General features: G+C 38.0%; 3 protein-coding genes across 8 annotated transcripts in view; 2 read left to right on the plus strand and 1 right to left on the minus strand.

The window, feature by feature from the left end:
- Positions 1 to 732: 732 nt before the first annotated feature.
- Positions 733 to 48,584, plus strand: LOC139120402 (exocyst complex component 6B-like). Of its 6 annotated transcripts, none has more exons than XM_070684792.1 (19): positions 733 to 892; positions 12,242 to 12,407; positions 26,509 to 26,647; positions 27,418 to 27,463; positions 28,642 to 28,846; positions 29,794 to 29,964; positions 30,397 to 30,549; positions 31,475 to 31,521; positions 31,718 to 31,838; positions 32,256 to 32,327; positions 32,892 to 33,095; positions 33,528 to 33,637; positions 34,102 to 34,213; positions 34,823 to 34,902; positions 35,768 to 36,002; positions 38,965 to 38,988; positions 43,966 to 44,107; positions 44,632 to 44,818; positions 45,404 to 48,584. In XM_070684792.1, exons 1-19 carry the CDS (start codon positions 735 to 737, stop codon positions 45,525 to 45,527), a joined length of 2,496 nt encoding a protein of 831 aa, XP_070540893.1. In that variant the 5' UTR covers positions 733 to 734; the 3' UTR covers positions 45,528 to 48,584. The 6 variants fall into 6 exon arrangements, with proteins under 6 accessions (XP_070540893.1, XP_070540894.1, XP_070540895.1 ...); XM_070684793.1 differs by having other exon boundaries at positions 29,794 to 29,959; positions 30,395 to 30,549; XM_070684795.1 differs by lacking the exon at positions 733 to 892 and adding an exon at positions 1,065 to 1,310.
- A 5,796-nt stretch (positions 48,585 to 54,380) lies between these two features.
- LOC139120403 (uncharacterized) lies at positions 54,381 to 60,329 on the plus strand. Its single transcript, XM_070684799.1, has 2 exons — positions 54,381 to 55,744; positions 58,026 to 60,329. Exons 1-2 carry the CDS (start codon positions 55,132 to 55,134, stop codon positions 58,226 to 58,228), a joined length of 816 nt encoding a protein of 271 aa, XP_070540900.1. The 5' UTR covers positions 54,381 to 55,131; the 3' UTR covers positions 58,229 to 60,329.
- Positions 60,330 to 67,929: 7,600 nt separating this feature from the next.
- The window catches only part of LOC139120404 (uncharacterized), a 14,512-nt gene continuing 10,352 nt past the window's right edge, over positions 67,930 to 72,089 (minus strand). The window contains exons 6-12 of the mRNA XM_070684800.1: positions 72,043 to 72,089; positions 71,427 to 71,579; positions 70,936 to 71,099; positions 70,339 to 70,538; positions 69,542 to 69,708; positions 68,921 to 69,026; positions 67,930 to 68,753 (exon numbers count right to left, since the gene is read on the minus strand). The exon at positions 72,043 to 72,089 is cut by the window's right edge and continues 21 nt beyond it. Coding sequence (XP_070540901.1) covers positions 67,999 to 68,753; positions 68,921 to 69,026; positions 69,542 to 69,708; positions 70,339 to 70,538; positions 70,936 to 71,099; positions 71,427 to 71,579; positions 72,043 to 72,089 — 1,592 coding nt within the window. The 3' untranslated portion in view covers positions 67,930 to 67,998. The remainder of the gene's footprint in view (positions 68,754 to 68,920; positions 69,027 to 69,541; positions 69,709 to 70,338; positions 70,539 to 70,935; positions 71,100 to 71,426; positions 71,580 to 72,042) is intronic.

Here is a 72,089-nt window from a genome sequence, read left to right on the forward strand (position 1 = left end):
GTGACGTCGCACAGGCGCAGTTCAGGCGACCTCTCACTTTTAAACTTCCTGTGTATATACGCGTACCTACCTGAAGATAATAGGGACTAGCAAAAAGTAGGCCTAAATCAGAGTGATATGATAATTTTGGGATTCACCTACTTTCAAATTCATCTACTATTACTAAACTACAAAAATGTGTGTCGAGTTAATACGTGTACGTTTATTTTAATCTAAAATTAAATGATAGAAAAGAAGAACTGTGTTCATGATAGTCTGCTAAAACACTTTAAACAATAGGCCTAAGCTTAATCAGCATGTGATTGCAACAATGGGGATGAGAGTGGCGGTTAGAGTTAAAATGATAACAGCGATGAAAGTTAAAGAGTTGAATCGTTAGCTAACAGTAAATTGATGACGATGATGACGATGATGATGATGACGATGATGATGATGACGATGATGGTGATGACGATGATAATGATGATGATGATGATGATGATGATGATGATGGTGATGATTAAGCTGCCCTTGTGGCGATGATGGCGATGATTGCAATGATGATAATGACGGCGGTTGTGATTGTGGTTTTGACAGTATTTTAGGATGATGGTAGTACTCAATGAACCGTCCCTAAAATTCCCAATCCTTACTTAGCTCCCCCGTACCTCGCATACATATTCTGAACGCATCCCAACTTTGCGTAGAGACGTCCGGACGGGACATGGGGGTCGCAAGCAGACGCCCCCATGCGCATGCCCATTCCATTTATCAAAATGGCGGACAGCTGGAAGAAATTGTCGAATGTTGTCTCTTTCACAGCGATTGTGAGTGAGGAGACTTTAAAAAGTCAACATGAGAACATTCTTGGCGAAATAGAATCCTCAAGCGATCCACTGGGACCCACAGTCAGGTAATACTGCCCTCAAACTTTCACCTGTTGAGATGGGACGATTCTTGACAATAGATTTAATTTCGTTTGCCCATCACTCCGCCTTCGGGGTTCAGCACTTCCTGATCGGTTGAGTGCTCGTAAACAAATGCAGATAAATCATTTTACTCGAGTTTAGAACGATGTTTCGGTATCAGCGCCGGTTTATTTCCGCGGCCAATCAAACGAAGCCGAGAAAGTTACACACAATATAGACAAAGCATTGTAATATTATAAATAGCATAGGTGTATGCGCGACGGATCTGACGTCGTCGATCGACTGAATGAAGGCAGTTTTCAAGATGGCGGACACTGTGGATGTCATCGGTGTACGTGACCACGAAAGGCTGGTATTAGAGATCGAAGAGTCAGATCCAGCGTGTATCGGTCTGACTTTCAGGTACATAACAGCTATCATGTGATATTTGTCCATATATTTTCATGCGGCGCTTTTCTGTTGCAACAGAATGAACGGCTTTCAGCGTTGAGCGCCGTGATTGTGATTGATATACCAAGGTACACAGCCATCGATCAAAATCGTACTCGAGACACATTTGTGACCAGCCCTGGAAAAGTCTGTATATTTCACCGATCTTTGGTGTTGGTGTTGTCTGTTGATGTTCCGAGATCACAGTCTATAACTTTTCTTGGTAGTTTCATGTAAAGAGCGATGTAATGCCATTGCTAACGTGAACAACAGTATTTTGCGTAGGAGTCTGCGGCAAGCCCCTTCAGAGTTCCTTTGCTGTACGTAGCGTCAACGCACTGTCCACAGTCCACACCTTAGTCCATTACAAAATTCAGGCTCACAAGGGCAGTGCAGCCAGCATCGAAGACTTTGATGCGGTCACGAAAGTCTCTTTAACCGACTATGTCTGTCAATATCGCATAATTGTACAAGTTCGCCGGGGATGACATTGGCATTGTATGAGTGTGTTGATGGGTGCAAATTAACTTTCACCCATGTCGCCTGTACACAGCTGGCCTCACAGGTTCATCCTCACCTCTGAGAGAAGTAGTCCCTCCAGCATGTAGCTCAGCTGTAAATGGGTTAAATGGCCAGTAGCTGCAACTATTGAGGGTTTTACAACTTTTGTGTTTTATATGCCAATTGCATTGCACTTTCTTATTCTACTCCAAAATATATGTTGAAACACATACTGTCTATCTTGTCTACAGTATCCTAGAACTAAAATGCACTTTAGTCAGCTCACATTTGAATTCTAGTTAGAATTTGAGACCGGACTAGCATTCCCTTGTCAACAACAATTCTTGACCGCGGAGTGACTTCAGTAGGTGAAACGCATACGAGCGAGGTGAATGAGAGATCAGACGATACAGAAGAGCAAATGATACAATAATTTTGTGGAAAAAAGCAGAACTTAAAATTATGTCATTTACGTATATTGAAACTTTGAATATTGTTTTGGTTGTTGAAAAATCCGAACCCCTTCACGGCGCTGTGATGCAAAAATGACGTAAAAAACCGCAAGTACCCGGATGACCCGCGGTCGAGAATAAGGCAATCTGCACATATACAGGCTGAGTTGACAAGCTGAATACTGTGTATCTCAACATGCCTTTAGTGTAGGACAAGAAACTGTAGTTGACACTAAAAAATAAAAGCAATGAAATATCATCAAAAGTGACAGTTGCTGGCCCTTTAGAGTTATTTGTGACTTGTATAATTCATTATATCAGGAGAAGTGTTCTGAAGTAGAGTTTAAGGAACAAACTCAAACAGCTGCCAATGCTCACTTGTGGATATATCAAAATGTGTGTTGTTGTTGTTGTTGCTTCACAAAGTAGGAATTTTAATCATGATCTTGTGTAAAATTTAGCGCATGTAGTGTCACAGCCTGTTAGTTAAATTTTTTGTCGATTATAATGAGTATTTCTTTTAATCCAGTTGTCAATATTTAACCTTTCAAATTGTAGATGAATTGGGCAAAATTTAGAAAGAAAAAGGATGTTTTCAGGTCATCACTCACAGAACAGTTTCTGATTTTGATGGATCGATGTGTTGAAATGTGTGTCACCATGTTGCTCGATACTGTTCTACTGGATGCAAGAAGCAAGATGGATGTCGCTTCACTGTGCCATGATAATTGGACACTGGGTTCGGAATCGTCTGTACTCCCTAGCTAAGATTACAAGAGTGTGTCTGTACCACTTAGCAAAGATTACAAGAGTGCATCTGTACTCTATAGCTAAGATTACAAGAGTGCAAGTGACAAACATTCAATTTTCTGAACTGAGAGTATAGGCTGCCATAGGAATGCAGACTTCTCCAAAAAGTGATAATTTTTTTGTCAATTCTGTAAGATCTAGACACAATTTCAAGATTGAATATTGACTGCTGATATTAAAATATTATATTTTACAGTTGCTAATGAAAGAGAGTATCACTTTAGGGATTGAATTCATTTTGCTTTGATTCTTCATCTAATGCATTTCTTTTTTCCCCTGAAGCAAAAATATTTCCCAAACAAAGACTGCTTCATAATCAGGGCCTATTGAATTGAGCAAGATGATTGGCAACATTTAGTTCCTCGTAAAACATGTAGTTATTTATGTGATATTGCTGGACACAAAGACACACTTGTATGTTCTTAGTTTCTGTGTGTGCTAAATTTAGGCAACTGACCACAAAAAAAAATGATAATACAGAAAATCATCAAGAGATGTGCAAGATGTTTCAATCAGGGAAAATGTGAAGTAAATATCATTAGACTGTCACTAGGGTAACAGAATTCTAAAGTAAAATGCATTGTCTGCGCTATGTATGAGCTCGAAAGTTGTATGTAGAAATGCAAGACAATATAGGGATTGTCTTGACTCTTAAATTTAATTATTACTTTAGATAAGTGATTTTGATAAGTATAAAGTGTAGCTTAGAAAAGGTGTACAGTTACCTTCTGAAAATGAAATCTTGTATTTGTTTTCTGAACAAATAAATACTGATACAGCAGGTTGTTCAATTTTTGATATTAAGGTAGTACACTGAAATATTTAAACCTTTGCTCAAACTTCCCGGAAGGAAACTTTCAATAATTGCCTTTCAAAATCAAGAACAAAAATGAAGGTATACCATGCAAAATTCACTTCCAGAGAAACAAATTACCCAATATTCATCAATTCTCAAAGTTTAAAATGGCCACCATCCCTGTGTTAACTCTTCAGAAATTTTTTTAATTTCCACAAAAATAAGTGTGAAAACTCATATTACACCATTAGCTTCAAAATGAGCCCCAAAAAGTGGTAGATCAAAACAGTAGTGTAAAAGTTAAACAAATCTGATTTGAAATATTTGTATGTATGATCAGTAGACCCCGTGGAGTCAAATTTGTCAAAGGTTAATGAACTGCATAAAATCGTTGCCTCTGACATTACAAGTCGGGATTATCTCATGCACAAGCTAAGTTTGTCTTTTTTGAACAAAAGTATTGGATTTATTTTCTGGTCGTTTTACGTCACAACAACCTGCATCTATGTCATCAATTTTGGTGTGTCAGACCTTTTTTTAGCTACTATAGACTATAGTCTATAGAAGCTATTGGGTGGGTATCCGTCCGGCGTCCATCGTCAGTCTGTATGTATGTATGTATGTATGTCCGTTTGTGAGGCGTCCGTCCACTCAAATATCTTGAGAACCGCAGTACTTACTGATTTGATATTTTTGTGTAGATGAAAAATATGATTTTGAGAAACCATTTTTTTTAATTTTTTGATAATTTTGAAAATAGGCAAATTAATGCCAAAAAAGGCGTTTTTGGTAAAAAATCTTCTTCATAACCGCTGGTCAGACAGCTTTGTTATTTGGTATACAGGTCCCTAGGGACAACCCAACTTAGATTTGTTCAAATTGTGATGAAATATGCAAATGTGTATTTTTAAGGAATTTTTTTGTCATTTTTGGTCAAAATTTGACTTACATTGTATGTAATTCTTGTACTGTATAAATCCTATCAATTCACCCAGAAAAAATAATTAATATGATTTTAAATAATTGAATAATCATCAAAGCCAAAATAATTTTAGTGTAGAATTATCAGAAAGTTCAATTTTTTTGACAGTACATAGTGAAATGCTTACCATCTTAGAGGATTAAAACATGTAAAGGTAACTTTCCTGAATCCCAACTTTGACATATCTGAACCGTCATTTATTGTGCCCTGTATGTTATCTCAAAGAAATTGCTCGCAATAGTTTGTCATGATAGGGTGGTCAAATAAATAGAGATAGAGAAAGTTCAAATTTTCATGTATGGTTGACTCGCTGAGGATAAAATAAAATTACTTTTTGAGGAAAAAAATAGAGTGGTCAAAGTGATAGGGTTTTTATGGTAAAGCTGGGCTGTAAGATTCCTCATGTGCTACATTGTATTTATAGCAATTATGCAATCTGTGTAAACAGTGCAATGAAAGTGTTACATGACTCCATACAATGCTTTTGATGACCTTGAACTTCTTAAGTTTCAAACATTTGTCTCTTCAGTGTGCTTTCTCTGAGTAGGTACAGTCTCAACTTATTCAACAGAACTTACTTACAATGTTAATTTGAAAGTTAAAATGTGGTTGGTTAGGATGAAAATAACCAGCTTAAGATTATTTATAACCTGACAGATATGCTGTATTTTTATGACGTAAAGCTTGACCTTAGTGAGATAATTTCATACAGTTAGGGAATACTTAATTTTGTATCCATGTCTATAGTAGCTTCAGGGACTTTGGCCCTATGTTATTGTAGATCTTTGATGTGCTCGTCAGTGTAAACAAACAACATGGCGGCGGTATTTCTCCCACAATCAAAATGTGTCTTACATGAAAATATCGTAAAAATCAGTCATGATTATTATAGGCTGACAAAATACATCCATTTGACAAATTTTGAGTCCTCGTTAACTCATGTTTGGTTTGTATATAAATACCAAAAAGAGCTTATATGATGAGTTGGTGGCGTCTGTATGTCTGTATGTTTGTGGGTATGTATATGCGGATGTATGTCTGTCACAAAGGCTCCCATACTGCCAAAGCTACCATCTCAGTATTTGGTGTACAGGTAGATGCAGGGGCTGAGATGTGAATTTGTTCAAATGAGCATGTCAGTGTCAAAAATGTGCAAATAAGGTAAGAAAAAGGGAAATCCTGCAAATGAGCAGAAGTGATGGCATGCCAGTGACTGAAACAGGCTTGAGTCATTTCCTGTCATTGTTTATGAACTGTTACATATTAACAGACCTGCTCAAACCATAGACAGTAGAGGGGGGAAGACTGTCTATGCTGAAAGCTAAGAGGGGCTAGCTGTAGTGCTGTACATGTTGCTAAAGTTGACGTCCAGTACCTAAAGTTTCAGACCTTATTTACTTTTGTCATTCTTTTTTTCTAGTTAAAATATTTTTTTTTTTTTTTCTGGTTGTACTGTGCAGAAATCATTGTCATAACATTAACATAGAATTTTCCTGCACTGAACAGATAGAAATAATATTTATTGTTGATCTTTGGTAACCATACTGGTATATACCAATTCTGATCAAATTTGAGCGACGCCGTATAATTGCGGTATTTTGTTTTAGTTTTGTCGCCAATATGGGGATTGGTTTCATATAAACCCCACCGACGCCTGAACTTTCGACACACTTTGTGTACTTTCATGTGGTAGACATAAGCTTATGGTTTCCACTGCAGCAAAGGGGTCAAGTGCAGCTGTGTCCAGGCCTCCGAAAGTCATGTAATGAAATCGATATTTTCATAGACAATGACAATAATAATTAAAACAATGAAAACACAAGAGTGTACCTCCTGTATATTCCTGAGGAATTACGTGAATAATTTAGGGAAACAACGAGCTTGAAACTGGTCGCGTTACCTTGTGCTCTGTAAGCATTGTAACCAGGGTCAGGCGCGATGTTACACAGTGTTCTTGCTGTTGAGATTCAGTCCATTTTTGTTCCCGAAAAATAGCGTAACTTTGTCTGAGGTCAATTTCTAGGCCTATGCTATCTTTGAAATAGTGAATAACTTTGCAGAAGGTACGTGTAGACCAAGAGGTCGTCTAGCATTTGCTAAAGACATGAGTGTGAATGCTGTTGATCCTCGCTCACTTGATGGATGACTAGAAACGATTGACAACTTGCCCACGGTGTATTGATATCGATCCTAAAGTAGTTCAAAAGTTTAAACACGGAATTGTTATAGAAAACTTCTTGTACTCTGCAAAAAAAGAATTCTTGACTTGTATGTGATAAGTATAAAATACTCGTGACATAATGACCTTGTCACCACTCATCTTCAACTCGTGGTGACACGGTCATTACGTCACTCATATTTTCCTTTGCTGAACGAAGAAAAATATTAGGGAACAATATCTAAATATTGAATTTGCTTACTGTTTGCTACTGACTCCTAGTCTTACATGTATCTAAAATATAGGCAACCAAAAGGAAGTGGCCCAAGCTTTGATGTGGGAAAGTTCTCCACGGTCAGACGGAAATAACATAATGGGTCATCAGTCGTAAAACATAGTGAAACTGTTTTGATGAAGTTAGAAAATTTTCAGTTCCTGTTTTTATCGTGTACATAACCAGGTGCAAGATGTAAAGAATAGGGGGAAATTGTAACAAGTATGAGACAGCTTGAAAACTGTGTTTGATGCATGATCTGTAGAAAATGGGTACCCTATATTCTACTCTATGCTTTACATATACAAACTTGTGATATTGACATTGGCTGTTTTCCTTGGCATCATCAATGTGCTGTTTCTTCTGAGACTGGCGTCATGAGAGGTGTCTCCAAGTGTAGAAAGTTCATGTGTTAAAATATTTAAGTTTCTTGCATGGACCTCAAAGGCTTATTCATGGGTTTTTTTGGATCTTTTATGGTGATATGTCCAAACTTTAAGGGAATTTTAGGATATTTTGCAAAATTTTATGGTTTGCCATAACCGAAATCATAACATATACATATCAAAATCCAATTTATTGTTTTACCATATCAGTGTTTACGCAGACCATGCTTGAATATGTATCCTGAGACATAAATACAGGAAATGTTTGTCAGAGCTTTCATACCAAGTGTCAATATTTAAACGAGTCAAAATTGTAAATTGCCATATATCATTTTACTTCTGCAAATTGAAATGAGTAACAACTGTGGTATGTAATAACTTGTACAGAGTTGGCATACAGCAGAAAAGTTGCATTCAGAGAACTAAAAAAAAATAAATAATGCAATAAGTAAACCGAATATAGCAATAAATAAATGAAAGGAATTATTTATTTAAATTGATGAAAAAAATGATAATGACTATTTAGCCTGTATGAGTTGAAGGATGTTCCAAGTTAATGATTTGTAATTAATATTATTATTAGTTCATACCTGTTAGAGATCCCAACCACCTTAATTTTTGTTTCTTTCACTACTGACTGTTTATCACGATGGTTCAGCTGGGTGCGTTTGCTATTAACCCTTTAAGCGCCAAAGTCAATTTCTGTTGCCCTGATAAAATATAACTAATGAATTTTTGTTAAGATTTTACAAAATTTTGATCACAAACTGTATCCAATGAAAAGTGAGGTCCATTTGGTCCAAAAGTAGCAAAAAATTACAGAAAAAAATCACAAAAAGTGGTAAAAAGTTGCACTAAAATTTTGGAGGGAAAATTACATAAATTACTTTCTTTATGTCTTCAGCATTTTAGTCTTTTGTTATTCTGCAAGTTAATGGGTTGAAATTGTGTCAGTGTACATTTATCATTATGTATGGCAGTAACTGATTGCTTTGTGCACTGTGTATTAGAAATATTATGAAATATGTTATTAGAAATACAACTTAAACTATGCAAACCCAACATTTCTGTATATGCAGCTTTCAAGTTGGATTTAGGATACTGAGATACATCACACTTCCTATTTCTTCTAGATATTGTGTGCAAATTGCAATTGATCAAGTCAAACTTTACCTATATGCAATGTGTTTATGCTCTGAACTTTCACAGAGAAGTGAAAGTTTGCCTGTACCAAGAAACTTTTAATCTTTTTATGCTGCTTTGGATACAACTGATGCTCAAATGTTGGCATATTGTAGTGACTGGAGTAATATGGTTTCATAATTGTTAAAATAAACATGCCATATTTGTTGGGATCATCATACACTTTATATATGAAGCATTTCAAGTACCAGTGAGTTGAAGATTAAAAATGACTTCATCAGAGAAAAACTTTGTTATGAAATACATTTCAAGATGTATGTAGATTTAATTTTAAGATGGTGGCTGGGCACCTGGCACACATGTACCATCAATTGCATTGCATTGATCAAGCGTGGTAGTTGATCAATGCACCTTGCATTAGAGGGGTAGTGGCATGAAACCATGGCAAAAATGAATTAATGGTCATGACCATTAATTCATTTTCGCCATGGTTTCATGTATCGTGTCTAAAACCGGGGTTGAATATATGCATGGTCACCCATTCACTCGGTATCTTTCATCATGTCAAACAATGTAAACAGTATCTCGTATCAAACAAAATTCATGAAAAATGGCCGACTTTGTCCCTTTAATGAATGAACGTCACAGTCTACTGATTACCAGGGCACACATCTATGGCCTATGTCATGTAAGATGTTGAAGTAGCTGATTGTCGTTGAACACTTAATTTGTTTTCAGACTTATGTCTCCCTTTCTACTGATTTTATATTGAAAACAAAGTTATTTAAATGATATTTGATGATGTGTGTCAAAGCTTCAAGGAAAGATGTAGACAGACACATTCAGATATATGGATGGACAGATACATAGAAGATAGATAAATAGACAGATTGATAAATGTTAATTTTTTTTTTTTTTACATGAAAATTTTGATTATGGTTTGGCCACATGACACATATTAAGTAATCAGAGACGAAGATTAATACAATTCTTAAATTTTCAAAATATGAGATTCCATGAAGAATGCTCTGCCAACATGTCGTGATGTATTCAGCTATCATTTAATCAGAATTTAGTGTCAAATGACATGCCATTGTGCTCTTCCTTAGTCATTTGTATGAACACAATAGCTATCATGTACTCTTTTGTGCCTGTACCTGGCATTAGAGACCAGACCTCATTCACTGGTTCTGTATGTCTCTGTGTTCAGACAAATCCCAAGGGCAAACACAGTCATCTCTATTTATATTTCCTCAGTATCAAATTTCAAGCATACAAAGAGACGTGAACAGTGCAGATACCTATGGGGTAAATGTGAAGTACACACACTGTGATATCGGCAACTCTCATACCTTGACTTGTGGTAAAATGTACATACCACCTCTCCTACCTGACAGTGTTGCAACTGTAGCATTAGTGGGTAGTTGCTGCTATCACTACAGCATAGGAATGGGTTTTGTATTTTTCAGTGTATCACAATAATATCTGGTACTGTGGCAACATCCACAAACCAGTATGTGGAAATTCTGTCAAATATTTTAGCTGCCCCGTCGTAATTGCGTGAAATCACCAATACTCTCTTCCGTAACATCAAGGTTTACAGCAGATTGCTAAAATGTATATTCAGATTGTAGCAAGAGACATATCCATAGTGTGTCATCACCTGTCACCAACAGTATCGACAGGAATTTTTCATCAACAGATATTGTCAGCATGTAAATAAACTGAAACGTGGTTAAAGGACCCACTGCCATGTGTTTATAGGTGCCATTGTGACCAAATGGTCACTGTGGCTAATGCAATACTTATCATTTGAATTTTAAACTTTGTTTAATATGAATACATGTGCAACTGCAAGTTTACTAGCCATCATAGTCTTAGTCTCTGATAAAGTCAAGGTTCTTCTGTTTCGATGTTTTTTGCATTTTCTGATATTTTGATTCTGCTGTAATACAATACTTTCAATATAACTTCAATTCAAAATTCTATGTACAGTATATTGCGTATTCAGAGCAATTGCTATACTTGATGACCTTTTGAAAGTTAATAAACTGTCCAGATTTTGAAGTACCAATACTACAGATATGATTTTGCCATAATGCACATTATGTCAATCGTTCTGTCTTGTCTATACAAAGCTAGGCTATGGTTCACCCTTTTCTGGGCCACATGAATTTACAAGTAACATAAGATGATAAACATGTTTGATAGGCTTCAGTTTTAATATTAAGTATGCACAAGTATCACATTTCCTGTGTAGTTAACATATTTCTGTTTCCCAAGTCAAAGGGGCATTTTGTTTTTTCAATCACTGTTTATACTGTGAGTGTAAGAGCTTTTCATCAGTGCGCTACTGTGCCTGTGTATGGTACATCATGCAGTCATGGCTTTGGTCTGTAGTTGTGACTTTTGTGACTTATAGAAATATGAATTATAAAAAATTGATGACATAAGCTTCAAGCTCATTTCATCAACATGATTAGTCCTATTCTATTGTTAAGGTGGACCTTTACAAAGGGGAATAGGTGTACATGGGTGAAATTAAGTATGGTCTGAACTTAAGAAATTGAACCATTTCATCTATTCAATCAACCCCTCACATAAGAAAATCAAAACGTTTTGTAGTTTTGCCCGTTTTGGTGAGGACGTTACCCATAGAGCAATTGTCATTTTGATTCAGACAACACCTGAGACAGACTTCTTTGCCCAAAATACCGATGTAGCCACTGTGTCAGGTGCCTTGGAGGGTGCTTGTTCCCACAACAGTGAGCTTAACGCCTGAGGGCAAGTGCCACTTGTGTGCAGCAAAACGTTTGAACTTCTAGTCACAATAGCATAAGCTGATGTCTACAGTCTACACCTGAGACTGGTGGTCTATTATTGGCATATCATAAAACAGTATTAACAGAGCTGTTTGTAAAGTTTATCATGTCATAAATAAAAGAATTAGCATAATTTATGGTAATTTTTAATTTCTGTGTAATCTGTTATCATTATTTGCTTTAAGGTTCTTAATGTTAGTTCCATACTAACCCAGTGGCCGTCTCCTTCCAAATTAAATATTTAGAACCGTGTCATATACAGAGATAATACTAGAGTTTAATTCGAGATTACACTCACTTATTAAATTATTGTGACCCTTTTGCACAATTTTATTGAACAGGCTTGTTGGATCAGGCCAGACTATTGAAGAGAATAGGGTTGTTCTAGACCTTGCCAGGAATGAATGTTATAAAAATTACCCAGAACTCAAGGAAGATAAAGAAAGATGAAACTTTTCAACTAGAATAGTAGAAGTGAATTCCCGTTATGAGCAATTGCAAGGGGGCACTGAGCGGTGATTTCAAGGCAACATATTTGACTAAATAATAACGATTGTTGCTTTCCTTTGTGACATTTCAGAGCCATCTATGACGGAAATGAACATGAGAAGTTCCTGGACCAACTTGACGCCAGGATACGCAGCCATGACAAGGATATTGAGAGAATGTGTAACTTTCACTATCATGGCTTCACAGACAGTATTGCTGAGTTGCTCAAAGTCAGGGGAGAATGTGAAAAACTCAAGGTATGTACACCAACAACAGAATGCAATTGTGGTATTTTCAATTTAAAATATAATCAGTCTACTTTCTTGTATTTATTGCTGTCAATAATTTATTGAAAATCCTTCCATCAAAAGGTGTGTGCTTGAAAATTAAAGGGAAACCTAAGTCCAGCGACATTGACCGATTTATCCTTCCAAAATCACCCTTGATTAAAATGCAGCTCAAATTTGCAACATAATTGCACGCGCTGACGACTACGGCGCGACGAAAAGAGAAGTTGAAGTAGACGACATTTATGGAAATGAGCTCGGAATCCCATGGGCGCGAAAGGGCTCATGGGAGAAGCGTGCGTGACGTCATCGGCGATACAGACGATTGTAGCTTGCAGCTGGAGGAGTACCGTGAACAGTTTAGCGCGTTCGTAAGACGACTCTGGAGAGTTCGGACAGCGATATTTCTGACATCGAGTATTACTTTTCCCACACTGAAATCAAACCATACTAATTTGAACCAAGATATGTAATAATGGGAAAGTACATTGTATCTCCACACATCGTTCGTAATTCCGCGGAGGGAGTCACTGTGCTTGTACAGACCCCGAACTGGATTGGAGACCTGACACTGAGTGACTCTGCGATCCTTCAGCGTTACGTTTCTAAAACAGAGTTTTCTTAATCAGTCGCTTAAAATTAATTTTTGATTCGTGAATGATACGTAAGTCGAGCTTAGCCAGATCTTTAAGGTTGTGAAATCTTCAATATACGGTACATCGGAAAATATTTATTCGCAATTTGACAAATGTATAGCGTCGTCTTTTTTTCGAAGTTGGTGTCGAACTTAGGAAGTCGGGCTTACTCAGATCTACAAAGTGATGAAATCTCCGATATAATGGATATTTGCCCGCTATTTAAAACAATAGTATCGTCTATATTGTTGTAAAGAATGCATTTCATACAAGACCAGCCAAAACTCTCGACGATGTCCGATATGTCCTCTGTTCAGGTCTCGATCGCCAAGTAAAAATGTATTACATGTAAAGAATGTTATTCCTGCAAGGCAATCCCCAACTCACGGTGATATCTGATCGGCCCTCTCGACGAAGTTCCGATTGTAGTGTATGAAAGTTCGTGTGGAAATTTAATGAAAAAAATCCTTTACATGTAAAAAATGTATTTCGTGCATGAATAATTCTAATAATGTAAAACATACATTATTCTTGACTATCGGCCACGGATGCTATGAACTAAGAGTCGGACAGAGGTGGTCGGTGGTCAGACCTGTTAGGCACGTGGTGAAATCTCCGATATACATCGGATATTTACCCACATTTTGACAAAGTAGCGTCTAGTGTCAGAGTTAATGTCCAAAGTCCCCGATATTTATCGGATAAATATCCGTGATTTCGCAGACCCGGCGTGCCGACACCACACAGTGCACGTAAATCTAGTATCGTCTGGTATCGATATCGATATTAGCCTAGGAGTCCCGGTGCAATTGATATTTATTGGGTAAATATAATATCGGCGATTTCTCAGACCCGGCGTGCCGATCGAGACACATCATTCTCGACCGCGGGCCATCCGGGTACTTGCGGATTCTTAAGTCATTTTTGCGTCAGCGCCGTTGGAAGTTTGAATTTTTCAACCACCAAAGAAATATTCAAAGTTTCAATATACATAATTTCCACACAATTTCTGTATCATTCTCTCTTCTGTATCGTCTGATCTCTCATTCACCTCGCTCGTATGCGTTTCACCTACTGACGTCACTCCGCGGTCGAGAATAGGCAAGAAGTCATTCCAGTATCTTGTAATATCAATATTACCAGATATAGTCACGAAATTGCCTATATTTATCGAGTATATAAGAGCGATTTCGCAGATCCGGGCTGTCGAGATGAGAGACCTTGCTTTGTGTAGTTTCGTCTTCGGATTTTAGAGTCCCGAAATCGCCAATATTAACATTTATCTGGTTAAAACCGGCGATAGTAGGCTGACTCAGCATGTCAAGATACGAACCGCATTGTGTAGTACCGTCTTGTATCAGTATCAGAGTCCCGAAATCCCTTATAAAATCATCCTGAAAGAAGTAGAACATAACTTTGTATCTTTTGAGATTTAAAAACTCGCCCGACTTTCTTTAGCCACTGTCTTCGAAAAAGCTGTTCTGTGGGACGACGATAAAAGCTGACTCGGTTTGTTCTTCCTTGAGTGATTTTTGCACTCAACTGAAAACAGTTAATAATTTTTTATGCTACTGATGAGAATTAAAGAGTCGTAACGTGCAGAACTGCACTCCTGCAGTCATAGACTCCAATGCTTTGGTAAGCGGTCACACACGTTCGTGTATCACCGATGACGTCACGCACGCTTCTCCCATGAGCCTTTCGCGTCCATGGGATTCCGAGCTCATTTCCATAAATGTCGTCTACTTCAACTTCTCTTTCGTCGCTCCGTAGTCGTCGGCGCGTGCAATTATGTTGCAAATTTGAGCTGCATTTTATTCAAGGGTGATTTTGGAAGGGATAAACGGTCAATGTCGCTGGACTTAGGTTTCCCTTTAATGGTTAAATTATGTTTCTATTTAATTTTAGTTTATCTGTTTTGATTTAATTTTTAGATGTTTATTGACACAAAAATGCATAAAACAGAAGAGAAAACAAAGGTGTTTCAAAATGCTAACATATGAATTCATTGAGCACCGCAATGCATTACTGACCTAATCAAATTTTATGGCTTGTTTTCGCAATACTGATACAATTAGACTGTTGTTTGATTTCCTATGTACCCAGTACAAGCCTAAAGTGCGATGTATGATTTTCTCTCAGGATATGCAACCCCTTACCATCTGTCTATGAGGTTTTCTTGGTGACATAGTTTGTGACAAGAGCAATTTGTGTGATATTTTTAGGCTCACAGAATCGACTGCAGCTGTTATCTTTAGTTTTGAAAAAGCATTGACAGTGTACATCGGATGCTGATAGAAACACTTCTCTCAGCTGATTAAGATCTTCAACTTGTCTAGCGGTATTAGAATGATTGAAGGGACATGTAGCATGTCAAGTATTTGCCCTTTCTGAGAGCCTTTGGATAATGTACAGTAACAGCAGTCTGGCTAGCTGGGCTGTTACCAGCACTTTGTGTTTAATTGTAAAAATACTAAACCATTCGTGAATGAGGGTCACAGATACAAATAATTAACAAGACACATAATTGCTGTGTTTCGGCAATATTTTGAATGCATTATTATTTAGCTAGTTGCTTCGCATCTTTAAACATGTCACAAGAGATGATATCTGCACACACCTTGGTGTGTCCCAGACAGAACAGATTAAGAAGATAATGACGTCATTTCTTGTATGCAAATGAGCCATCGGTGGCTCTAACTGCACTCCCACCTCCTGCTGAAGGGACTGTGCTCTGAAAAACTGTGACAGTAGCACTCACGACATGCAGGTTGTAATGGCACTTTTTATATTGCCAATATTTTAGTTCATGATTGATTTGAAAAAATTATTTTTCTGGATTGTAAAAACTGCCAGAAAAACTTGCCCTTTCTTTTAAACTGTATGTCAACTAGTCGTTGTAGTTAGAGATCGCTGTGATCATGTACATGTGTCTTTCATTGAACTATTAGAAAGGGAAGAAATGTCATATATTAGGGAGATGTTGTCCATTTGGAAAACCATTTTGTGAGTTTACACTAAACTGACGGTATGATTAATACAAGGCTGTATTACCCAAGGGGATGGGTTTGTCTTGTGTCAAGAAGGGTCTGAGCTTACCATGATAGCTTGTCATTTAGGTCATGCATGTACATGCATTTAGTTTTAATATGTCTTATAAAAAATTGACGAAGTCGGTTTATTGGTTCATTTGACAACACAGGACGTACATCAAATTCGTACGCCAGACTACTAACATAAAAGGAATATAAAATAATGTTGAAGAGAATGAATAAAAGGATTTCATTCCTTGCAAATTTTTGTAGCATTTCACTACCCATGAAGACTACTTGTAGGAATGTGGAACAGTGAATTTCAATGGAGGACAATAATTTCTAAGTCAGCATTTTTGTCAATCATTTATGAAAGAAACATTGTGTGAAGTTTATGTTAAAATTGAACAGTGACAACATATTTCTTTTCTACTCCATCAACCATAAGTAGTATAAGCCAAGTGTATGTACAAAGCTTCCAAGATATTGAAATTATTGACTACAAGAGAAAGGTCTTTGTGATGTACAGTACGCTATCACATGTAGAATTCTGACCCTAATGCACCTACAATGTTCATCTTTGATAGTGATTTCATGTCAAATAGGATCAGTAAGGCTACACCACAGTCCCTTCAAGAAGGAACTGTTGCTATAATGGCTCTGCTAGTTTACCACTATCTCTACCACTACTCAGAGAATTATAATACAGGACAGGGTCATGTACCGGTATTCATCAGAGAATCATAGCATACACTGTAGGGTCAGATGCTGTTTGTTATCGATCCAATCCTTTATCCTTGCTAATCAAATACTACCTGTATAGATGCTTTTATTATACTTGACAGTCAGTGTGATAATTACAAGATGGATTGCAGCCACAGCTTTATTGCTATCCACTCACACCATAAAAGGTATTGATTTTTAACTGTACCGTCACCTTGTACCGTACCTTGTGTTTATATCTGGAGGCAAAAACCTGTCCTCCAGAAAGTGGATCTGTTATTGTTCTCATTTGAGTGTTTCAGAACTGTCCTGGACGTACTAAGTATTTGTACATGTTGCACTCCATATGGACAGTCTGACCTGAGATTAGTTCATTTTTGGTTGTTGGCTTTATTGAATGTCCCTGTTGTACTGAACTAGTTGTTGATTTCTGTATGACTGGGTTAGATATAAGATAAATTGCCATAACTACTAGATACAGCATGACTTTTCCATGGTGTTGTATCCGGCAAAGTGGCAGATATCAATCCTAGCCAGAAAACTATCCTTGTCTTTCTCTGTTGACCGTCGGAGTCTGGCTGGGCAAACTCTGGCAACAACAATCACATCAAATTATCATCCTTTTCAAAACTTTTCAGTGGAACAAGACAGATTTATCATAGAGCTCAGTCTGATCTTCTAGCCTTCAACTTAACCCTTTGAGCGCCAAAGTCTATTTTCGTTTCCTTATAAAATATATCCAAGTCAATTTTTTTTAGATTTTTGCCAAAATTTTTATAATAACTGTATCAGATGAGATGTGATGTCCATTTGGTGCAAAATTATCCAAGTAATTACAGAAAATCAATAAAAATTAGTAAAATGTTGCACTAAAATTTGCCAATTTTGGTGGGAAAAATTACAGCTCTCAAAGGGTTAATATTTGTTTCAATCACATATATGTATGTTCATCAACAGAATTTGTCATACCCATTCTTAATGTTGTCTACACAGCATGACTTTACCAACTGACACACTGACTTAGCTGGCTGTTGGCAGTTTACAATGGCAACAGGGGTGTAGTTCATGTCAGTGGCAACAGAAAAACAGCCAGTGTGCATGTGGCTGTGAATTCTTGGGTCACCTGCAGTTCAGGATACATATGTGTTTCTTGATATATAGAACACATATTTTATAAAATAGAATACATATTTCTGTCACACTTTTATGAGCAATATGGTGTCTTTCAAATCAACAACTATGGATACGATACTTTTTACTTCAATGTAAATGTATGATGGGCTGGCACTGATACTGGAATGATGTAATGTCTCTATAAATTTCAGAAAGTTATTGTGGCAACATATAAGGTTGTAAAAAAATAGCAGAGTGTATTTGTGATTGACAAAAAAGATGTGACATGTAAGTAGCAGACACTACATGTACTGGTACAGTGTTAAAATTTACCTGTATGGATGGAGTACTGTATGAATGCTAATGATCATCTACACTCTGTATGTGTGTCTGCAGTGTGTTTTCCTCCCAGAATCTACATGCATTGCCCGTTTTCAAAATTTGCAAAAATGGACATTTTGTCATGTGTTACTGTGTAAATGGACATTTTTTATGATTTCAACATTTGAATAAGATGTCCATATCTCTTAACATGATAGAGACATCATGCATCAAATAACATGTAGAAGTGATCATTACATTCTATCAGTGTCATAGTACTTATGCATGCAAGCATACATGTTGAGTGTGTGTTTTGACATAGATACGGTGTAATGGATATAATTTGTATGAGTTACAGACAATTGTAAATCAACATGCATACAGGAAATGTAGTTGCATTGAAATAGGCCTTAATGAGTCCCAACCTATTTTGAGATGACCTCGCTAGGGATAGCAGGAGCAATTGAAAGATAATAGTCTTACAATGGTCACATACCGAATTAGCCAAAGCAACAATAGCAGACCTGTCTCTGCAATATTAACTGCCAGTTATCTATCATGTCCTAGTGTCACAGAATATTCCCTATTCAACCATCATTGTGTTTTTCTGAACATTTTTTCTACATTTCGTTTTGATGCCAACAGCCCAATTTCACTTTAAAACTGCGGGCAGATTGTGTAAAAATTATGTAAAACAATGATGGTGTCAGGGTTGGATTCTCAGAATCTGACGTATCACTATCATAAGTGTTTTTGAGTGTACTCGTTCTGAAGGTGTGTCTGATTGATACTATTGTATGTAGTCCTCAGGAATCAAGACATGCGCCACTATACTGTGCCACACCTACTCTCAGTGGATCTGGAATGCATTTTACTCCCGAGCTCAGAGTGCCAGGGATGAACATCCAAATTCAGCTTCAGTGGACCTTAGAAATGCAAAATTCTCCAAAAGATTCATAATTACTTTCTATATATTTCATGAGATCTGCTCATAATTCTGATGTCAAACATTAACTGTTTATATAAAATATGGCATTTGGCAGATGTTGGAAATAAAATGTAATGCACAGTTCTGACCATGAATTTTCATGTTTCAAAATAATATTATTGAGGTTGTGCTGGTATAGAAACATGTAGCATAATTTTCAGGATGAATGTGTGTACAGAATGGTTAGCTTTGTATATCTCAACCTGTTTAATAATGACTGAATATCGGCAAATGATTCTTCTATTTGAGAAACCAAACATTCAGTATCGTGTGTTTCTGTCATGTTGGTATATAAATACATGATGTGTTCATTGTGAGTTGAAGTAATATTGCTTTGATATTCATTGATGACATACATGTAGCATGCTTTTCAATGGCTTACGTGCATGTATTGTTTAATCTGTGTAGTTCAATCTTGTAGAAATAGAATGATGCTGTCATTTCGAATTGTGGCTTTGAGTACATCGTATGGATCAAGTGTGAAATGAAAAATCTTCATCATTCACGAGTTTACCCTGAATTCTCATGGCTTGTATTGTTCCCTAAATGATTCATTCCTTATAAAAGAAATACATAGTGATGCCTATGATTGCTTACTCACAGTTGACACAAGTTGTTTTGTTACCTCCCATTTGCCATACATATATGGCAATTGGGAGGTTATATGGTTGGAAAAAGTCTGTATGTGAGATGTCTGTCTGTATGTATGTATGTATGGATGTCTGTCCGTCCAACGCAAAAATCCGAAACTGCTGCACGTATTAAGCTGATTTTTGGTGTAGTGATGCCATATATGGTGTAGATGTGCCGTTGTTAAAATGAACTTTTTAGTCTCATAGATATGCAAATGAGGTAGAAAAAAATAGCGAAAATGGTCAAAAATCAATAACTCAGGAACTACTCATCTGATCATTGTCATATTTGGGTTTTAGGTACCTTAGGCCCAACTCATTTAAACATATAGATTTGATGTCAATATTTGATGCTTTCTATTTTTAATGAATTTTTTTCTTTCTTTTTTTGCCATTTTAGTAAAAAATGTTTTTCTCTTAAACCAATGGTTGGATCGTTTTAAAATATTGGCGTGCAGGTGATTTGTGATAACTCAAAATAGAATGCATCAAAATAATGACAAAATTTGCATATTTGTATTTTTGGCAATTTTTGCCATTAAAATCTTCTTTGAAACTGTGTATGCCATTACTTTCTAATTTGGTGTGCAGGTTCCTAGGAGTGACCTGAAGATGACTCTGTGAACTCAATCTGAAATTTGCAAATTTTGTGGTACTTTTTGTCATGCTTTCAAATTTGGTACACAGGTGAAATGTAGTAGGTCATTCATTCAAAGTCAAGTACTGCCTGCGTAAATGAGCAGATTATGATTGTGCTGTTCCAGGCTGAGGTGCTATTTATATGAATGATGCAATGTTAGATGGTAATTGATGTTTTAACTGAATTTGACTAATACATTGTCTGTAACTCTTGTACTGTATATACCCTATCAATTCACCCAGAAAAAATAATTAATATGATTTTAAATAATTAAATTAATCAGGAAATCAACAAAGCCAAAACAATTTTAGTGTAGAATTATTAGAAAGTTCAACTATTTTGACAGTTCATAGTGAAATGCTTACCATCTTGGAGGATTAAAACATGTAAAGGCAACTTTCCTGAATCCCAACTTTGACATATTCTGAACCTCATATATTGTGCTCTGTATGTTATCTAAAAGAAATTGCTCATAATAGTTTGTCATGACAGGTTGGTCAAATAAATAGAGATAGAGAAAGTTCCAATTTCCATTTATGGTTGACTTGGTAAGGATAAAATAAAATTACTTTTTGAGGAAGAAAATAGAGTGGTCAATTAAAAGAGTGGTAAAGTGATAGGGTTTTTATGGTAAAGCTGGGCTGTAAGATTCCTCATGTGCTATTTATAGCAGTTATGCAATCTGTGTAAACAATGCAATGAAAGTGTTACATGATTCCTTATAATGCTTTTGATGACCTTGAACTTTTTAAGTTGCAAACATTTGTCTCTTCTGTGTGCTTTCTCTGAGTACCTACAGGCTCAACTTATTCAACAGAACTTACTTGCAATGTTAATTTGAAAGTTAAAATGTGCTTGGTTAATAGGATGAAAATACTGATAAAGATAACCAGCTGAAGATTCTTTATAACCTGACAGATATGCTGTTTTTATGACATAAATCTTGATAAGCAAGTCTTGTTTTAGAATGTAATTAATCTTGTTATATTGTTATAAGCAGCAGTATCAAGTTGAACAAGCTGATATTGACAAGTTAGTCGGCTGTTGGAGGTTGAAAGCTGTAAAAATAAATGTATGCATGTCTGTCTGTATGTCTGTCTGTATGTATGTATGTATGTATGTATGTATGTATGTATGTATGTTAGTTAGCATGTGCGGATGTATGTCCATCCACATTAAAAACTCCTAAATCGCAGCAGCTACCATCTTAGTATTTTGTGGACAGGTTCACCCAGGGGTGGAAATGTGAATTTGTTGAAATAAACATGTCAAAGTCCAAAATATACAAATGAAGGGAAAAAAGGAAAAATCCTGCAAATTGCTAAAACCCTGTAACCACTGGTCAGATTTGGTTGGAACTTGGTATGCAGTCTTTATAGTGACTTAAGTTACATTTCTTCAAATTGTGGTGAAATTTTCGAAAGTTGTATTTTTCGGGCGATTTTCCTGTTTTTTGTCAAAAAATCTGAAAGCGCTAATCCATTGCCTCGAAAACTTGTATGTATGATCCTAGGGTTGGCCTTTGTCAGATTTGTTCAAATTGTGGTGAAATTTTCATATTTGTATTTTATGGCAATTTTTCCCATTTTTGGTCAAAAATCATTTTCTCCCAAAGTATTTGTTGGATTGCTGTAAAAACATGATAGTCTTGATCCTAGGGTTGTTTTCTGTCAGACGTGTAAAAGTCATTATGAGATAGAGCATTTCATATTACTGGGGTATAAGATTAATGTGGACTTGCAATGGAGTTTTCTTACTAATCAACCTGTAAAAATGCAATGTCATGTGTGTACTAGTACTTAGTATCTCTGTAAAATGGGAGGACAGTGTCATTGACACTATTTTTTTTAGATCACTTAGGTGGATTTACATCCAGTAGCATTCTCTATTCTGCAAATTTTTGCATTTGAAGAAACAAGTATTTGAAGAATGTCATGCAAATACCGGGTATACTGTATGTGGAGGTGTAAATCTGTGAAATGAGACACTACAAAAAGGAAATAATGCAATTTCAAAACAAGAAGATTGCTTGTTGACTGCTATTCAGGGACTGGCAACCCATCACAATACAAGCATTACTAGGTTTTGACACAAATAGCTCAAAAAACTTGATACAAATATCATGAAAATGATGTTTGAAAATAGTATTGAAAACACATTGCAAAATAGAAATTATTTGCATATAGCAAGAACTAAACACATCATGAAATCCAACTGATATATATACTTGGGAATGATAACATTTTCTTTCTGAATTGAGAAGAAACGTTTGAGGTAACACGAAAGTTGGCTCAAAACTAGTCAAAATTAGCTTAATCCTGTCAGAAAATAAACCAATATACATGTACCAGTACATTATTTGGCCTCAAAGAACAAAAACAAACTGTCTACCGTATATCATTTGAGGGTTGCCTTAACAGCTTATTTATCACTTTGCCTTGGACACATTCTTTAGAAAGAAGGTTGGGGGAAAATGCAAACAATTGATCAGGAGAAAATAATGCCAAAATTTTAAAGTGTGATGGTAATATCAATCCTAACCTTGCCAGACAGTATCACTACTCCATGTGTTGAGATAGTAATAAGTGGTATAATATGGTAATATCAATCCTAACCTTGCCAGACAGTATCACTACCCCATGTGTTGAGATAGTAATAAGTGGTATAATATGGTAATATCAATCCTAACCTTGCCAGACAGTATCACTACTCCATGTGTTGAGATAGTAATAAGTGGTATAATATGGTAATATCAATCCTAACCTTGCCAGACAGTATCACTACCCCATGTGTTGAGATAGTAATAAGTGGTATAATATGGTAATATCAATCCTAACCTTACCAGACAGTATCACTACCCCATGTGTTGAGATAGTAATAAGTGGTATAATATGGTAATATCAATCCTAACCTTGCCAGACAGTATCACTACCCCCATGTGTTGAGATAGTAATAAGTAGTATAATATGGTAATATCAATCCTAACCTTGCCAGACAGTATCACTACCCCATGTGTTGCGATAGTAATAAGTGGTATAATATGGTATTAAATATCAATCCTAACCTTGCCAGACATTATCACTACCCCATGTGTTGAGATAGTAATAAGTGGTATAATATGGTAATATCAATCCTAACCTTACCAGACAGTATCACTACCCATGTGTTGAGATAGTAATAAGTGGTATGATATGGTAATATCAATCCTAACCTTGCCAGACAGTATCACTACCCCATGTGTTGAGATAGTAATAAGTGGTATAATATGGTAATATCAATCCTAACCTTGCCAGACAGTATCACTACCCCATGTGTTGAGATAGTAATAAGTGGTATAATATGGTAATATCAATCCTAACCTTGCCAGACAGTTTCACTACCCCATGTGTTGAGATAATAATAAGTGGTATAATATCAGTCCGGTTATGTCCATATAGAGGATAGTAGGGAAGAGCCAATGGCGTACCGTATATGTAATGAAATTAAGGCAAGAACCAATCACGTACTGTATATGTACAAGGGTCAAAGGTTACGATGTTTCACTTCGTTCAGATCGCGATATGACCTGACAGATCCACTGATCGAGTGAGACTGTTGGCTACCTGGAAGTATCTTAGCTCCAGTCGATTGGCGACGTTCTACCGTGTTAAAAATTGTAAGATTTCTTCAGGAATAGTTTTCTGAGTTTCTTAACCCTTGACCATATTCGACAAAGAGTTATTGGACGTTTTTCGTTCTCTTTTCCAGCTTTTGGTTAACTTCTCGGCGATTGATCCGGCGTGCGTTTTTCTGAGCGAAGGGTCAATCGTACCGGGCAACGCATGGTGATCGAAAAAATCGTGCTCCATCGTGCTCCGATGACCGACTAAAACAGTTGACCTATCTTTGCAAAGCTTGAAAAATTCTCCATACTGCAGATGGCAAGGTTAAATTGAAATTTGACCAAAAATAGGCGATATTTGGCGACAAATAACTTACTGTAGATTTACAAGGGTCAAATGCCTATTTCTAGGAGCCGTACCCGGCCAGGAAATCCATCCAAATAAGTAATTTTCAATGTACTAACCACTTGTGTCGGTCACCATCTCGGCCGCACTGAACATTGTGCGTAACGTCTACATCTAAAAACTACCCAGTGCTAAAATAAAGGGCGAAATCAAGACGAAAAGTTCCAAACTCGTTGCATTGTACGAGCCAAGGTTTGCAAGGTAATTATTCATGACGTTGGCGGCGACAGGTTCGCTGATTGTTCAATCGTAATATCCTCTCTATGGACATAACCCGGACTGAATATGGTAATATCAATCCTAACCTTACCAGACAGTATCACTACCCCATGTGTTGAGATAGTAATAAGTGGTATAATATGGTAATATCAATCCTAACCTTGCCAGACAGTATCACTACCCCATGTGTTGAGATAGTAATAAGTGGTATAATATGGTAATATCAATCCTAACCTTGCCAGACAATATCACTACCCCATGTGTTGAGATAGTAATAAGTGGTATAATATGGTAATATCAATCCTAACCTTACCAGACAGTATCACTACCCCATGTGTTGAGATAGTAATAAGTGGTATGATATGGTAATATCAATCCTAACCTTGCCAGACAGTATCACTACCCCATGTGTTTAGATAGTAATGAGTGGTTTTGAACCAAATCTATTCTTATTTTCACCAATTTTTCTTGGTATGTCATCGCAGGTTTGATCAGTGAAAATCATATTTACAGTAATGAGTATGTAAGTTATGATGGGCCTTGAGATATTCATGTTTTTGTTAAAATGCAACATATGTAACAAACTTCACACTATGGTGACATATGATCTTGGTAGCTTGAGGGTTAATATCACAACCATGTTGATGTAATAATATCAATGGTAGGTGTATGGCTGGTCATTGACATTACATGCATTGCACTGTAAGAATGTTTCAACTTTCAACAACATGTGTTGATAAAGAGCCTTTCAGGGGCCAGTATTATTAAAGCTGAAATGGATGTGACTTCAAAAGTTTTATTCTACCGTATGTCTATTGGGATCGCTCAAAGTATTCTACCGTATGTCTATCGGGATGGCTCAAAGATTTCATGCATTTCAAAATATTTTCAAACTGACCCAAAAATAGTACAGAAATGTTTTCAAGAGTGAGAGGGCAGGCAAGCATGGACTACTGTACTGTGTGCGATTACATGTCATAAAACAGAATTGTGATAAGTTTGATCAACATAAATTTACATGAGTGCCAGTAACACACAGAGTTTCATTTGTACAACTTCATGAATAGCATTAGCAGTGGTAGAGGTACACTTTGTATAGTAAGGTTGACTTCCATTAACCCTTTTCCTGCCAGACAGTATCACTTTCCCATCAGCCAAGTCAGTAAAAAGCAGTATTGAGTCAAAACATGACATATTTTCACCCACTTGGCTTGGTCTGTTGTAGTATCTTTAGTCCAAAAAAATCAAGTTTACAGTATTGATGTTTTCAACAGCTTTCAAATATACAGTATTATTTTAAAATACATCATATGGAATACGTTGTGTTTCATTAATTTTAACCATCTTGACCTGGTGGTGAAATATGGACTTGGCAGGAAAAGGGTTAAAGCCAAGCATCACATTCAATTATTGTGGTTGTCTATACTCTGTCATTCCAAAGCACAAGCAAGCTGTGTTCAAATTGTAAACATTCAAAATAATCAAAATAATCATAAGAAAGTGAAGAAGTGGACAGTTTAATCAGTGTCTTTCTACAATTAGGGATGCTTGCTTGCTCAGATTGTTCAAGGGACCTTCAGTCGTAGTTAGTTTTTCAGCCATTGACTCACACCAACTTCCTTGTTATACTGGTATTTCATATGAGTGACATGTAGAAATTACATCTATACATACACACACTTTGGATATATTACTGCTGATAATTTTTTCAAAAGACATCTCTCCAAGCTCATTTGTGGCTGTCACTTTATTTATTGACAGAAACACGTGCTAACCGCAAATAGAGAACTCCAAGACTCAGGAAGAGATCTGGTCGTCAAGGCAACAGAGCTGGAGCAACACAGAATAATACAGAGAAATATTGTAGCGGCAGTAGAACATTTACAGTTATGTTTACCAGGTATGGCATCAGTTTGTAATAGCTTTGTTACTTTCCTACAAAAATTTATCGTTACTTAAGATCTTATCTCATACCCTAATTATTTTCAATAAATTATCAGCTTCTGGAATAAATCTTGCAAGGTTTTAGCTCATTATGTGTGATGCTTTGCTCTATCGTCCTATTAAATAAATAAATAAATAAATAGGTAGGTAAATAAATAATTGAGTTGTTGGAAGTGCAAAGTCTCTGGTTGTCGTAGATGTGTAAGTTTCTGTACCCAGATATCTGGTACACAAAAGTAATACACATGACAAATGTTGCAGATACCATCATTTTCTTTGTCAGTTGCATAGCAACTGAAGCACATACCAATCTGTAGGATACACCGTTGTTCTGCCAGCCCATCTATGTATACATAATATACATCTTTGCTAGCATGTCAGACAAAAGTACATGTATATTATATCCCTGCATGACAGCATGCATACAATTGTACCAACATATTCATTATTGTAGGCTTGGAAATAGTGTATTGCTGATTACTCTATGGTTGTGTTGATGATCTTAGATGGCTAGACAGATCTGTGTGTTGATCTTAGATGGCTAGACAGAAAATAATTTTTGTTCTCTGTGAAAAAAGTACAGCAGGGAGTGTTGCATGTCAACATTTTTGTACAAATTTCTCATATAATAAAGTTCAAAAATGAAGATCACTTGCGGTTGTATTATTACTGTACTTCTACCATATTCAGATGTATATTGTATACTTTTATACTTTCTTCTTCCAGTTTTAGAGATGTACACAAAGTTGAATGAGCAGATGAAAAATGAAAGGTAAGAAATTCTTAAAATGTCGTAAGACACTAAAGAATGACATAAGACTAATTTTTCATGAAATGATTTTGGCTTTGAGTACTCTTTTGACATACAAGCAACATGACAGCTGCTGATTTGATGGAAGGAATAGTACAATCCATCTAAATTTACTCTATGATGAGTTATGTTCATGTTTTATGAAATCTTATGGGCAGGAAATCTGAAAAGGGAAATCTATTGAGGCTTGATTTCCTTATTGCAGTGTCACTGGCAACGTAGTAGCAGGTGTGTACAACCACTTAGAACCAGTGTTGTCGTTCTCCATTAACCATCATATTGAGTTAAAAAGAAAAATAGATTAGAAAAACTTCAGTTGGACAGTATTGATAAAGCCATTTTGATGTTGCTCATTCTTTCAAAGTAGAAGCACAGAAGTCATGGCTTTTGATGCACTTCAATTATAACTCCAATGTTTTTTTAAGGTTTTAGAACAATGGTACAGTATGTACTAGTTTTAGTACAGCCCAGTACCATTTCTGTTGTTCTCTTGATTTTTGGATTGGATAACCTTGATGTGTCATGGAAACCCTCAGCAGTATGACTTTGACACCCCAGTAATTGCCTATGTTCTGCTCTTAAATACAGAAGCAGTGTTTCCTTTAAGGTTTTGAGTGGGTGAGCAACTTATGCTTTGGTGCCTGAAAGGCATGACGGCCACAGGGGTATCCATGTTGCATCTTCTGTATGTATGCTAATTTATAGGGTGATATAAATCCGGTCATGTAGTCACAAGGTACCCTGAATGCTCAGGCGTACCATGTTTTGGTAGCAACTGTGCCGCCAACGAGCGCTAAAACTCAAAAAGCAGAAGTAAAATTGGCACTGAGATTGCACCTTTCCCTCTGAGTTTTGATGTTTATCATTACCAAAACTAATACCAATCGAAATGACTGAAACTAAAGTTGATGACATGATATTAAACTGGGAGAACATTCAGAGGCACTGTGTAACTAGCGCACAAATAAACCTTAGCGGAAATACTGTACAGAAGTACTATTAGCACTGAATTTCCCCGATAAGTGATGCTTTAAGTTTAACTCACAATATTGCCATATATGAATGCTTTGCAGTATACATATGTAAACTAGTGTCCAATAATTTGCTATGTATGTTGATTTGCCTTTCTTTGACATCAGGTACTACCCAGCTCTCAAGACTTTGGAGCAGCTAGAACACACATACCTACCAAGGGTCAAGGAATACAGGTTTTCCCAGATAATGAGGGAGAACATTCCAAAACTTAGAGAAAACATAAAAGAAGCTTCCAAGTCAGAGTTTGTTGATTTCCTGGAAAACATCCGGAAACATTCAGACAGAATTGGGCAAGTGGCAATGCAGCAGGTATGCTGATTTCCTGTTTATGTGATACTTCCTGCTGTAACGATGAGCTCAAATATATTCCGGTATGGCTGCACTGTTCATATATTCAAATATTCTTTATAATTCACCAGCAGTCTTATAAAAAATTTCATCATCTTCATTAAATCAATTGTATTTAGTATCTCCAATTTTTATCTCATCAATGTAATATGATAATAAATGGTTAGATTGTATTGGTATCACACAAAAACCTCTCCAATTATGTCAAGACTGTTAATGTATCATCATATCGTTTGATTGTTGACTTTATTGAATGTCCCTGTTGTACTGAACAAGTTGTCGATTTCTGTATGACTGGATAAGATGCAAGAGAAATCGCCATAACTACTAGATACAGCATGACTTTTCCATGGTGTTGTATCCGGCAAAGTGGCAGATATCAATCCTAGCCAGAAAACTATCCTTGTCTTTCTCTGTCGCCCATCGGAGTCTGGCTGGGCAAACTCTGGCAACAACAATCACATCAAATTATCATCCTTTCAAAACTTGTCAGTGGAACAAGACTGATTTATCAGAGAGCCCAGTCTTCCAACCTTCATCTTAATATTGATTCATTTGAGTGTGTACGTTCATTAACAGGTGTATTTTCTCATACATGTAGCTGGTCATTAATGTTGTGGTCTACACAATGTGGCCCCTGTTTTTCTGCCCGTCAACAGTTTAAGGCCCAGCTCAGTTGGCCTAGCTAGACCCACTTTTGCTTTGCAGTACTTATGGGCCTCATTGGGCTTGGCTATTGGCCTAGTTTGGCTGAGCCTTACATGTACATGTACCTTGCAAGGGTATCGAGGGCAGGCTAGTGTGAGGCAAAGATTAGAAGTCATATGGCAAACAAGGGACTGCGACACTCTTTGATAAATTGCATTGCGTAATGAGGTAATACTGAAAGGTTCTATTTGTGTGGACAGGCACAGAAACAGAGGAATGTGGAGGAGAATTTACTGAAGGAGGGTGTCAGAGCAAGTACAGGCACAGACAGGGGAAGTCCCATCAGTCCACCTGAATCGGAGAGTCATGACTCTACTAACCCATTTGATGAGGATGCAGATGAACTCTTAGACGAAGATGATGATGAGGAGGTAAGAGTCAGCTGATATTAGTGTTTACCTGATCTTATCCATGTGGTTAAAATGATGTAGTTAAAGCATTTCCCAAATCGATATGGTCAAATAGTGCTAATGAAAGCAATTGCTTCATACCATTTTGTGATGAAGCTTTCAAGAACATAGCAATCTTTGCAGTTAATCTATACACTGGAAACAGTACTGTATGTTCATTTCCAAAGGGGGAATACAAAGAAAGTCAGTTTAAAACCTGCTTCTGTGAATTTCTGTGGTGTACACATGAATTCATCATTCTTCCTGGTCAACACTTCAAAGGTGTCTTTCAGATGGCATGACATTAAAACAGCATGCCAGATTATTATTTGTTGTTTACATGTACAAGTAATAAAAATTCACTTCTACCCCGCTGTAACTAAACAAAAAGCTGATGTTTTTTGAACCCCACAGGAAATCAGTGCCCAGGACATGGTAGACTTTGCACCAGTTTACAGGTGTTTACACATCTACTCAGTGTTGGGATCAAGGGAGCAGTTTGAAACATATTACAGATCACAGAGAAAGAAACAGGCCAGACTTGCCTCACAGCCTCCAAATAACATGGTAAATCATCTCTTTCTTGTATAACTATTGTCTGTATGTATGTTTGCCTCTATATTAACTCCTTGCCTACTGTGAATGCTGGAAATTTCTGGTGCTATCATAAATTCCTACATGCCTCAAGCGCCTGAAAATACAGGCAAGATCCTGTACACGTTCACAGTATGTTTGGTACAGCAATTTTACTATACTGTAGTACCGTAGTCATGGTGTTTACAAATGTGTGTACTTTCTCAGCGTACACGTTCACAGTATGTTTTACTATACTGTAGTACCGTAGTCATGGTGTTTACAAATGTGTGTACTTTCTCAGCACATTAAAGTATTGTCCAGTCTTGCAATCCTATGTTACCATGGTCAACTTCAAGATCAAATAATGTCAACACAAATAAGTTTCTAGTCATACAGTACATGTAGTATTCTGTTGAAGTGTAATTGAAGTGTAATTGCCTCATGTATTAACAGAAGTATTTGTCAGCCTTGTGTTTACCGTATGTAGACTACCTGCCCATTGATAAGGGTTTAAATTAAAGCCATATTTGGTAGCCATCAAAATTGCTGTTGTGTAATTGTTTATAGAAGTTGCTGAGAAATTCATTAGATGAGGCACATGCCTAAAGTCATGGATGACACGTGCAGCTGCTTGAAAGGAATGTCTTATTAGTGCGCCCTCTAACCATTGATATTCTATAACTCACTGAGTCAAATTTCTCATCCCTATTTGCAATATGTACAATTCTTGGGAGTCAAAAGAGAACTTTTTTGAGTTAGTGATGTGCTTCACCTTAAGGGGCTTGGTGGCCCGTATTTCTGAAAAACTCAAAGTGCAGAGTCATATGATTAAGATAGGATGCATTTCCTAGGTGCTATTTTCCACCATTTCTCATTCATACCTTTTATTGAATGTTTCTCAATGCTTTCTTTACAGTATGAATCATTAAATGGCTATGTCAAGTATTTCCACCAAATTTTAGGGTAAGTATCTTTTTAATCAAAACTCATTGATTGTACATTCTTTGTGTTCATTTTGAACAAGACAGCTGTCATATTCATCTTCATTCCTTCACCAAGTCTTTCCAGAGCTCATAAGTTAAGCAACTTTCAACATCACGTTTATAGAATTTACATCATTAGAAAACCTTTTGCAACTGCTTCTTACTGTTTGTTGTAGGTTTTTTGTGGTTGAAGACCATATTCTAAGCACAACGCAGGGTTTGGTAACAAGGGAATACTTGAATGAACTCTGGGAAATGGCACTGCATAAGATAGTTGCCATACTCCGTACTCACTCGGTAAGTTCACATGACACAGTCACTACCTATTTGCTACACCCATGTCACTACAAGACCTTATTTTGAGTTGTATGGTCTTGTGAATTTAGAATATTACAAAATATGTAGTTTACAATTTCCTTGTAAACAGTGATGCTTTCTATGTATTATAACCCTGCATATCAATACCTTATGAAACAGTTTAACATAGATACAATATCTCTACCCAGAATAGCTCAATACCTGAAAAGCTTGAATTCAGATTATTGTAATTTCTACTAACATTTTCCTGTGATGATGTTACTTCTGCATATTGGTCATATGGAAAATAAAAGAGTCTAGTTTTCAGGAAGACCTCTGTACTTCTGTTGGTTAATAGTGAGAACACTTTTAGAAATTCTTCTGTTTACAAATGGTTTGTTGTCTTTTTTTCTACAGGCCTATTGTACTGATGCAACTCTTCTCCTTCAAATCAAAAATCAAATTGTGCTGTTTAGTCACACCATTACGGTAAGTAGAGTATAGCAGTTCTCTGTCTGTTTTGTTAACTGGTATTGATTCAGCTTATCAAAAGACCTGCTAGGCAGAGGGAAATGTGACCAGTTACTTTACTGTTTGTATTCAGATCTTAAGTTTGTCTAGACATTGTCCATTAAACACTCCAACCCCATTAGACATGTGCAACGTGTAGTACTCCACTTAAAACACCTGGTTCTATCAAAGTCTTCACAGTGGATTTGCAAGGCTTTGCCTTTGCTGCTTCTACCAGGCCTGTATAGACAGGGCAAATCCTAGCAGCATTGAAAGAGATTTGGTCATATGAATGCATTGTGGTGTAGGAGTGAACGATAGAATTGGTGGTAATGTTCGTGTTTTGAACACATTTTGACAAAGTCAACCAAACAAAAATCTCTTTATGGCACTTTATCATTTGGATATATTAGTCTTGTCATTTGCATATGACAACTATTGCCACGCTAACTGCTAGTATGTCATACCTATAAGTAGACTTGAACTTTTGTTTCAATTGTGGATAACCGTGCTTCATAATTCTGACATTATATTCATCATCAGACCTATGGTTTCCATGCATCCAAGCTGTTAGAGCTTCTTGTGGAACTCAAGGACCAGTACAATGAAATACTGATGAAACAGTGGGTGCAGGTATTCCGGGATATCTTTGACGAGGATAACTACACATCCATGTACGTTGAGACGGATGAGGAGTACTGCAGAGTGACTGACCAGTTTCCATATCATGATGGAGAACTTGAAAAGGTTAGAATTGCAGTGGACATTTTAGCCTTGTGTATTGCAGTAGATACTTTTGACATGTATGTCAATTCATATTCATCCCCTCTGTATTGTATAGGACCCAACGGTGTAGTTCAGGTAGTTTGCGCTTTGAAAATGAAAGACTTACACTTTTGTGTAAACTTTCCTCAAGCAAACTTTCAACCATTCTCTTCAAATATAAAGAATGAAAATTGGGAACACTAGGCAAATTTTGGTACCAGAGGCACAAATTACCCAATATTTACAGATATTTGAAATTCAAAGTGGCCGCCATTCCTGCGTTATCTGTATTGGGTTAAAAGTTGTGTAAGAGTTATCATTATCAATGATATTGCTAGCATGTATGTTAGGTGTGTGTTTGCTGAGTAGGAATATGGTGGTCTAACTCTCAACGTTTGTGTTTTTTGTGCACAGCAATCATATCCCAAAAGGCTGCCATTTTCAGAGTTTGTCCCAAGGACCTACCATCAAATCAAGGAGTTCATCTATGCATGCTTGAAATTTTCAGAAGATCTCAATCTAAGGTGAGAATTACATCATGTGCAAATAAATCAAATATTAAGTGATGCAGGCCTGTCATAAAAATATTCCAATTAGTATTGGTGTCTCTGACAAGACCGACATTATTATAGAGTTAGCATTGTCTTTTTATGTGACATTTTTAAAACACTTTGATTGTGTACTAGTAATACTGGATGCTTTCAGTATGCCCTTAAAGGTATACAGTCACCTGTAATCTAAATATGCCCATATATGGTCAAAGGGACGTTCCTTGGTATTCAAAATGCCCATGTGAAGGCGCCGTTTTTAAAAAAGCGGCCACCCGCTTAAAATCTGTGATTGGTTAGACTTTCTCTTTCTGTGGTAACTGTGGCAAAATTGGAACAGGTGACAGTATACCTTTAAATCCAACATGTCATGACTCACTCTGATTGTGCAACATTGAGACCAGAGCTGTTCTAACTAGGTGTTGATTCTGAATTTACAGTCATACAGAAGTGGACGATATGGTCAGAAAGTCGGCTAATCTTCTCTTGTCACGGACTCTGAGTGGCTGCCTTTCAGCTCTCATCAAGAAAGCACACCTAGGACTAGCTGAGGCGAGTTCTATTTCTATCCTTTTGTGACCAATTTACACTTTCCAAACCTTCTAACCATCAAAACAAGCCCACCTCTTAAAGGGAGGGTGTCATCGGAACTGTGCCTGTACGACTTTGTTGTTTACAAACAATGTATTTTGTACACCACTATAGTGTATCTACATGCATCAAGTCAACATAGCTGCAACATTTAAATTTTATGATATATATGTTTGAACTTTCATCCAACATACCTTGGATACAGTGTTCACATTAGTCATATGGGTTCCCTACGACCTTTGATCATAGTTCTAATGACCCCTTCATGTAACCTATTGACCCAAGTGTCCTGTAAACAAATCCAACATCACTATTGGTAGAACTGGATTTGGGCCAAACCATGGTGGTGAAAGTGTAAGGTCAGACCGTCAGTCCTGATAGTGTTCAGCATCATGTAATATTTTCACCAATATAGATATGTTTGATGTAGATATCAATAGTGAATGAAAATATTGTTGTATTGAAAATAGTATTATAAAAAAGAGCACTTCTTGCAGACATGACAGTAGAGGGCAAAGCATCATCAAAAATTAGACCAAGGGAATGAACAGTAATCTTTTTCATTTACAGCTCATTCAAATCACGATAAACACCACCCATCTAGAGAAATCTTGTGTCTTTCTAGAAGAATTCATATCCAACATAACTGGGTAAGTGTAGTTACGTTTAAAGTTGTATGTGACTGACAGTAAATCAAAGGGAGAATTTAAGCTTCCTTGTGTCAGTTTTTTGAAGTTTTGGTGAAAACTCCTACTCTGGAATAAAAAGACCACATGGTGTTCTATAGACTCAGTACCTCCTGAGAGATCACATGATGGCGGTATAAACAAACCCACTTGTACAAACGTGTATGGAATTGTACACATTTTTATGTGTGTTTGTACCCATGGTCCATTTGAATTCAAGGTTTAACCCACTGAAGCAAATGTTTCTACATGTCTTTAACACTTGTTTCTTTCAGGAGTTCCAAATATGTTTTCAGTTGTTTGTTACGGTCTCGTTACAATGTTATGCGTGAAAATTGTTTTCTAGTAGTCTACCGGTAGTCTACATTGTCAGGACCGGTCATGAGCCTGTATTGTACCGCATGCACACTTTTGAATGTCATCATTGGCGTAGATTTCTCTTGCATTATCATAAAATTTTACTCTGAGTGTTGCAGAAATTGTTAAACGATGCCAATCTTGTCTTTGGGATGTGAATACAACAAAGTGATACATGGCAGACGCCATTTAAAGCTTGCAGTGATAAAACTTTCAAAAATACCTGATATTACCATATAAATGTATGTACGTACAACACCTTCTATTCTACAGTAGACACCTTGTGCCTCACACTCAGTATGTGTGCCTTTTTCTTACCTGTCTGTTATCCAAGATTTTCAACTAAACAATTATAAATGACTTTGCAGGGTTATTACAGGTGATTTCTCTGGACTTCGCTGACACAGTGTCTTGTGTCAGTGAAATCATCTGTATCTGCCTTTACTGACAATGTGCTGCTTCATTCTTTCAGTGCTCCAGCAGACAGCAAACACGCCACCAGTCTCCAAGGTGTGACCATTTTCAAGGATGCACGGAACGAAGCAGAGCAGCAGATTTACAGGTCACTGAACGCCAAGATGGACGACTTCCTTGATCTTGCGTCATACAACTGGAAGCTGGAAGAGTCTAAGGGCCATTCTAGTGGCTATCTCATGGACCTCATTGCTTTCCTAGAAAGTAATTTTATCGCCTTCAATCATCTTCCTGTAAGTTGAATTTTTTTTAGAAACATGGTAATGATTCACTACTTAATTAGAGTCACAGCAGATGATGTAAAGAAATTTTGTGTAACTACCTGATTTTTGTTTTGGCAAAGGTGTGTTTAAAACCACTTTAATTTCTGGTTTGTAAGTCATTGAGACTGCTTAGCAGATATGCAGATTTGTATCTGTATGTTTGTCAACCCACCAATGTGACTTAATTTATTCATATATAATGGTCTTATACATTTGACTGCATACCCTAGGGGGGTGGGGTAGTCAATTTAAGATTTTTGGTTTGCCTCAAAAGTTCAAATTGAACATCTTACTTTCATGCTGTTAGAAAGTTTGTAGAAATTACTTTACAGAAAATTGTTTATCAGTGCAAGATTGTTTAAATCTGGTGAAGCATAAAATCTTGAAAAGTATGAAATGTAAAAAAATTAAATTTAGTACTAATTCTTTTCATCCATGTGGTGCTACATATTTGGATGGAAATGTTTCAATGTAAATATTACTGATATATATGCACAATGAGTTGCTTGCACTGTTCCTCTAAGGATTGTCAGGGAAATCCAAATTAGGTATACAAACTGGCCAAGTCGCACCAAAAGCGGTCTTCTTTATTTTGTGTTTGTATGCGAATATGCACAGTTTGACAGTAATTTTGTGACATTGGACAGACATACACATAGTTTTCAACACGTAACATGTCATTTGAAGGACAGTAGCCATAACTTTTGATAATTTTTTTGGTGATTTACAGCAACCTGATATCACTGTTCTTTTCATTGCTGCAATATAATTTGCACATGTACTCAAGGATTGTATGCAATCAGCAAGTTTGACATATTTTCAATGATATGTTGAAGTGAATTATAGGCACTTCATTCCACAACTCAATAGGAAAATCAAGTGATGTTTGTACTATTTTAGGAGTTGAAGACTGAATATTTCCACATTGATCATGATGTAGGGAGTTGCATTGGAAATTAGACTTCATTTACTGAATGTGTAAAGAAATAATTATCAAAACTTATCGCCTTTGTCCTTGAAATGTTAGTGCACTTACAATGCTGACTTATTCTACACTGATTGGCTGTAGTATTGTTTTAAGTCAAAAACTCATACTTTGTTTTGGTTTATTAGATTGAAAATCCACACACATGTAGGTGCAAGATCCTTCACATTGATTAAGGTAGAATGCGCCTTGGGGACAGATATTGAGACTCTCAAATTTTTATAATACGCTGTTGGGCCACTTTTTTGACTCATTTTGAATCTCATGGAGTAACTAACATCAAAAATGTAATTTTTCTCCATAGAGTTAACAGACAAATGGGGTCTCTTTGCCTGTCAAATTTTGGTAAATTTAACCTAATTTGTTTCTCTGGTACCAAAATTTGCAAGGTGACTGCTGATATTTCTTCTTGATTTTGAAAGATGATGGTTTAAAGTTTTCTGAGGAAAGTCTCATTTCAAGGCGCATATTACCTTTACATGTATAAGTAGAGATATACATATAGATCTTGTGGCATACATGCTCCCTGCAAGCTGACTAAAGGCCCACATGCTAAATCACATACATGCAATTTTCCATATTTTGTCGATGATGATTTGATGTCATCTCAATGAACAAAAACTAAAGAAAGAAAGAAAGAAGATGAAATATTCCCTGTAGGCTGCAGAAGTGTCTTGCTGTTGCATGATTAGGCCCACCCATTAGGATCACTTTGTTCAAACTTTAGAGTATGCCAAATGTGTTTTCTGGAGTCTGGACTTTGTGTCAAGCCTGTGATATTTAGAAGTTCAAAATTTCCATCTGTAGTATATTAATTTCAATCTGCTAACCTAATCTAGTACATGGATCATGTGTGATCAGCCATGACTGCACACAAGTTCTTAATGAAAGCTCAAAAGTTTTGTCTGTTGTGAGATAAGCATTTCTCAGGCTGTGAGAATCTTGGACGGGATGACGTCTTCAAATGATTTTCCTTTACATTTGCAGTTTATGCATGCATATGCTTCACTACCTTGTCAGTCTGTCTGTGTTTTGTGTGTGCCTTCTGCAATTTAAAGAGACGTAATTCTCAAATCAAACATGTTGGTTTTGAATGATGCATGAGGTTTTGGCAACTGTATGTGCATGGAGATAGCCGATGAATGGTGCTGCCAAAACTATATAAATGTCTATTGTCGATGCATGGGACATGTACGTATATTGGCAACAAACAGTGCATTTCACAGTATACATTCATGCCATATGGGTGTGAGATCACATCTTTCTTTCAAATCCTCACAAACATCCACACACTGTACATGTGTTCACACATACCCCCCCACACCACACATATATATACACTTAGATATACACAAATATGTACATACACCTGATCTTGCATTTATTTTCACCTTTAGCTGCCCCAGGTTTCCTTAGGATACAGTACATATAATCATAAGTGAAACATAAGTTCAACTGCTAGGCCTATGAATTTGGCAGTAATGCCAGAAATGGAATGGTAATTCATTTGCCTTCATCTGTCAAGTGCAATGTCACTGGACGAATATGACCTATGCCTCGCAAGTATTACTCTGAGTTTCAACAGACACCAAGATTTTTTTAATGGCAATCACCTGGTCAGACTATGTGTTTCTTATATGGTTATTCGATTTACATCATTTCAACCATTCATGTCTTGCAAGCTAGGCATTGCAATGACGTCACACATAGTGACTGTGTTTTCTTGACTGTTTATACATAAAAAGTATAGAGCAGAACAGCATCTTGAAACAAAACTGTCTAGTTTCATACCTAAAAGTAAAGACAGACATTGATAGGACAAGCTTATACAGCTGTCAGTATCAGTATTCACACGTGTACAACAGGGTTCTATTTTTATGTTTAAGTTATTTTGTATTTTATTTTTGTTTTTTGAAGTCCTGTTTATTTTTCACCTAATTTTTTCAGGGTTTCACAGAGCTTGATTTCAGCGTAAGTAAACACTAAAAAGAAGAAGCCAGTTCTTGTAGCTTTGCCATTACATGCATACGTGAGGTCCCTGTTTTACAAAAACACAGTAACTTTCGTTATCTTATCTTCTTTCATTGTCGTCATCATCATTTCATCATAGTGCATGTGTATTAAAGCACCTTCCCTTTGAGCAAAGCTTAACATATTAGCGGGGTATTTATCTCCATGTGCTCAGAAATTTTATTCAAAGATACATATTATGGTTGCTAGAAAGAGCACACACTATTGTTTGGCCATTATGGCATACGGGGAAATAGGTTCTGGTTTACAGTGCTGCAGTTAGATCATAGACCTCAAGAAAAACATTTTTCTCAAGGGTCTGTGATTAAAGGTGTGACTGATTTCCAGTATATTGGTGTTAGAAAAATTAATTATCTGTATTTATGTACAATTCATTACAAAACTTTTGAGCACATGGTGAAATCTGCCCTCTGATCTGTTGATGTTTTTAAAGCTATAATGTCTCCATTTGTGTGAATGTTCCTCTAGGACACTAAGATCAATGTGCAGGGCCTAGGACTACATTCATAATCCGTAGGAACTATTGTCAAGCTTGTGACCTAATTTATTGGCAGTTGCATGCCATTAAGCTCACAATTGTTAAAGTAGTATGTGCCTCAAAATTGAAAGACTTAACTTTGGTTTAACTTTTCTCAATGAAACTTTCAACCACTCCCTTGACAAATCAAGAACAGAAATCAGAGGGTTATTATGCAAATGTTGATACTCAATATTTACCAATATTTGAAATTCAAAATGGCTGCCACACCTGTGTTAACTCTGTGGGGAATTTTTTTGTTTTCACAAAACTAGGACGATGAAAACTTGGCTTGCTCCAAGAGCTTAAAATTAGCCCCCAGAAGTGGTAGACTAGAAAAGACGTGTAAAAATTTGAGTCCGAATATCTGTCCTTGAGGTGCATTCTACCTTAACCGTGAGACTTTATTCCCAAATGAATGTAAATATCAAGACATTCTATGAATTACAAATGGAGTTGTTTTCCATACTCTTTGCACTTAGATTCCACAATGTTCATCCCCGCACTTTGGGACATTATAGCTTTAAGGTTCAAAGAACAGCACTGATCTGCATGTATTAGCAATACTCTGTGACATGTCTTTTTAACCAAGGGTATACTGGTTGTAAAACCAAATCATAGGTTCTCACACCCCTCCATTCTGAGAGAAAGTGGAATAATCCAGCTGCAGCTACATTTGCAGAACAGGGAAGTGAGATCATTCCAACTTTCCTCTGACGATGAGGGGCTTGTTCATAATTTGTGTTTTTCCCCGTCTAATGTGATATTTGTGTAGGGACTCTCACAGCATGCTATTGGCAAACTACATACTAACAAATCAGAGTTTACTCAAATGTCGATCAAATTAACTCATTTAATCTCAGGGGAATTTTTTTGTCTGTTTAAAATAATCTGTGTCGTCATATCAAAATTTTAACAAGCTATCCAATGAAGTCTTTTCTGTCTTGTTGACACCGTGCAGATTATGAAAGAGTGTCTCTCACAAGTCACCATGAATAAGCTTATCAGGAGAGCATATTGAACAAGAGGCATGAATTTGCAATTGTATGCTTAACAGATACCTCAGGGTTCATATTTTACTATGCTTATGCAATCTGTGGTCACAGAAAGTTGCAGGTTTTTAAGCCACTTAGATGACTTGTTTGTCAGCAGGCTGGTTTTGTTTTGTTGCAAGTTTGACACAAATAACTGCTATGCAGTTTGATATGAAAGATTGACAGAATGAAGCAAGCCTTGCAGTTGGATGCACATGTACAGTACAACTCCATCCATGCATGCTGGAAAACTGTCAAGTGTCATGTATCACATGCACAATAAATTTGTAGATTTGGCACCAGGGAACAGATTTGTACCAGTAGGGCTGTACAGTAGGCCTCTAACTAGATGTCATTTCCACATCCCATCCCTGCAGACTACAACTTTACTCAGTGAAAAATACTATCATCCATAGGAAGAGCTAACTTTACCAGTATTTGTTGCGCAAAATTAGGAATAATCAACACAACAATGGAATAGAAATTTTAAAGACAGCCTGTCACTACTTTTGTAGTAACATGTTCAGCATCTTCAGTGTTTCCGTTAGTTTTTTTCTACTTGCGTACGATGTACGCATAGGCTCTGGAAAATTGCGTACAAAGTAAAAAAAGTCGCGTACGGTGACCACTGACCTCAAGAAGTACCGCTAATACACAAAGGCTGCCGCTTGTATCAGTGGTGACGTCATCGTTCCCTAAATAGACGTCAAACAAATCTATTTTCTCCGCTGTTTCTGCCGTCTAAACTCTTGCATCGCACTTTGGAAGTCAAACTCTCCGATCTCTGGCCCTTGCAGTGTTATCATCATGATGTCATCGATGACGTTCTCATTTAGTCGACTTCGTTTTGATGTTTTTATCCGTCAGTTTTTGGCGTGTCCAAATCGGTAACTGTTGTGCTGGAAACCGAGGCATGCGGTGTTGAAATTCCAACGTCTTCGGTAGCGTTATTAGGTTCATTATTATCACCCGGCTCCGTGTCACGAACATCGTCGTTAACGCGTGGTTCTGTGGTCTTTGTTGTCTTCCACAGAGAATCGAGTGTCTTTTGACGTTTCGACATATTTATTTACGTCTAGCCCGGTCCGTGGATAGAGGATCAACAGTCAAATAGCAAATAACACGTGCGTGGAGAAGCGACTCGAAATGATTGTGCAAGCCCGTGGGAAAGAAAAAAACATCGTGTGATGATAAAAGTTTATTTGTATCTAAGTTAATTAGGCACGTCTTGTCATTGGTCGAAAGTCAATGTGCGTGGAAATGATTGACAGCTACAGTATTGATTTGTAGATAGGAGAAACGTTGTTTAGTCTTTAACGCTGGTATGTGAACATCAACGAACGTCACGGTGACCTGAAACTCGCTAGGGACGTCTTTGGTACGCGTTCACTCCGTGCTATTTATAGTTTTCAACAGGTCGATGCCATTGTCGATGCCCCACTTACTTGCGTGTGCTGAGAACCTTCGAACACATACGCGAACAATTTGATTTTCAGTCGAGAGCCAGAAATTTGCGTACATCCGTACGCAAGCGATTTTTATTTTGCGTACAGAGCCATAAATATGCGTACAGTACGCAAGTTTGTACGCTAACGGAAACACTGTCAGCATCTTCACTTTGTCTACAAACCAAAGTTGTGTTTATAATGCACAGTTGCCCTATGTGTTCAGACTCCCAGATGCTTTCAAATAACATGTCAGATATGTGAAATATTTAAATGAGTTATGACAGTTGTACCTCTCATCAGTTGAGCCTCCATTGCCTCTCGGTCAGTTTACCCTCGTATTGCAGTGTTGTAAATCGACGTTGTTAGTTTCAATAGTTGTCCAAGCCATACTTTATAGAAAGCTAATGTATTAGTATATGGATGATACACCAAAGCACACTGAAGTTTCCAAATTATTTATCTATGTGTCTTGTCATTTCTGGCTGTATTAGCAATAGGCAAAGGAAAAAATTCATCAAATTTAAAGTCTGTCATTCATTGTTCATAGACATTGTAATCCGAACCAAGCAATGGTGGCAAATACAGTTTATTCCTGTTGTCACAGAGTTAGTTTAATTCGTAAGACATCAGTGTTAAATTATAGAGAGTTAGGAACTGCTTTTTTCCTCCCTACTTGCCGACAAGAGACGCAAGGAATGAAAATATTTTTAAAAAGTTTGATGGCTTGAGACTTTTTTATTCCAAAAAGGATGTATTCCGCAGTGAACTTCTTCATGTATTTTACCCGTAAATTTGTCATCATAAAGTAACTTGCACATACCGTAAATAACTGGGGTGGCAAAGTGTCATGTATAGAATACGTTTTGCTAAAAATCTCAATTGTAATAACAAATAATCTGTTAGACGATGCTGTAAACACATATTACCATGGTCAGTAAATGTAATTGGTGAATCACACCTTTTTGAATTAATATCACTTATCTGTAACACAAACTGAGAAATCTACCCCAAATAATTTTTCAAATTATTGAAAACATCGTCATTTCATTTGGAGTGTTTATCCCCCAAAATAGATAGTGTGACATCTTAAATATTGCAAATGGACACCATCTGTTACGTGCATGTAGAATGTTACCGGTACAAAAGCAGAAGGTAAACTTTGAGAAATTCATCCTCAGAATCGACATTTATAATAGAGGAAACGGTTGTGAATATAAGTGATTACAGAGTTGTTTCAGATGAAATTTGGTGCACCTTTGATTGTCTGACCCTGAATTATAGTTCTAGTCACACACTGGCACAGTGTTTAACAAAAGCAAATTTGTAGATATTTTGAATGAAGGACAGTATTGATCATAATTTTTAAATGCTGAATATGCCAGTAAATCTGGATGTATTACAGGTTAGTATTTGTGATTTGTTTCCGATTTCATATCAGTTACAAGGATAATATGTGATATTCCTGTGTTAGAGCCTTCTTTAAACCAGGATGGATCAGCACACACGTATACACTGAGATGTTACAGCAGGCATTTGCCCTGAAATGCCAATGTGTCAATTGCTAATACACATTCATTTCCTAAGAATAGCATTTACAGCGTTTTGAGTGAGCAAAGATTTCAACGTTTTGGCTTGCAAATGTGACATTGCAGCTGTTTTGAAGGACTGCAGCGTACCCTCCCCCTTTATTTTTGCATCAGTTGATCCAAATGGCCATAACCCTGCCATCCCCAAACAAGCAACCAGTAAAATTCTAGTATAACAGTTCCCTCATAACAGATCAGAACCTTGTTTTACCCCTATATCAACTAACCCATTCATAGGTTAATAAAGGACTTTTTTGTTAGCCGGGAGTGAAAAAGTGATGACTTTCTTTCTTGGAAAGATAATTTTTGTTTTTCTGTCTTGTGTCTCCTAGGGTAAAGTTGCACAGACTGCATGTATGGCTGCCTGTAAGCACTTGGCTCATTCACTTATGCAGTTTCTTATGGATCCAGAGGTGAAGTTTGTCTCCATGGGTGCCCTACAGCAGTTTAATTTGGATGTCATACAGTGTGAACGTAAGTCAGCAACACAGATCTGTGTAATACATGTGATATGATATGCCCATGTGTTTATCCTCTTTCTACCAGCCTCCATAGACAAACCATAGAAATAAATACAACTTGGGAGAAAGAGGATTACTTTGCAAAAGTTTCCCATCACCAGTGTACCTGCTGTGTTTTTGAAGCAAGCAATTCTTGCCTGGTCTGTAATAATGTCACGTTTGCATATGCCATTAGGCATATTACCCATACATGTAGTGTATATAAGTTTTTGACTGATCATCTTCGGGTTGTCCATATGACAGTCTTCTCATAAAGGGTGCAGACACAGCTTCAACTAGGGTGTCATAATTCCCCTTCTTCTGTTTGTCTACAGAGAAACTCCATTCAAATTTTCATCTGAAACCATGTTATTTTACCCAATAGCACCTCAGTATTTTGCTGTATCCTTAAAGTGAAAAGTCAGTAAATACCTGATTTGTAGGATTATATGGTGAAGTAAGTATTTTCATTGCAGTTTTTCTTTCCCTTCGATGTAGAATTTGCAAACTCAGACCCGGTGCCAGGGTTCCGCGATGGTGCATTACAGATGACTTTTCTTGAACTTAGGCAGCTCCTTGACCTCTTCATGACCTGGGATTGGTCGTCTTACTTCGCTGATCATGGACAGCCAAACAGCAAATACCTTCGTGTTAGTCCTCAGAGGGCTCTAACCCTCCTTGAGAAGTGAGTACAAAGAGCAGATACTTTTGAGGAGGGGAGAGATGTGGGGGGTGATGACAAATCAATCTGGATGGATGAAAAGATCATTTCTAGGTATCTGTACACCATTGAAACACCGTGTGATCAGATGAACCTTGTATCATGTGCACTGTATTTTATGTGTACATTTTCAACCTTTTTCAACTCTTCTATTAAAGGCCCATGAGCTGCAACTCTGTGAAATTTGTCCAACTGCAAGATACCCTCCAATTTTCTCAGATATTATTATAGTCTAGAAATTGAACAATATAGTCGTTAACTGTGCCTCAACAACATTTGCTTGTAGCAGAATAGGCAAGAAATGGAACAGATTCTTGTTCATTTCAAATTTCTGGCTATTTTCTAAATCTTGCCATATTGCGTGAAAAAACACACTCACTAATTAAAACAATGAGGGTTGGCTAAACCTTGATGGTGAAATGGTGAAATGAAAATGGTATACCCTTCTACATTATGGTTTGGACCAATCCTCTTGTTTCCTGTAGTGCATCGTGACCTCCACATAGGGAAATTGAGACAATTAATCCTGTAAACTTTCCCGTCTTCCAGAATGAAAGATGCCGACAAGAAGAAGAATTTACTGTCTACCTTTAAGAAGAATGAGAGAGACAAGAAGAAACTGATGGACACTGTCCACAAGCAGCTGCGAGCACTGGCCTACGGTACAAGTTAGGATCACTCTTAAAACGCGGTTTCCCCCATGATGAGAAAAAAAAAACTTACCAAGAAGGCAGAGGGAAAGAAATCACTTCTTGAAATTGCTTTGAGCCAAGACTATTGCAGCAGCATCTGTCGCATTGAGATGTGGAGTTGCAGAGACTGCCTGGCTGAATAACACAAATAGCGTGAGACCACTTGCAACGGTGCAAACAAACTGCTCGCGCTGCCCTCTAGTGGCCATCCCACACTTGGTGGCACAGAACAAAGTCAACACGAATCATGTGCCATTATCTGTTTTGTTCAGAATCTTTTGCTCAAGTACCCACTATTGAAGTGTGGGTTATCAAGCAGACGTGCTGTGAGGGGGGATGGACCATGCCAAAAAAAAGAAAATGACACGCTGTCCTTTTGGCAGTCATATTTTATTATGTATTGGCAGAGTGGTGTATGTTGAATTTTGTCTTTTTGCCTGCTTGTGTGTGTGTGTGTGTGTTTGTGTGTGTGTGTGTGTGTGTGTGTGTGAGAGAGAGAGAGAGAGAGAGAGACAGAGAGAGAGAGAGAGAGAGAGAGAGAGGAGGAATGTTTGCATATTTGACTGTATTAGCATGAAATACACGTATACAACAAGAAATCATGAATCTAACATTGCTTGCTTGTAAAAAGATAAATTTTCTTCATCTGAGAAGCCGTACACATCACTTCATCATATATGACATAGACAAATTTAACTTGAAAATGTAAATGAGAAGAATTGTGCAAGTGAATGAGAGACAGGGACAGGACCAGGTTTGCTCGACTGGTCTGTTTCAAAGCACTCAGAGAGATACTTGGTACGAGAAGTCCTTACATAAAATACTGCTTCAACAAAATGCCAATCGTGTGTCATGAAGAAGAGTATATATGCAGTGCTATCCGCAGCAGACAATAGAACCAGCCTGTCCACTTGACTGAAAAAGCTGATTTTGAAACTGGATCACACACAGTTGCAGTACATTGTGATCTCTTAGGTTCTTTCTTTGCCATTTTCTATAGCAAGCATAACTGTGTGTATTTGAATCTACTGAGAAAGTATACTTCAAATAGACTTTTGTCAACTTACTACTCATCAGTGAATAGATTTAAAAAAATGAGGCAAGCACATATTTTTTGGAAGAGACATATGAGAGTTAGAAATCATGTTTTTTTTCTGGAAATGCAAAAAGTAGATGGCCTATGACGGATGTCAAATGCTATGTTTTTAAAGAAAAACGGAGTTTATCGATGACAGAGGAAGCCTGATCTTGCAATAGCTTTCCTCAACTGCTCAACACTAATTTATGTATGTTTATGTAAATACTTATAGAAATTTACATTGCACTTTTTAAGATAATCCTCAAAGTCAGCGCATTTGAAAACATAATCAGTAAGCAAATGTCTATCAAAAAAAGCAATTGTTTTCACTTTTTATGATAACTTTTATGTGCAGTCGCATATTTTGTATTGGGCTCGCAATATTTTGGAATATGCTTGCGCAAATGTTAATGCGCAATCAGCAAACATTTGCACAGAGGAGATTTGACTTTTGTATATTTTTTGTGTGTGTGCTTTGAGCTCACTGCATCCATGGAGAGGATTTTTTGACTCTCCAGCAATGAACCTGTCATGTCTCCAGAACAGATCTGTATTGAAGTGATTTATATGTCTGGCTAATATGCTGTTGTTAACCGCCCCTATCTACTTTTCTCCCACAGACTTTGAGTAAGAGTGTCTTTTAAATGTGTTGGCATAAAGAAAAATTGACCCAAATGGTGCTGTAGCGATATAAATGTAAATGTGAACTACCACAATATATTTGTGCAATATTGCTAGTCCTTAGGAAAGCAAGACAGGCATGAATATAGCATGCTTGGAGGTCCACACTTTTTCCTTTATTCTGTGGAAAGTTGTAGATTTATTCAAGAATGTTGTTAACCACAACCCTACCAATCCCAATTCTGAAATCATTGTTTATAAATTGTGTATTTACATACATGTGAAATTCAGGAAGCACCATCACATTTAATTAAGGAGGGATCAATTTTAATTGAAAGCGGTATCTGTCTTGTGTTTGACACTTTCTTAATTTGCATCTTGTTGTTTTTCAATGCATGAGCTGAGTAAAACATCACTCTGAAGTGAGTCTGCTGGATACAAGATTGCAGCTCGTTTCAAAACCTATACAGACCAATTTTACTTGAATGCAGGAAAAGTTCTTTTGAAATACACGTGTACATGTTCAGACAGTGGTTTTGTGGACTGCCTCCTCAGTAGTTTGAAAGAATTAGCATTAAAGTGAGCTTTAATATTGCTTTCAGTCAATTACCCTTTTAAAGAGACAGAAATTCCGTGGATCTGTCATTTTTAAGGGTTACGGATATTCACAAATGGGGTAAAGAATTACCTAATTATTTGCAGTGCGCCCTCTTATGACCACTTTGATATTTGTAAGTTTGTGGACTGACCAGGAATATAGAAGGGTGCAGACCACTTTTTATGTTAGGACAACCCAGATTGGTGGGGCTTCGTAAAAGTTACTAACATTCATTCACCAATCACACTTAAAAAACGTTTTTGAATGTTTTGAAAACTCAGAAAGAACTACCAGCCTCTGTTTAGGAAATTCAATGCATGTTCAGCTCTTGTTGATATGAAAACCATGTTTGATTCAAACATCCCTCCCCTTCTTTTTGGTCTCCAAATTGAAACATGCACATCTGCATTAGACTAAAAGATTGTCGCTATAGGATGATCCCTACGGCGCCCCCCCCCCCCTTTCTGGGTAGGGGGTGTTAGAGAGCGCCCTCAAGCGACGGATCTTCCAGTCTAAATCTGCATGATATTTCCGCAGAGCATATCTTGTAAATCTGTCATATGAAGTAAGAAGACAATACTGCTGTTCAAGTCTTCCAGTGTAAGTTATGTGGACGTACAACTGTACATGTTCAGCCTGTCTTGCGGTAGTCATATAATCTCTGTAGTGTAAATAGTTCCTTTTTTGTATTCCAGCATTTGTCTCCTGCCATAATAAATAAAAACTGCATTCAAAATGAAAGTCGTAGTGTGTTTTGTGTCATAGTTCATGGTCTTAGATGTTAAAGCACAGTGCCTCCCATGTACTGTCTCAAAAAATCAAGCAGAGAGGCTCATCTTCATACTTACGGTTCTAAAAGACACATTTAGAAAAGTTAAATACTTCGTGTGTGTGTTGAGTGATTGTGTGTACAGCAAACATAGTAACCCTAGAAGGGGAAGGTTCAAATTTGGTGTATTGGGTGCAAAACATCTGAAAATGTTTAACTTGGAGGTCATGATTAAGTTAAATTAATCCATAATTGAGGTGAATGAGAATAAACAGACTTCAAATTCTTAAACTTGATTGCAGATGTTTCACAAGTCAAAAACTGTTGTGTCTACGTGATTTGATCTTGCCCTAATAGCTTGGGCGTAAGTAAGGGAGCCTTCATTAGTTATAGGGGAGGGGGTGGAATTTAAGAAATGTAAGAAATGTGAAAGGTTACCTTCTCAAAGTAATTATTCTAAATTATATTATATCATGCTACCATGCTGCTTAATTATATCATACCAGTATATTGATGGCGCAATTACAGCGATCTGATTGGTCGAAACACGAAAAGAACCGTGGTATTTTGGCGATATACCACGGCTGGCATACGTGCGAGCTCAGCTTGAGCAAAAATCCGTTTTGGACGTTCCACACCAAAATTTCAATATACTGTTATGATATAACTGGGTGTTCTTTATTGCTTAAATGTAACACCCATGAGTCATAAATTATAAAATGTGATCCCTGGTCAAAATCATAAAACATTTAATCAAACATTTCATCCCTTTTATGCTACAAGTCAGCATTTGTGAAGATTGTTTATTTACCAGCTGCTTTGATATAAGTTGTTAACCGTTAAATCATGAAGAGATGGTAAACCATCCTTCTCATCATCATGATGTCAGACTTACTTGATTTATGGCCAAGACGGAGTCAGCGTGGACTCTCTCTCGTGCCGCGCAACAAAATAAACGTAGCCACTGACGTTTATAAGACAAAACATACAGACAATGTAGCAAATATCATGAAATCTTTTTTGTTGAAAAGGCGTGCTGGCGTTACCAGGACTGTTTTGAACGTGTTGATTTCATCATGGATGTTAGATAAACATATCCATGTCTAGAACAAAAACTAATGAAAAAAGTTGAATTTCAATATTTCAACGATTTTTATCCAACTCAAACGAAATTAACAGAAACAGAAACGAAATTAAGGCTTTCCGTTTTTGGGGAAAAATTGACCCTAAGCATGGATAGGGTCTATGGAAACACTAAAATTTTAAAACAAGAACATGCAAGAAAATGTCAACAAGTTCGTAAGCCTGGCAATACCAGTCGTGTTCCTTGCAATTCAAGGTGTTTGTGGATACGATGGTGGAGGTTTCTTTGGGAATGGGTGGGAACCATTCATCGGTACGGATACTAGTCGCTGATGTGTTTAGCGGGAGAGGGGTGGAGGAGTCGGTCACAGTCACAGTCGCTGACGGTGTGCTCGCTGTTGTCGGAATTTCACCTGGACATTGATAATAGACGTACGGTGATGAAGGTGGCATCGCATAATACGGATAAGGTGTGTAGTACTGGCAATACGAAGGCAGCAATCTAAATTGAGCTGCGTGCTGCGGAGATTGCTCGGTTGACGCTATCCCACTTTCGCTGAAGCTAACACCACCTCCTCGATCGGGCGTTTATGTAGATTCGGGCGCAGGAAACGTGATACAGCGCCGTTCAAGCTCTTTCTGTACAGGATTCACCGTATTTTTCATTTTATTCTCAAACCCATCGTATTTTTTCACCATCGACTCAATAATTGAACGCCATCTATTACTCTCTCTATTTTGACGAATCAGGATTTAGTTATCCGGGAGTTTGTAATAGCCTGTACGGACATGCAGCTATCGGCATTCGCTGTGTTGAAATACAGCGGTACGCTAAACAACCAAATGTAACGCTGAATCTACTTGTCAGCGCCTATGCGGGCATTTGTCATGCAAACGTAGTGGATGGGGCATCTGACACTGATTCATTTCTAGGCAGCAAATTCGGTAACGGATGATGGTACTCCTTCGCTCATGGTTGGCGACGTCGTCATTGTTGACAATTGCCCAACTCATCACAATCGTGGAGGTGAACTTTTGGCACAATTCTTAGATCACATGGGAATACAGTACATTTTGACGCCAACCACGGTCCCACGGTGATAGAGGGACCGTGCGCCAACTTACTCGCCTGACTTCAACGCTGCAGCTGAGTATGTTTTCGGACACTTAAAGACACTATGTAAAAGACCTATATTCAGGCATTTGTTTGAGGACAATAAACAATATGCTGTCCTTCGCGCAGTAATGGAAATTACGCCTGGTGATTTCCTCGGCTTTTATCGCAAAGTTGGCTATTTGAAATTGTAGTTTTTCCTGGGAAATAGGTCCTTTTCCTGAGTAACCCTAGAAAGACGATTGCGGTTTTTCTGTCATTTCATTTTACAGTCTGCGGTATACATGTATATCTCGCTGGAATGATGAATGTTTTCAGTGTGTTTCCAAGTAATTATTTGTTACAAAAAGGATACAAATTGAATCTTTTGTTTGATTTGTGCGATTGTTTGATGGCGTTTGATGGGTGTCCTGTCTGAAAAAACGTCAGTGAATGCGTTAACTTTGTTGCGCGGCACAACAGAGAGTCCAAGCTGACTCCGTCTTGGCTATAGTAGATTGTGCGCCACAGATACCTTTTTTCAGGCCTGGAGTTTCATAGTGATACAGGAAGCCAGTATTTACTATTCCTATTTCGTTTCAAGCCGGGATTTCATTTGTGCAGTTTGTTTACTTTTACAATCAGCACTGTTGCTGATAAAATCCTATTTGTATTGTTCCCAAATTCAATACAGAATAAACAATAATTTTTTTTCAGTTCAATACAAATCTTTTGTAAAATACAAGCCCCTCAAAGTATCTATTGCAAAATTTGACTCACTCCCTCTGTAACGTCACTGTTACAGTTTTGTAAATCCCCCTCACTTGATTTCAACCGTCCCTTCCTCGTAAAAAGTGATCGCTCCCCAAGGGACCACGGTAGACTTGGTTCAAGTCTGTGATTTGTGAATGTATGAGTGGGATAAACGCGATGATTTGTGTTCTGTTTTTTTATGTGAAACGCGTAAGTTGGGTGAACGCGATGAGAGGGGTGAACGCTTTAATACAGGGGAGTTTCTCCCGGAGAATCCGGCCGAAACTAACTACTGCGCAGACTCAAAGGTAACGCATGGCTTGGAATACCTGGTCTGGGCTGCCAAATTCCAACTTAGTTTGTATGAAATAGGAGGGACACGAGAGAAACTATTACATATTATTTTTTTTTAATTCACCAACTTAAACCAAGTCTAGGACCATGGTCATATTATCAGCGCTCGCTTGATCTCCATACTACCATTATGTACTTCGCCTCCCCTGAACGAAAGTTTTGAAGTGCGAAAATCGGACTACATAAGAGAGGGCTTGTAATTACGTTCCATCAAGTAGGTAAAAAGACTTTTTTTACCTCCATAGTTCAATCAGTATACGCGTAGCGTCTTCGTCACACGATAACATGCCGTAGCGTACGTGTAACACAGATGTTCGGAACGGCAAGCGACACTTCTTGCACGTAGTCATACTCACGTGCTTTACTTTTGGGATTTTCTTGAATAGCTGCTTTCCGTGAATTTAGACATTGTCAAGCACCCTCGTAAAGTATCATTGTAAATTAACAAAAATATTTGATGTTAGCATATTTCTTGGTGTTTTCACCAGTATAAAAGGTACTTTCTATGATTTCACGACCTGAACGAAATGTTGAAGTCTCATTCCCCTTATCATGTGATCATCTGACACCTCCGAGTGGACATGGTTTCTGTCTCAAAGAAATATCGACCTATTTAATTCGAGGGCATAACGAGGTGTAAGAATAGCCGTCATGTATAGAAATTAATTTTTTCTAAAAAATTACACTAATTTCGCATGTTTCTGAGAAAAATGCAGAAAAATAACCGGGAACGCACAACCAAAAAAATTCACGCGCAGGCACAAATACGCGCCGCCAGACTTACGCGTAGATATAACTAAGCCTCTCATTATGATTTGAACTCCTCCAAACGCGATAAAGTGCTCAAATGGGTTTTGGAATTTTCAACTGCTGCATGAAAAACTGGTTTTGGAAGAAGAGACATTAAGAAGAATGCACGTTGGGGACATATATTCGGATTCTCAAACTTTTGCAATACTCTTCTGGTCTACGCCTTTCGGGGAATTCTTTTGATGCTAATCGAGTGAATAAAATTTTCACCGGTTTATCTTTGCGAAAATCAAAAAAATCATTTTCTCCATATAGTTAACACGGAAATGGTGGCCATTATTAATTTAGAGAGTCGGGAAATATTAGTTGGGTAATTTCTTTCTCTAATACCAAATTTTCACTTTAACCTCAGAATTTTATTCCTCATTTCGACAAAGAATGGCTTATGGAGTTCTGTTACTGAAAATTCGAGAAAAAATCTTAAATCTTAAAATTTCGTGGCGCGAACTACCTTAACCCTTTCACCCCCAGTTCCCTGTATACAGGTCCAACTTTACCATAGAAAACAATGAATTTGGGACAAACCATGAAACTATCACGAATGTACACGGTTTTAACGGCTTACCTCGTTGACCATAGACTTTAGGCCTACATAGTTACTGAGAATTTGCACACATCACGATAATCGAAGTACATTGTGAAACTATTAAAGCCCGCTATAGCTCTCCTGAACGCAATGAATTTCGTGGTCGTCAGTGCGTGTGTCCATTTTCCACAACCCCTACATGTAACAAATTGTATGAATGCGTAATTTACACAGCAGACGACATGCGCGACAAGAGCAACAAAAATTGAGAAATTATTAATTTTACGCTGTTAAGTCCACTCGGTCATTAACGGTGGGCTCCATAGTAACCTAGGGTTAAACATGCCAATTACTATAAAAATACAACGATAAGAATACAGTATTTAGATCTACAACCGCAAATTGTGACACCACAAAATTCCCAAAGGTAACCCACAGGTATGTTTGACATATTTCGTGTCGTTGTGAAGACTGCTTGCTTTTACAGCAAAACTATCCGCACACTCCCGCAAAAGTATAATTGAAATTAGTGACATTACTCACCACTTCCTATTTAAACCAAGGTGTTAGCCTAAGTTACACTTGAATTCCTTCAGACCTCTGAAACCTCGTCAACCACAGTCCCCTTCGTAAACCTGAGGCGCCCATCTTCCTGTTCTGTACACTTACTTCACGGCTTCCTCACTTTTATCAGGCATACGGATATGCCAAGGGATCAGGGCGTACCAGGGGTGGTTAGAATGAGGACGTACATTTTCTGTGTTTTCAGCAATTAACATTTCCTTCGAGAAGGCAGAGCATGCAATTTTACAGAATTCCACACTTCGTTTCCCAGTTTTCTCTAAAGCGATCTTTTCGGCATAACAGCAAATCTCCAACTAATTTTGCTCTGTTGATTTTTATTCTTTTTCCCACCCCCGCAGATATATGATGGTTAAACCCTAACCAATGTCAACGTTCATATAGTCTGACGTCACAGTATACCGAACGCGCATTTATGCCGTTCACATTTGTGCCATACTCATACTGTAGCAGCACCGAGCGGGCATACATGGACATTCTGAATTATAATTCAGGATTCCGGTGTAGTTAGGTATTTATGTTAGTAAACGATGATGACAGAAATAAAATTTCTTTATAAGTAAAGTTAATACATTAACTGGTTTCAAATCCATGTGGAGCTTGCTAGAGGGATCACTGTGTTTATTCATTGTTTATCCACAAGCATTTGTTTTAGTATTTTTAGAGAGTAGTAATATTTTATGTAAAGCCACATTTACATCGTGAAGGTTACATTTCCATATGCAACTTATTGCCTTTCATGACACATTTGAATATTGTAAAGGTCAGATTTCCATATGCAACATTTTGCCATTGTCAAGGTTAGATTTCCATAAGCAAACTTATTGCCTTTCAAGGCACATTCAAACTATAAAGGTCATACTGTATTTCCATATGCAACATGTTGCCATTGTCAAGGTTAGATTTCCATATATTAAGTTAACTTATTGGCTTCAAGTCACTTTTGAATTGTAAAGGTCACATTTCCATATGCAACGTTTTGCCTTTATAAGCGGGTAACTAAACCCATTCCGCAGTCTGATTTTAGCAGCAGTTTCGATGCCGTCCTGCTTCCAGCTGCAAGCCTTTCTGCAAGCCTTTGATGCTGTCCTGCCTCCAACCATCAGCCTCTGATGTCGCCTAACCTGCAGCTTCCATCCTGTAGCCGTTGATGCCGTTCAGAAAGCAGCCTTTCCAGTTGCAGCATCGCAGACCACAATAGACAGCCTTCGACAGACTGCGCGCCTCAGCAACATCTGCAGCCACAGCGGACAGCTTCCAACAGCGGCAACCACCAGTTCCAAGATGGCCGATTAGACAACAGACTGAAGACGTCAACATGGAAACACCAGGTATGTTGACGTTAAACCTAACACCCCAGAGCCAGAAAGCACTGGTCGAAGAGGTTGGTACCGGTCCCGAAACTCCAGCTGATGTTAAACAATGGACGGCTGACAACGACCTTACCCCCATTACAATAGCACGTCTAGCGGCAGGGGGATTCGTCACTATGAAGTCAATGCGCCTTATAAAAGACTCACATATCACAACGCTCGAAATTCAACCAATCGCCCAGTGTTGCCTCCTCGAAGAAGCAGTGAAAAACTTGCAGCTCACCATCAAAAGCTCCACAGAAAATAACCAGTCACCACAACAAGCACTGCTGAAAGAAACTGAAAGACGACCCTCCGATGAACCTCAACAGTTAGCGTCGGAAACAGATGCCACCAGAGCAACAGTAGACAACAATGCAGCCGACACTGGCAGTCTTCTCCAGCAGCTCCTGAATCCCGCTTGTGGTCAACCAAATGCAGCTCCAGCCGGAACAACACCTCTGCAAAGTCTGCTGAACTCTTTGATTAAGTCACAAACTCTTGCTAACTCTAATGACACTGTAAATCAGCCTCGAGCCGATTTAGACCCGAAAGTCTATATGCAAACAAAGTCAAAAGGTGAGAAATATGCTGATATCTTAGATTACTTGTCACCAGCTGACAAGGCTATCGAACAACACGTTATTAGTACAGGGAAAAGTGGCACTCGTTTGGTCTTAGAGTCAGAAACAAAAAAACCCAGTTTAGAGTCAGTTACGCCATCCCAGTGGATGGGGGCCAATGCAGCCATTCTTTACGAAAAAATTGAAAATGGGTCATTACAAGGTAACGGTATTCTCAGCTATTTGGCAACCAAAAAGATCTCTCGATTAGCAAATCGGTACACCTGGTCTTCTGTTATCCAGTTCGATAGAGAATACCGCCAATATCAAGCTACCCACAATTTCCCGTGGGGTTCAGATATAGGCCATTTAACCTCTGTTCATTTGAGGGACAAAGTGCCATTTTTCCCTAACAGCCATAGAAATACGGCAAATACTGGGAAAAGTTATACCCAATTTGAAAACAATACTGGTCGAACCCAAGCTCCAATTGACAGCCAATCTGGTCGGCCAATCTGCTTGGGATTTAATAAGGGTAGCTGTAAATTTGGTCTCACATGCAAATACGCTCATGTTTGTCTTGATGCATCTTGTAGAAAACCTCATCCCAAATCTGTTCATGATTCAGCCGCTACTCCCAGTCCAAAAAACTAGATTGTGAGTCACTGCCTTCTTTCTTGCCAAAGCCACCCACCACTGAGTTTTCTCTTAACTATTCCGTTTGGCAATCGGAGTTACAAAATGACCCTGATGCCGATTTTCTTCTTACTGGTATTCGAGATGGCTTTCACATTATTGATGACTCCTCTAATTTACAGCCTGCGTACATGAAAAACTACAAATCCGCTACCGATTATGCTCGCCAGCAAGTTGAAGCTCAGTTGCTTGCTGAAATTGCTGAAGGTCATTATTTGGTTACCGATCAAAAGCCGACTATTGTAAGCGCACTGGGAGCTATCCCTAAGCCAAACTCTTCTGAAATCCGCCTGATTCATGATTGTAGTCAGCCATATGGCAAGGCCGTTAATGATTATGCCACAAACCAACATTTTCAGTATTAGTCGCTTGATGACGCAATTAAGCTAATTTCTCCCGGTAGCTATCTAGCCAAGGTTGATCTTAAATCTGCCTATCGTTCAGTTAAAATTCACCCCTCCAACTATCCAGCCACAGGCCTTGAATGGACGTTTCAAGGTCAAACTCGCCCTACTTACCTTCATGACACCCGCCTGCCATTTGGTGCAAAACTTTCTCCAAGTATTTTCCATAGGTTAACTCAGAGTGTTAGACGGATGATGGCACGGCGTGGCTTTAATGCTATGGTTGTTTACCTTGATGATTTCCTCATAATTGCTCCCGATTACAATTCCTGTTTAGAGGCTCTAAATATTCTCCTCAGTCTACTAAGAAAGCTAGGTTTTCGTATTGCCTGGAAGAAGGTAGAAGGCCCTACTCAATGTTTAGTTTTCCTTGGCGTGGAAATTGATACTTTACTGCTTACTTTAAGCTTACCGCAGCCAAAGCTTAAAGAATTTTACGATCTGCTCCTTAAGTTTTCTTTGAGAAAACGGGCTACTCGTCGCCAGCTTGAAACCCTCGCAGGCAAATTGGCATGGGCATGCAGAGTTATCAAAGGAGGTAGAACTTTCCTCCAGCGTATTCTCTCCCAGCTAAGCAAATTACGCCGCTCTTCGCACAAAATGCTCTTATCTAAGGATTTCCACCTTGACATCCAATGGTGGTTACAATGCTTGCCTTTGTTCAATGGTGCTACGAAGTTTATCGATCCTCGCCCTATTACAGATGTTCATATCGATGCGTCTAATTTAGCTTCTGGTATTTTCCACAGAGGGGACTGGCAGTATACCCTGTGGTCTTGTGACTGGCCTGCTGTTGCTTCTCTGCACATTAATCATAAAGAAGCTTTGTCCATTATTTTAGCTGCTAGACGCTGGGCAAAGCATTGGACGAATTCTACGGTCCATATCTTCACAGATAGTACTGTTGCCATGGCCTGTATCAACCATGGTACTTCACGCAATCCTGTGGTAATGTCCGCCCTTAGGGATTTGTTTTGGTTGTCAGTCAGATACAATTTCAATATCAAAGCAATACATGTCCCAGGTAAAGAAAATGACATTCCAGATGCAATTTCACGATTGCATCAACGCGGACAAGCTTGGCGTCTTTATTCCCTTCTTTTCTCTCAATTTAGCCCAGCAGTACCTTTCTCAGATTTCATTTCAACTTTTCGCAACCATATGTCTGTTACTGCTGCTTTAATTCTTCACCCTCAGATCATCAACTCAAGCAGCTAGAGTCTGAACTGGACCTAGAAATTGCTTTCTACAGAGGCCATACTTTTGCTCAGTCAACGAAAACCACATATGCAGTGCACCGGAAAGCTTATCTTGAATTTGTCTTTCTTTTGGCTACTGTCCTGTTCCAGTTGACCCCCTCGTCCTGTGTAGGTATGTGGTCTATCTTGCTCGGCGCCTAAAAGTGTCTTCTATCCGTCAGTATCTTAACATTGTTCGTCTCCTTCACTCAGAATGTGGGCTTCCTAACCCTCTTGACAGTGCCTGTAATTTTACTCTATCAACTCTCCTCAAAGGTATAGCCTGTGTGAAAGGTTCTTCGGTGTCCCGTAAACTCCCGATTACACCTGTTCTCTTACTTGGCATTCGCTCACAGCTAAATTTGGCCTGTACTGTTGATTTAGTTTTCTGGGCAGTTTGTCTGGTGATGTTCTTTGGTTTATTCCGTAAGTCAAATGTTCTTCCACCTTCCCTTAAATCTTTTGATTCTTCCAAGCACCTTACCCGTGGTGACTTCTTGACTTTTCCTTGGGGTCTTGGTGTTGTTGTTAGATGGTCAAAAACAATTCAGACCAAAGAACGTGAGCTTATAATTCCTCTACCCATCATCCCAGGGCATCTTCTTTGCCCAGTTTCTGCTGTGCTGTCTGCTTTTCTTGCTACTCCTGCCCCGCTGGAGGGTCCTGCTTTTATCATTCCCCCAGCCCACCCCATTCTCCCATCTGCTTTCTCCAAGCGCCTCCTCACTCTTTTGACCCCTATTGTATGTAACGTTGATCAGTATTCCACGCACAGTTTCCGTCGGGGTGGTGCATCATGGGCCTTGCAATGTGGCATTTCTCCTGAACTTATTAAGTTGTTAGGTGACTGGAAAAGTGATTCTTTTAGAAACTATTTACACCCTTCCCTTCCCCTCCGCATTGAGGCAATCAGTACTTTTGCCAAAAACCTACCTACTTCTTAATACACCCTATGTCTAAAGGTATCTTGGGTCTTGGGGACTTTAGTCCATAGGTTAGTTGTCTGTTAGTTGTAGTTAGGTTAGCAGTGTTTGCCCCCTAAGCCAGCATACCTCATCTGTTTTGTTTACCTTCATTTGCATGCCAATGGGGCTAAACACGTGACCTGTTAGTTTATTAGTTCATAGTTGATTGTTATTGAATAAATACCCCCTACTGATCCAAGATACCTGTACCTGTGTGTGCGCTTGTTGTTTGATCAGTGATCCCCCCCCAACTTTGACGTTCTCAGCTCTAAGCCTCTCTTCCTCCCGCGTAACTAGGATTTGAGGCAAAGTTAATTCATTAACTGGTTTCAAATCCATGTGGAGCTTGCTAGGGGGGATCACTGTGTTTATTCATTGTTTATCCACAAGCATTTGTTTTAGTATTTTTAGAGAGTAGTAATATTTTATGTAAAGCCACATTTACATCGTGAAGGTTACATTTCCATATGCAACTTATTGCCTTTCATGACACATTTGAATATTGTAAAGGTCAGATTTCCATATGCAACATTTTGCCATTGTCAAGGTTAGATTTCCATAAGCAAACTTATTGCCTTTCAAGGCACATTCAAACTATAAAGGTCATATTTCCATATGCAACATGTTGCCATTGTCAAGGTTAGATTTCCATATATTAAGTAAACTTATTGGCTTCAAGTCACTTTTGAATTGTAAAGGTCACATTTCCATATGCAACGTTTTGCCTTTATAAGCGGGTAACTAAACCCATTCCGCAGTCTGATTTTAGCAGCAGTTTCGATGCCGTCCTGCTTCCAGCTGCAAGCCTTTCCCTCCCTACCCACCCTTATTTACGTATAGTTTGACAGTGACTCCGCATTTTTATTTATTGTATGGTTTATAGTTTCTTTCCTATCTACGTATGATTTGTAATTCATTCAGCTCATTATCATATGAGTTTATACAATTAATGATCTGTATTTTTCTTTTCTTACTTTTATTTGATATGTAATTTGATATTCATTACTGCCTTTAACTACAGGGCAAGCTTTATTCATTTACTTGATGCCCTTTGCTTGATTTATTATGATTAATTTCTTTGTTCCGCTTTACAATTGTAGGGGAGTTTAGACTTTAGTCCATAGGTTAGTTGTCTGTTAGTTGTAGTTAGGTTAGCAGTGTTTGCCCCCTAAGCCAGCATACCTCATCTGTTTTGTTTACCTTCATTTGCATGCCAATGGGGCTAAACACGTGACCTGTTAGTTTATTAGTTCATAGTTGATTGTTATTGAATAAATACCCCCTACTGATCCAAGATACCTGTACCTGTGTGTGCGCTTGTTGTTTGATCAGTGATCCCCCCCAACTTTGACGTTCTCAGCTCTAAGCCTCTCTTCCTCCCGCGTAACTAGGATTTGGATATATATATATATATGAATTTATTGATAACATAAACAATTTCCATATATGGTAAAGAAAATATGCATAGTCCCGGAAACATCCGTACCAATTCAGAGCTAAGTCACCCTTACCGGGGAGTCGGTGTGCGGTCACGTTAGTTTTAGCTTTACATTCTGCATATGCTCTTGACAAATTCAAGATGTGCAGGGACGGCCATATTACAGGATGAGCGTTGCGTTCCAGTATCTGGAAGTGTGGAACAGTAGACAGTACAGTCTGAAAGGAGCCTATGAAATTTGCATAAAAGTTCGTGTTAGAGAGCCTCGTTTTCGTTACGCTGACCGCCACTGCAGTGAGGGATAAAATACGGCGAAAGGGTGGTCTTTAAATATCGACGTGCAGCAAAACGTACAATAGCTAGAACTATAATTTTTGCTTTCAGTTGTAGCATACATACTAATGATCTGTTTTCCTTGGGTAAACTCACAAAAGTTGAGAAGATTTTATTTAAATCGCTACAAAGTGGGTGGCGAGGTCGACCCGCCAAATGCGGAAGTAAACTTCACCTTTTTCGTAAAACAGCTCGATAATGACCTTAGAGGTCTTAAGCCAAGCCGAAAATTTCAGAAAATATTCATTTAACTGTTGTCAACATTTGGTGAAATTTTCATGACCGTGCGACCATGGACATGTATTTGCGGCAGTGTTGAATGTTGGCATGCAGTTACCATATCGCTGTATACGTAGATCTCGAGGGTCTATGAGTATACGAACACCCGTTACGCTACGTACACTCCACGCTGTTTACCGCGACCAAACCACTTGTAGTTCACACGGCGCGGGTGTTACACGATTAATCTTTCATTTTTTTCAAAGTTTACTCCTATAATCTCGGGTCACTGATGTTATATATAAATAAAGTATTTAATTAATGTCACATTATGACCATCAATACTTAAAAAAAAATTTTGCTAGTTACATGAGTTATAAAATGTGCCAGTCTAGTTCGAGCACGCACGGTAATGCTAGCAGGGATGGCCGCAACGCGCAGCTGTTTACCGGCTATCATTCTAGCCGCATCTATATTCACGTACTAGTGTCCCGAGTAGCCGTATTTATCCACGGAGATTTTTTGCAGTCGATGTTATTTCCTACAGTTTTTGTATGCTTGCTAGCTACTAGAATGCGAAAACGGAAAAAATCACTCATAAACGAAACAGCACTGCTAGTCAGTACGACGGGTGTCTACCACTATACTACGTGTACGGCCGCAGACAGTGATAAACGTAGCCCTTCTGTCACCGTAGTGTTTTTTTTTTCCATTTGCACTGTCCACGACTTTACCGAGAAGCCAGCCAGGCAGATTGTGTTGGCCAGTGAGGTAACACAAGCTTGCAGTCTTGCTTCCTCGTCACAATCATTGAAAACATAAACAGAACCGAAAAAATCTGCCAAGTTAGCCGGTGAGGACCGAGAAAGAGCTGAAAGAGTTTACGTGTACACTCACGCTGCGCTGTAGGTCGCCATGTTAGATTTAACACATGAACGTCGCTGCATAGTCAACTTCAACGAGACTTATTTCAAAAACGGAGGCTTAAGCCACTGAGATTTTTTCAGATCGTATGGACCTACTCAAGATACGTCCCCTCCCTACTTCTCATGGAAATTTGACTTTGGATATGCTTTTGCGGCAGTGTTTAGTGAACGGCATTTTCGGTCGCTCGAAAACCATGAAAATAAGGCTAACGCAAAAACGAATCGATAAAACCCCATAAAAAATCATCGGCGAACACTAACTAAGAGTACAATTCAGCCGCTAACTGGAAACAGGACGGATGCTAAACGAAGGCTGAGATATCTGCGGATAAAATTCTGGCGAAAAATGCCATAACCGTCACTCATTGGCTAGAGGGCGCTGTTCGAATTTGAACTAAATCCCTAATTATGCATGCAAATGAAGTACCCTCCTTTCAGACTGGTAGCCTTGATGGAACCAAACATCGGCAGTGCGATTGACAATCAGTCATAATGTATGACGTCTTTGAGACATGCTGGTTATGATTGTAAAGTCATACTAGGAACACTCACGCAGCTATGGCGCAAATCACAGTGGAGCTGTTGACAAAGATGCAGATGTAGGAGGAGCCAATGTATTAGAGTCCAGCCTGTTTCAGTGCTCACCTCTATAGCGGTCACTTTATGGTAGTACCATCACATTTTACATGTTAACGGCCCTCTACAGGACAGCAACCTATCTTGTGCCTGGGGTCAGTGGCCACATATAATTGCTCCAATGCGGTACAAAATCTGTGTGTAATGGTCAGCATATCTGATTCTGAATAACCTTAGTCAAAAATGGTTAGACTGGAAGGCAAGACATTTTTTACAAGTGCATCACAAACTTTGAGAAACTAAAATGAATGTAGATTTATGTCATGGAATTCGATAATAACTGTTGTCTTTTCAAATATTCACCACTCAGCACACAACCTACACTTAAGTAATGCCACACACACCCTCCACAGGAAGGCCACCTGTCCATATATAGTGGGCACTTTTTCTTGGTCCCTTGAGAGACCAAGATACACAAGTTTGATTGTATTCTAGAAGTGAGGAGGCACGCCTCAAGCAATACCAGTGAAATGTTGGGGACTAGATGGGATTTGCCATGAAACTGGGCCTGTGGGGGCAGTGTTAAGCACATACTGGACTGGTGGGATTGATTAGGACTGTCGCCCTTTTCTTGTCTTGTCCCAGGGGGTGGGGCATTTAGCAAACCTCATATGGCAGATTTTTAAATCCCATATGGGAATCCCAAGCCCAGGTAGGGTTGACATTCACTGCTGCATATCTGTACCTGGATTGGCAAATGAACGAACGCACAGCATTCATCCTGACTGTCATAGAAATCAGCTTCTTCACACGATGAACTTTGTTGACATTGAAACAACGTTTATTGAGTTTCAACAAGGAAAATAACCAGCATAAAGAAACCATGATATGGTGTTTCATAACACAGGAACTATGAAAACTTATATTGGACTATCACAGTGAAATTAAATGTGACTATCACCCTTTTTTAAAAATCTGATTGCCGAATCTGGTGAATAAATCTACATTGGCGTATCCTTCATTTCTGTGCATCCTTTGACAATCGCGAACAGTAAACTTTTAAGGTGATTTCTGTTGGCTTTGCTGTACATTGGAGAAGTCAAGTTGGAATGTACTTTGTCATCATGGCCTAAAGAGGTAACATACACTGTACCACAGTCCCTCTCTGGGGACTGTGACTGTACCATGCCTAAAGAGGCACTGTACCAGCACCAACGAGACAGGAACATGCTACTTTTAAAATAACTTACTTTCTGGATATGACAAAATAATTAACAAAGGCAGTGAGAATCTTAGCCCAAGGGTCTGAAAATCTTAGGTTGCAGCAAAAATGTGTATTCTTTTGTATGGGTTTGGAAAATTGAAAGATACATTGCAACGTTTCCCTTCCTTGATATAAGTTTGTTAGTGCTCCATTATTGAAAGAAAGATTTGTGAATTTGAAACATAGTTGACAGAAATTCCTTGGAAAATCACTCCCACAAACCCTTTGTTCTTGTACATATCACAGAGAATGCACATTACAAATATGCAAGCCACTTAGGCAAATCCTTTGCAAGTTATTTTAACAATGTCCACTAAAAAGTCAAGTCTATAGCTTTCCTGGCTTGAAAAATACATAACAGATAGCACATTTGGTCTAAATAAAATAGATAACATATTTAATTTTGTAACTATAAACCCATCAATAATAATTGTAACAACGGTAACAAATATATCCAAAGAAAGGTTTTTGTAACACAACCAAACTTGTACACAATTGGGTAAACATACTATAAATGCATAACAAGAAATTCTCTCTCAAATTTATGAAAACATAAATATTTTAAAGATATTGATGTTATTGATAAGCAAAACATTGAGCGATTACCATTGGTCAATATGATGTTATAATACATAACTTCTCCCTTTCCAGTGACCTATTCCTGCTCTTTAAACTTAGTCTCTTGATTCCATATCTTAGCTTAAAAGCTTCCTGCATTCAGCGGTTTAATAACAACTAACAACAAGAACAACTTAAACAACAACCAGGATTGGCATCTGTCAAAGACGTCCTCCATGGTTCAAGACTTCAGCTGCTGCAACACTATGTGTGTAATTCCTGTGATTCCCAGTTGAATAGTTCATCGCCGTCTCTTGGACTATTTGTTCTTTTTAACTCAGGGCAAGGAGCCTTTGAAAGCAGGAAGCACCTGAATTACAGCATAATTCTCCTGGTGAACACAAGTAATGTTGCAAATGTTCCATATTCATAGCTATTCCAAAACAAGACGGTGGTTGTTCACCTCGGTGCTGTCATCGGATATCTGGTATCTTTTGATAACTTCAAGGAACTTCTGCTCATGTTCCTTCACATAATTTACCCAATGCACAGTCAGAGGGCCATGAATATTCTCTGTTGATAATTAGTCATCATCTCGTAATTTTCATACTTAAACAATACTCATCAATAAACATTGCATAAGTGTATACTACTTTATCACTATGAGTATTGCATAAAACATCCATTTACAGTAGCAATGAACTTTTAAAACGAGATTCGCTGAGAGAAGGAAAAATTTAGGCTTTGTATATTGTGAGCAGTGGTCAATGCATGTAGAAAACTTAATAATCTCCATGCATTAAAGGTATACTGTCACCTGTTCCAATTTTGCCTCAGTTACCATGGAAAGAGAAAATCTAACCAATCACAGATTTTAAGCGGGTGGCCGCTTTTTAAAAACAGCGCCCTCACATGGGCAATTTGAATATCAAGGAACGCCCCTTTGACCATATATGGGCATATTTAGATTGTAGGTGACTGTATACCTTTAACTCTGAAAATACTGTTTTATTTTCTTACAGCATAATTTGTTGGCCAAATATCCATTGTATACATTGAGTGAAGAAGTTTCAATATTTCACATTCAAAATAAATTTTGCATGCCAACCTCAAGTAAGATTTCAGATTACATACGTTCGGCACCTAAGATATATTCTGTGTTCATGACGCAAAGGTCACATAAGCCATTACAAGTAATACCTTACATTCTGGTCTTCATGAGACTTTTATTTTTGCTGAACAAACGAAGTACAGTCTTTCAAGATCACTTCACAATGACAACAAACAAACTGCTATTTTAGAAATGAAGGTTTCACACTAGAACGGAACTACCGTATACAAGAATGAGGATTCAACTAAAAGAAACACCTTATATATACTGACTGTATGTCAATTTAATGAGTAACATTTTACATATCCTTGTCTTCATGAAACATTTTTTGCAGAAACGTTTACTTTCAGTGTACCAACAAAATTAGGAATTGGAACTACAAGTCTAAACAAGAAAACAGCTTCCTTATGTATGGTGAAAAATGTAATATGAAAAGCATTTTTTTTATAAACACACAACTACCTTAAGGTCACTAAAAGATTCACTGACTGATATATTTTTACCAGTGGGTGTTTTGGAAAGCATAACAAACCATGGATTCAGACTATCAATGAGATCATATGTATCTTCAAAGCAATTCAGGGTGGTGGTCAGGTCAGGTCTGTGATTGGTCCATTTCTTTCTGTTTCTCGTCGGGCCAATCTATGAATTTGTATAACAGATGTATGAATCCTACTACAACTAATGAGATTTCTTCTTCACCTGCAAAGGCACAAGATGAGCCGACATAATCAACATTATTATATGCCTGCATCTGTAACCTATGGAGTTTCGTCGTACAGTAAGTTTTGGTATCAGAGGACGCTGAGTCCAATAAAACTTTGACACGGAATACAATAACTTTAGGATTTATTGGACGCTATTTGACCTTTGACCCGAACACTTTATGTCAGCGCGGGGAAAGAGGAGAGATGGGTTTAACCTCTTAACAAAAAAATATACTTCTAAACATTCAGTACTTCATAAAGTCAATAGTCATAGTGGTCAATCCAAAACCTGTGAATTTGAGTAAAATTGTGCCGATGACCTACAAATTCTACCATGTGCACTGCACCACTGTGCGAGTTGAACTTTCGTTCTGTGTGCTTAGTTGACACGTTGAACGCAATCCCAGTTTGCTCGCGGTTGCTCAGTGCATTGCACAATGGACATCCCAAAAACCCTTTAATTTTGACTTTCCTGATAAAATTGGACTAAAAGGGTGCATAATAATAAGGTTATTCACAAAATATGGGATTCATGTCCTCGTACATAGTACGCTTCGGTATTGTCCTTGACGCTACAGGTCTCGAACAATACTCCGACATTAATCCCGATATTTTGTGAATGACCTTATATTTTTGCATGTTACAATGTTTGCATTGTAAAGAGGTCCTCTGTGGAATCCACGACTGTCTCCGTTATTCTTACAGTTCAGCACAGTCAATGTTGTCTGCTGTATTTTCTCTATCAGGGCATCTAGGTTATGCAGTATTTGCCCTACTCTCACCACCAGCTGGGCAGTAGAGTGAATGAAAAGGGTATGAAAAACTTCAATACTTCACTAGAAAAAAATGAAAATATTACAAAACAATAACAAATCCAGGATTAACCCTTATCCTGTTAGGGCTGTCACTGCACCATCTGCCAAGTCAGTAAAAAGCAGTATTGAGCCAAAGGCTACCCGTATTTTCAACCACTTTGCATGGTAACTTGCAGCAGGTTAAGTCAGTAAAAATCATGTTTACAGTATCAATGTTTTTAGGGCCTTCCAATTTTCAAGACTTTGTTTAAAATGCACCATATGGGACATGTTATGCTTCACTGGTTTTAACCAACTTGACCTGACAGTGAATATGAACTTATCCAAGCAGCATAAGAGCAACTAACTATGTTTAGCATCTCCAATGATGCTTACGTCGAAAATGTCCATGCAAATGTTCAAAGGAAGAAGTTGTTGGCTTTCTTTGGACAATGAAATGTCACATGTCTCTGACTTCCACACAGAATACACGCTTTACGAGCACCGAAATTTGCAGTTGCCAGTGTATCGTCCTCACTTGAGATACTCTCACTGCTCTCAGGGGGCGTGGTCAAGTCATCAACGTCATCCCTCTTTCTTTCTGCATCCTGTTTTCTGTAGCTTGGGGCGTACTTCTGATACACAGGACAGGCCCTGAGTGCGTGCTTATTGCTGCCGCAGATTTCGCAGTGCCTGAATGGGTTTGACTTCCTGGCTTTTGAAGGCGACGATCCCTGACTTGTGACGCTGGCTTGTGTTGGATGCTCTGCAGATACTACGGTGGAAAGTTTCTGGCTTTCAGACAAACTTTTATGAAATGTATTTCCAAGGTCTAGAGGGTGAGGTGATGTGAAAGTACTGTCTCTCAGCATATCTTGCTGTTTATGTTTGCTGCCAAACTGCTCTTTCTTTATTTCCTTTAGAGATACATCATCTTTTGTACTCCCTGGGTTGCACTCCATCTCTTTCTCATCAGATCCATAAGACCGACTACCATTCAAACTCTCTGCAGCTCTACCACCTATAGGGTTATCATTTGTTTCATTTCTGTGTCCAACATTTCTCTGTAACGGCCTTTTCGGAGGAGTGGTTTTCTGCTTTCTCCTTGCTTATCACTGGTCTGCTGCCTATTTCAAGACTGCCCACTGATGATCTCTCATCAGAGTGCTGTCGTTGAAACTCTTCCTGCTGTTGCAACACTTCACTCTTAATCAGCCTGATTGCATCTGCAGACATGTTTGGATACGTTCTACTGCTGATGCCATCGTCCCTACGAACATGACTGTGACCTTCATGTTCCTCTGCACCACAATCATGATTATCTCCATCATCATCACCTGCAGTTACCAGAGCAACATCTTCATGATCATCATCACCATTATCATCATCATCGTCATCATCATCACCACCACCACTATCACCACCACCACCAACAGCAGCACTAGCCTTCAATGCTACATGACCATTTCCCTCCCTAAGTTCTTCCTTGTCAAACCTGCGCAGCTGGTCAGCTTCTGTGGCTGACTTTGATGGACTAGTTTTCTTCTGTGCAGAACTTCCAAAAGAGATTGTTGTTTTCTTTGTGACAAGATTTTCCACTGATCTGGTCTGGTTTTGCACCCTCTCAACTTCGCTATTCTCGGTTGCAGATCTTGGAAGATACTGTGCAGCCAATTCAAGGTTAACATTTCCACTTTGAACAAGCTGCCCCATTGTAATTGACATGCTTGTCTTTCCCTTCTTGCTCTCTTCCGGTACAGTTTTTTTATCAGATTTCTGACACACTTCTCCCAGTCCTGCAAAAAAGAATGGGTAAGCACTAACACAATTGTAAAAAGGAATGTCTGTTGTCAATCATGAGAAACGATAAATTGTATAGGTAATCCTAATTTTCCATGAAATATTTTGGCAGAAAGAACACCTTTTCCAACACATACCAAGAAGCCATTGCCGAACTGCTTACTTTTTGTCTGAAGGTACATCTGTATTTCCAGAATTATTCCTGGAAGAAATCCACATTCCTTGAGGACAGATTTGAGATCATTCCAGTCAGCCATGAGAGCTGAATCCTAGGAAAAAAGAATTACGCTGTAACGGTTATTACATTATCTTGTTCAGAAAGTAACCAAGCATACAACAGAACATTACCTGAGAGTGACATTGCTCCTTTCCACAAACAACCTGAACTTTACACACACCACCAAAAAATAGCTTGAAATTCACAGCCTTTTTGTTTACTATTATGTACAAAACTAATCGTCAGTGAAAGCAAAAGAGCTTATCAAAGAGTGTTAAAATTTGGAATATTGTTAACGCCACTGTTCTTGTCACACAATGCCAATTAATCATAATGATACTCAGTGTATCTCGACCTTTTTCAGGGATTAACTGTGTTGCTGTGTAGAAATCTAATTATGGAATTTTGACTCTCTGTGAAGATATAAATTGTTTTGACTATGGTACCACTGGAATAATTCAGTACATCAAGAATGATATGAAAAGGAACTGCCACCCTCATAGATTCTATTGGATGAAACACTATGGCACTGGCATGCAGCCACCACTCTGGTTCTCACTTCCTTACCCTTATACCATTTTCAACAAATTTGATGAGTAACTCTCCCAGGCCGAGCTCTCTTAGAATTCTTTGTATTTTATTGTATGGGTTTGCAGCTGCAACTACACTTTCTTCCTCTGTTTGTTTCACTGGTGGATCAAAAACATCCTGCTCGACAATAACTGGAGATGTGACTGTGAATTTAAAAGAAAACATTCACTCTGTACTTTGGCATATCTTTAACCCTTTTCCTGCCAGACAGTATCACTTCCCAATCAGCCAAGTCAGTAAAAAGCAGTATTGAGCCAAAACATGACGTATTTTCACCCGCTTGGCTTGGTCTGTTATAGCATCTTTGGTCACAGAAAATAAAGTTTACAGTATTTATGTTTTCAACAGCTTTCAAATGTACAGTATTATGTTAAAATACACCATATGGAATATGTTGTGTTTCATTAATTTTAACCACCTTGACCTGGTGGTGAAATATGGACTTGGCAGAAAAAGTGTCAAACTGTTCACCCCTGATTATCGGTAAACAGGTCCACGATCACCATTGGTAACAATAGGTTGGGGCTGGACCATGGTGGTAAAAGGGGTGAATACAACATTACTGTCACTACACATAGGGCAATATTGACATTTGTGCTCCAAGCACAAGGCTCTTGGCAGTTTGTGTAAAATCAAAGGAAGCCATACAATATATATGTGGTGCCTCCCCTCCTATCCATGAGACTTTTAACCAAGGAGGAATTGATGAGGGCACTCATAATATACAGGTGTAGCCTTTGTGTCAAATATATGGGAAGAGTAACCAAACTCACCCTTTCTTTGTGCTTCATCTGGTGGATTTTCTGTATCATTAACTTGAACACTTGCCTCTTTGAAGTCCACAGTATCAGTGTTAACAGCTCTGTGTGTGGCTGTGACTGTTTTTGAAGTTTGTTGTATTTTCACTGTTGGTACTTCTGCCCAGCCAGCTGCTCTCAGAAGCATCAAATCAAGCAGTTTTGCCTTCACTTTCCTGTGTGGAATATATCAAATGTACTGTGCTTGCTTTCATCATGATGAAATACATCCCCTTACACAAAGAAGTTAAGAAGCTTGACCTCAAGGAGAATTATTTGCATAGATGTTTGCCTGACCTCTGAGGTTTAGGAATATCTAGATATCTATACCTGTACATGTAATATGTACAATTTTCTTGAGCTAGAGAGATTTTAATATTTTGGTCAGAGGTGCATCAATGCGGCTTTGTGGGCACATTGTATTCAATATCAACGAGCATAGAGTGAAGAAGGTACAGAAATATTACTCCAAATAACACTGAACATCTTCCTGCTTGTAACTTGACAAATTGTAATTATGCATTTACCACCACAATCAGACCCAAATGATATCTCTGATTATTCAATGCTTACCATGGCATATGCGTATCAGTCAAGACTCTATCCCTCATCATGGCAAAATATCGGTCAGAAAGAACCTTGTTGTGTTTATCCAAGTGGTTCCCAATCACTCTGAGCAGCTCTGTCAGGCAGTTGGAGTATGAATCCAGCAAGGTGTCTGATTGTTGGTGATATCCCTGTCAGTAATTTAGAACATAACGTCTGAACATATGGTCGAAGTTTAGTAGGCTGTCTGACTTTCTTAACTTACAGTTACATATTTCTAAAATGTTTAGAAAGGTAAATTGACTGTTTGCTTTTCAAAAATAAATACCATTTGAGTTATTTTTGATAAAAAATTGGTTTTGCTAAACCGTTATTATTAATACCACTGGACCTGAACAGAGTTCAGTGAAATTTCTTCACAATATGAGCGGAATTTTCAAAGGGCTTACATTATACCCATTGAAAATTCTGCTCATATTGTGAAGAAATTTGCAGTAGAGGAGACTGTTTTGACATACTTTTCTGTTGAAGATGATCCATTTTTCAATGCTGCTGTGTACACATGCTGACACTTGTTCCTTGAGACCTGATGTACTCTCAATGGCCATCAGATACAACTTGCCAAGCAGAGAACTGTACCATTTGGAATGTTCACTGTAACTTCGAGTGGTCTGAGAAATTAAGAGGAAGTTTATCAAGGTCTGACCTGACAAAATACAATAGGATCTAATCTATCCCTTATCGGAATTTGGTCAAAAAACTTGCATGACCATGATATAAAGTGTTCAGTAGTATAAGAAAGTAGCTACAGTGTATTTGTACTGAACTTAAAATCAAGCAAACTTAAGAAGTACTCTAAATGCAACTGTAATGTCTTTGTTAAACCTCTTAAATGCTAGTATTGCTATTTAGTTTGAGATAACACCATTTTCCAAGTACATTAGATATGAGCTTGCCAATCTGCAAAACAGTCTGAAAACATGGGATAAGCTTCAATACTCAATTTCTCCCTTTTCCACTTGATCGCTGGAGTAAAAAGTGAAAAACATTGTTAGAGTCACTGAAATAGTCTCTCCTAGCTATGTTGATACAATTTTTGTTGATCAGTTGGATCAGCTGCAGAAAATCATTTACCTTAATATAATCCCCAACTTTCTTGCACAGAACCTGGCTAACCTGTT

Source organism: Ptychodera flava, chromosome 20 (genome assembly GCF_041260155.1).
Source record: "Ptychodera flava strain L36383 chromosome 20, AS_Pfla_20210202, whole genome shotgun sequence".
Classification (NCBI taxonomy): Eukaryota; Metazoa; Hemichordata; class Enteropneusta; family Ptychoderidae; genus Ptychodera; species Ptychodera flava.

What these genes read in the sequence shown, in the direction of transcription:
- LOC139120403 (XM_070684799.1), top strand. Translation starts at nt 55,132, where the DNA reads ATGGAAACACCAGGTATGTTGACGTTAAACCTAACACCCCAGAGCCAG. An exon ending in TATGCAAACAAAGTCAAAAG is followed by an intron (nt 55,745 to 58,025) that starts GTGAGAAATATG and finishes CTTCACCCTCAG; the next exon opens with ATCATCAACTCAAGCAGCTA.
- LOC139120402 (XM_070684792.1), top strand. Translation starts at nt 735, where the DNA reads ATGCCCATTCCATTTATCAAAATGGCGGACAGCTGGAAGAAATTGTCG. An exon ending in GGCAAGTGGCAATGCAGCAG is followed by an intron (nt 28,847 to 29,793) that starts GTATGCTGATTT and finishes TTGTGTGGACAG; the next exon opens with GCACAGAAACAGAGGAATGT. An exon ending in GGATGTCATACAGTGTGAAC is followed by an intron (nt 44,108 to 44,631) that starts GTAAGTCAGCAA and finishes CCTTCGATGTAG; the next exon opens with AATTTGCAAACTCAGACCCG.